The sequence below is a fragment of the Indicator indicator genome, chromosome 14, assembly GCF_027791375.1.
Source record: "Indicator indicator isolate 239-I01 chromosome 14, UM_Iind_1.1, whole genome shotgun sequence".
Taxonomy (NCBI): Eukaryota; Metazoa; Chordata; class Aves; order Piciformes; family Indicatoridae; genus Indicator; species Indicator indicator.
This window is the reverse complement of record NC_072023.1, coordinates 16,496,223-16,568,311: the sequence shown is the minus strand read 5'-3', so window position 1 is coordinate 16,568,311 and position 72,089 is coordinate 16,496,223. Positions and strand designations below refer to the sequence as shown.

General features: G+C 40.3%; 2 protein-coding genes across 2 annotated transcripts in view; both read right to left on the bottom strand.

Annotated features, from left to right (window-relative positions):
* The window catches only part of YARS2 (tyrosyl-tRNA synthetase 2), a 19,962-nt gene extending 8,942 nt beyond the window's left edge, over positions 1 to 11,020 (bottom strand). The window contains exon 1 of the mRNA XM_054387082.1: positions 10,831 to 11,020. Within this exon, the coding sequence (XP_054243057.1) occupies positions 10,831 to 11,020 (190 nt within the window). The remainder of the gene's footprint in view (positions 1 to 10,830) is intronic.
* Positions 11,021 to 25,158: 14,138 nt separating this feature from the next.
* PKP2 (plakophilin 2) lies at positions 25,159 to 62,787 on the bottom strand. Its single transcript, XM_054386672.1, has 13 exons — positions 62,413 to 62,787; positions 55,563 to 55,666; positions 52,346 to 53,046; positions 47,019 to 47,157; positions 44,145 to 44,352; positions 39,899 to 40,076; positions 32,344 to 32,461; positions 30,717 to 30,878; positions 29,711 to 29,884; positions 29,021 to 29,174; positions 27,785 to 27,974; positions 26,735 to 26,822; positions 25,159 to 25,227 (listed from the first exon to the last, which is right to left on the bottom strand). Exons 1-13 carry the CDS (start codon positions 62,624 to 62,626, stop codon positions 25,159 to 25,161), a joined length of 2,499 nt encoding a protein of 832 aa, XP_054242647.1. The 5' UTR covers positions 62,627 to 62,787.
* Between the last annotated feature and the right edge of the window lie 9,302 nt (positions 62,788 to 72,089).

The window sequence follows — 72,089 nt, the reverse complement described above, 5'->3', positions numbered from 1 at the left end:
AAAAAGAGGAAGAAAGGAGCAGAATATGACTGCTAGCCTGAAAGTACAGTGATAAGGAGAGAGACTACACACCATGTACTTTTCTTCCAGAAAAATAAAAGCAATTCATGGAAGCACTCAGTATTCTGTACTGTAAATTCTCTGTGAATGACCATTTTTATGTACTCTTTCATGAATGACCATTTTTAGTGTACTCTTTCCTGTAGCAGCTGCTCTTTTCATCCCTAAATTTTGATGCTCATTAGCATCATTGGATTTGGGGGGGAAAAAAAAGCATAGAATTGAAGAGAAAAGGGTCTAAGCATTCAGAGGTAGCCACAGAAAGCCTTACTGAAATATTTCTGCTTATCTTGCCTGGAGCAACCCAGAAAGTCTTCCTGGAATCTCTAAAATCTTCCTAGACTGTACCAAAGTGTTTCAGTAGGGCTTGGGGCAGTGGGAGTGCAGTGCTTTCCAGGCTGCACTCAGAGCAGCAAATTTAATTCTGCCTCTGTTCCTCCAGTCTTCTGTCTCTCTGTTCTGCATTTGTTGAGCTGAGAATCAGTAGATACATTTTAATTGACCTTAAATAGCTACAGCCAAATAAACCCTGCTGAAACATAGCTTGTGTTTATCTGATACCAGAGGATGTCATGCTGCTTTGACTTGACACATTTAAACATTGGGTGAAGGAGGATGGGAATATCTTCTCTAAGCTATAATACAGATGGCAAATTATTCCTTGCTTGCTCCAATTCTCTTTTGCCTTCTTTACTTTTACACCTCAAAAAGTGGTTTTCAAACTACAAGCAAATAATGAGTTTTCAAACTCAGCAAGCTTCAAGTATCAATAACATGTCTCCATATTTCCACAAAACACCAGGAATATTTTGCAGCACTTGGCATTTGCATATAGCATGATAATGTTTCTTCTTTTGCCATGTAGTGTTTTTTTTTTCTTATGTGTGCCTTGACGTGGATACAGAACATTTGTTGTATTGCATGTTTCTGTTTATGCTTTAAGGTATTCAGTATATAATTAAATCAAAGAGCAGGAGTCTGGTGACTGCTTACTTAAGTGATGAAATATGATGTTCCCTGATGTAGATAACAGTGTCTGCTTTCATTCCACTTTGGTGGTTATTTTCCTTATGCTGAATCACATATATAAGTAGCTGTCATTGATATTCACAGGTTATTAATTTGATGGCTTTGTGGTCTGAAAACTAATAATTTGTACTCCTGCTCCACTGCTGGAAAGGAAATGCTTGCTCTTTTTTCCCAAGGGTTGCTTGTCAGTGCAGGCTACTTATGCTCTGTGTATTGCTCCATGATAAGGGGAAATTATAGAGTGGGATTCTAGCTGAAATCTTCTAGGCCTGTCGGAGTTTTCCCGACTTGTCACAGACTTCTCCATCTGCATGATAAGGCAAGCTGCAAATACTGAAAAAAAGGCAGAGAAAAATGTTCCTTTTTTTCACAATGGGGGATGGAATTGCCAACAGAAATCCCTTATGGATCTATGTTAAGCTCCGTGTTGTTTGAAATCCCTATAAACAATGCAGAAAAATAGGTGGTTAGTGAATGGTTGATGATGAGGGCATGATACCAGCTCCCAAAGGCATTTCAGGATGCTCTGATCTAATCATGTTTGGAGATTTGCTGTGTATCATGGTGCTATTGTACCTAATCTGTCAGACACTATGAATGAGGGCTGAATGGAATTCAGAAGGAGGAGAATACATTTAAAATTGATGTTTCTTTTAGGTTTGTAAGAAAAAAACCCCTTTGTTTCAAAAGGAGAAATGCTTTGTTACAAGGCCCAGTTGCAAACAGGGAAAATAAAGGTGATCTGTGCCCAAATACATTTATAGTTTAAATATGAAGTGAAGCAGGAGTTGCTATAAGTGGACACAGAATATGAAGAAATAGTGGGAAATGATGGACAACCATAGTCTAAATTGCTGAATGACAGCAATTAGGCTAATGAACATAAGTGTATCTTTGCAGTTTCATTTTTCTTTGGAAAGATGTGTCAGTGTTTTTGCAATAATAGTCTCAGAAGTAGTTGAGGGGTTTGCACAATGCTGGTGGGTTTTTTTGTTTGGTTGGTTAGTTGTTTTTTTTTTTTTTTTTCTTTTTAAGTAGAGATGAAATGCCTAACCACTGTTATCAGCCAAGGCTTAAGAAATACTTTAAATGCCTGTTGCACATCTGTGTGTTTATGTCAGAAAGCTCAGGAATGGAAAAACTGTTATCAGTGAACTTTTTTTATCTATCCTTCCAGCAAAATGAAGTGCTATGTATTGAAGATGTTTGCAGTAGTCCTCAAGTCTCTACCAGACTAAAAAAAAAAAATTACAAAAGTTATGACTGGGGATATCCTAAACCCCATCCTAGTGGGATTTAGTTGCCATCTGGGAGGAAGTTTTTATCTATCAGTAGATGGAATAGATAGGTAGGCATTCTTCTGGAGATCAGCTCTTGGACTGGGTGTTTCTCTAAACTCAAGTGTCAGAGCCACCAGCTCCTTTTACCTGAAAATCCATGAACTACAGCTGTCACCTAGGATGTGGACATGAGGCTAGAGTTGTTCAAATGAGGGATCAAACAGATATTTGGAGCATTTGGTAACACTGTGCTTGGGGATGAATCCAGGGTCTGTGTGGACAGTGTGTTGTACTCTGCTCATCTCATGTGAGGTCTGGGAGCCTCCTGGTATCACAGAAGGAGAGATGCCCAGCCTTTCATCAGGTCCAGGACTCTGCTTCAACTCAGCCCTGTGTACCTCTCCTGAATGCATTACAGGGGTGCCCCTGCCAATTCCCATTTTAAACCCCATCTCATTTTGCTCCTGATGGCACTCCCTGATCCTAGCTCACCCCCTGATGAACCCTGAGCTGAGCCCCTGCCTGAGGTCTGTTGGATGTGAAGTGGTTCTCAGCCCCTTGCTTGTTCCTTCTCCTGGGACGCCCCCAAACTGCTGGCTAGCCTGAGTGTGGCATTATGAGGCAGATGTAGGCATGGTAATTCCATCAGCAAAACGCAGGATGTCTAGGGATTCTGGGTGTCTCTGAAGGGCATATTTTGTTTTCTGGGTTGCCTATAAAGCACTCACCTTCCTCTGCAGCTCTTGGTGCAAGCCTGCTCCAAAATCTCCCTCCTGGCCCTTAAGAAGCAGCCATATCTTGCCTGCCTGAAGGCACAGGATGATCTTCATTGTAGCTGGGGTTAGTAATGTTTCAAAGACGTGTCAGCAAATCAGTGTCATGCTGGTAATAACTGATAGCCCAGAACCATGGTGTTTTTAAGAAACAGTGGGATTTGTTGGCTGTGAGCTGCAGTGAGCCTCTGGGTGAAGTGTCTGGCATCCCAGAAGCCTTGTTTTAGCTGTGAAGTTATGATGTTGGCCAGATCAAACCAGCAGAGACTGAAGAGCAGCCAGAAATCTCCATGGTGATTCAATCCAAGCCACAGTGTGTCTCCTCAGTGCAAGGACTCAACTCCTGCAGGCAATGGCTGCTAAAATGTTTATGAGCATAATGCTTGCTCTCATTATCAGATGAAACTATGGCCATGGTCCCACTTGTTCCCAGGGCTGTAAAGTAGTGGGGTTTGACCTGTTCTTTACCCTCCCTTTGCCATTTCAACAAGCAGCAGCTGCAGGCTGGGAGATTTCCATGGAAATTGAAGCTTCTCAGTCATCATTTGTGTAACAGAGACTTGAAGATTTCCTTAACCTGTTGAAAGAAATCTAACAATGGACAATCTCTATTTCTGTGGAACTCCAGTAATGTGAAAACCATGCTGAAAGCCCTGTATATACCTGTCCACAACTGCTGCCTTATCCCTGCAAGTAAGAAGGGTGACAGTTCCTCACTAAGATATGTATTTTAGCATTAGGGTCTACTATGAGGTATTGTTATCCATTTACATTGCTTAACTGTAATGTCAAACAAAACAAGCTGCTTCAGAGCCCAGGATAACTCCTGACTGCCAAGTAGGAGAGGTCCAGCTGTGTAAGCACTTTAATTTTGTGTGTGTGTGTGAACCTCAAATAACCCTGAGGAATTCATTATTCATTATTTATCAGGAGCACATGAACAAATATATTTTCTATAAATAGCAATTTCATTAGCAGTGGTAGGTAAAGGAGCCTCTGGCTTGTGTGGCTTTGATGTTGTGGTTATGCACAAGCAGTGGATCATTCTTAACACTTATTAGCTATAACCATGATTACTATGTAACCTTTTAGGTTATATCTGTACACATCTATATATGAAAGTGGGGGGGTTTTAAAGGTGTGTATGACAATAAATATACACTACATATACATTAATGCAACCTTGTAACCCTTTTAAAAACACACTGAGGCTCATGTGAGGAAGGAAGAGCAAAGCCCAGGGAAATTAACCCCATTGTTTGGCACTTCCCCAGGTGTCTGAAACCAATGCAGCAGGCTCTTTGCTATCTGCCTTCCAAAGAGCTGGATTATGGCCTGCTGGCATCTGTTTGTTAAAATAAATTTGAGTAAAGAGGAAGAACAATTCAGAAGCCAACTTTAAAAAACAAAACAAATTGAACCAAAACCCTGCCCACGTTCAGCACCCACAGCTCACATCCAACAATACTCCTTCAAGAGGTTCAGAAAGCTTGGTAATCCAGAGTAACTGTTAGATATCTTCCAGGTAGGTTGAGGTATTTACAAGGGACTGATAAATGTTCTAAGACTACCTTTCCACTTACTGTGGCTAATTGCTTTTGGATCTTAGGAGTTCTCTAACCCATATCTCTGGGCACAACAGCCTCAGAAAAGCCTCTCTTTCAAACGACAAGAAATGGAGATGTTCAGCCCAGTGTGCCCTCCATAAAACACTGCTTCAGGTTAAATTTAGGACAAGTCCTGGAAACAAACAAGGTCAGAGACAGGAAATGGGAAAAGCCTGTGAGAGTCAAGTCAGGTAAGGAAAAACAGCTCTGGAAAAGGTACTTCAGAGAAACTTACATCACCTGAGAGAGTTAAGAAAGGTGGTCTTTCTCTGATCAGGATCTCTTCAGACTTATATCACAATTGTATTTCCTTTATGTGGCTATTGCCCTAGGAGAAAACAAAAAGTGAACCTTGAAAACCTTCCTGATCATGTTAGTCTCTTGACTGGCTGCCTAGGTAAGAACAGATTTATGTCTCAGGGCAAAAAAAGATCCACTCCCTGCTTTGTTCTTGAAGCCCAACTTCAACGTTGATTGGAGGATAGATAGCAAAGCAGAATCAAAGAATACACTGATAAATGATCAGGATGAAAAGAATTGAAATGCAGCCATTCAAAGGTAAGTGGTAAATCCATTAAATGCAATCAGGATTACAGGGCTATAAATCAATTGCAAAAACTTCAGTGACACACCAGCTGAAGACACAATGCAGCAGCTACTGGCACAAAACACATACTTAGAAAGGTGGGCAGTTGGTAGCCATGAATCCTGCCTGTTCCCTGGGTGCTATGTGATGCAGACATTTTATCATAGTGACATTCCTACTTCATTTCTTTTATTGGAGGCAGATAAGTCATTGTTGTTTTGCAGGAAGCATTTTTTTTCTTTTTCCATAAGACAGCACTCTAGCATTTCAAAGTCTTTTCACTTTTTTATACATCTGTATTCCACTCACTCTTTCCAGCTTACTAAGAGGTTTCCACATCAGCATCTTCCCTTCAGATGATTTATCATTTTGTTTGCTGCCCAGTACAAAGGAGCATGGTTCCTATGATTTTTAATGCTTACCTAAAGGATCGTGACAACTATGTGCAAATACTGGGGAGAAAAAAGGCTGACTTGCCACTCAGGACTTTGGGGTGAGAAAAAGGTGTGGAGGGTTTTGCTGGAGAAGTGTAGACATTGTTTCACTTGGCTAGCTATAACATGTGAAAGGCAGCAGCAGCAGCACAGATGCAGGACCTCTGGAGAGCCACCAGGCTACTTGGGGAAGCAGGGTATGATCGTGCTTGTGGACATTTAGGAGATTATTGTAGCCCAAGCAGTTGCTACTGCGTTCATCCAAGACCCCTCAGGGCTTGCTGGAGGCTTTGGCAGCAGAGCAGGTGCTCAGTAATGCTGGGATGTGGCCACCCTAAATCTTCCCATCATGGTGTCCCCTGTGGTCTTGCTGAGGGGGGTGGGTTATAAGCTCCAGCCTGCCCTTGCCATCCATCTATCCTGTCAATCCTGCTATTCCAGATGTGCAGCTGGGGAGCAAGAGGGGTTTTGCTCTAGAGCTGCGATCCTGAGAGGCTGAGTGGCCATCTCTGAGACAGAGCTTTAGCCTGTCTTCACTACATGCCAAAGTAACAGAAGCCCAAGTGCGTTTTTTTATGTTTGTTTGTTTTTCTTTTCCCTTCTGTTTCGTTAACCTCCCTTAATAGTGAAGTTATACCAGGAATTAATTTAGCACATATAATTTCCACTGTGTTTATAATGAGTTTCCTTTGTGCTGAGCAGCTTAATTTTTGCTTGGTTGTTTAATATTACCTGATCTGTTGCACTGTGATGGATGATTAATCTTTACCAGCTGTTTTATTAAGCAGTTCCTACAAAGTATGAATTCAAAAGTCTGCACTTCCCATCTAGCCTTCATAGCAATCCTGGGTACATATTGCATTTCATTTCTAATTATATCCATTAGGGAGAATTATCTCCTATTACTCAAAATAAATTGCTCTTTGATGTAAGGTCAGCATATGAATGATTGGTTATAATTATACCAAGCTGAAAGAGAATTTAGTACTATTGTGTCTAGTTCAAAACAATTCTCTGTGTTCTGTCCTAGAATTAAATCAGCAATTTTCCATTGTTCCTCAGTTTAATGTGGCCATTATGAAAGATTTTTTTCCTCTGTAGCTTTGAGCTAAAAATTAAAGTGGTGTGTGAGTGGCACTGACAGAATCAGAGGAGAGGTGATCCTTTCTCAGTCTGGAGAAGAGAAGGCTCCGAGGTGACCTTATTGTGGCTTTTCAATATCTGAAGGGGGCTACAAGAAAGCTGGGGAGGGACTTTTTAGGATATCAGGCAGTGATAGGACTTAGGGGAATGGAATAAAGCTGGAAATGGGGAGATTCAGGCTGGATGTGAGGAAGAAGTTCTTCACCATGAGAGTGGTGAGAGCCTGGAATGGGTTGTTCAGGGAGGTGGTTGGGCCCCCATCCCTGGAGGAGTTTAAGGCCAGGCTGGATGAGGCTCTGGCCAGCCTGATGTAGTGTGAGGTGTCCCTGCCCATGGCAGGGGGGTTGGAACTGGATGATCCTTGTGGTCCCTTCCAACCCTGACTGATTCTATGATTCTATTCTATGATTCTATTTTGCCATCTCCTATTTACGTAGCCCTTCAAAGGGAGCAGCCAGTGGGTGACTCACTGCACTGTTGCTTCAGTTCATTTCACTTCTGTGAGCATTCTGAGTTCCCAATATACGTGCCAATCTTTATCATAGGAAGACACAACCCAGTGTCTTAGTGGCTCTGCGGAGTAACACAAACCAATTGTAGACATTTTGGGGTAAGGGGAGAAAGGGAGCACACAGGATCTGTTTTCAATCATTTAAAGATTCAATGGATGTTTCTGGCATTGTTTTAGTGATAAATACTGATCCTCTGCCACTCTGGAATGCACAGACAGTGCTCTGCCGGAGCAAATCAAGCATCTGCTTTTAAGGTAAACATAGGACTTCTTAAATGAGAGGACTAAACACATTCCTAGTGTCAGACCTTAACTTCAAGGGCTTTGGTTATTTTGGTTAATCTGCAGCTAGCACACAGGGTGCTGGATGGAGTCTGTTATCAGCTGCAGTTACAGGCAGCTCCAAGGCTGTATGGAGCCATGAAGCTCTTCAGCATTCACAGTCCTGCTGCTGGGCTGCCTGCTTTACAGGAGTGTGTGTGTGTTTGCTCCATTTTGGTTTTAAATGTTGGTGGTAAATATGCTTCAAGAGTGAAATACGTTTTGTCAGGAGAAATCTGGAAGTGCTTTCTCAGGAGAAAAATAATTAGAAAGGTTAATGCAATCCAATCTGTAAAAGACTTTAAGCTCATTTGCTTGGAGATGTGAAGCAGATGTTTTGTTCACAAAACTTTATTAAATTAGTCTGCGGGAAAGGGGAGGGGGGGTCGGGTCCCATTATTGTTTCTCAAGTACAGCAAAAATGGCAAATTAAATATATATCATTTTTAAATATTGACAATCAAGTTGACTTTCAAATGAGTACAGTTCCCCATGCAAACCACAGTCATTTTGCCTTAGCAAAGCTCTTTTAAGCTTTTCTCCATTAAAAGTATAGATCTCCTTGGATAGCTTATGTAGGAATGCGATTTTAACAGGAGGGCAGAGACAATGCTGAAATCCCTGGCCTGCAAGTCTGTTCTTTGCAAAAAAATGTAGACCAGCTTTGGAAACAGTTTGCTATTGAGGTCAACAGAGCCAATGGGTGGCCCCCAGACAAGAAGGGCTTGCTCAATTTTTGTGGAGAGGTTTTCAAGACAGAGGTTTTCAATACAAGTCTGTATTTGCTTACAGAATTGTAGAAAGCCTCATCCTGCTCTTTTAAGCCTTTCAAACTACCCTGTGCTGGGCTATGAGAAGCTGAAGTATTCTGGGAGTGCAGTCTGGCAGCACTCTCTCTCTTGTTTGATATTGCCAAAGCAACTTCTATCAAGTTTGCTCTGGCACAGTGCAGTGTAGTAACACTCACCTGATGCAAATCACAGTTGTGATTTTCTCTCCACACCTGCTCATACCTATCTGGCTAAAATTTTGGCAATGGTTCCAACATGCAGACTTCCTTGCAGGCTGTTAGAGTCCAGATGTTTCAACCAGAAGAGGCAGAGTCTAGCTCTTAGTGGAACAATACTTTTTGATATAATATTTCAAATCTAGATGAATCTGTTGTTTGGCTGCATATAAAAAGTCTTAATCTCACAGCAGTTTTGGAAACACTGGTTGTGCAGCAAGTGTTTCCTCCTGTAATCCAGAGGGGAAACATTTTACAACACAAACCCCTTTGCTCAGGTATGGGTGTGAGCATGCCTCGAACCTGTTGTAACCCCACAGTGGTAATGTGGATGAATTGCTGGAGTGACAGGTGCACAAAAATGATTAAAATGGGAAAATTTCAGTTCTGTGAATTTCCTCCCTTTGAGGTTAGCTGTTCCATCTGCCATCTCAGTTACAATAGGCTTGTTATCTCTGCAAATCATTTTTCACTACTACTGAAAGCATAGCCATTCCTCTGCTGGGATTAAAGGAAAAAAATTGCAAGGAACTTTAGGGCTAAGATAAGAGAAGCTGTTTCTCAAGAGAGCACTTGAGAGGAATTAATGCTGATCAATGTGTTTCTTGGTCGTGGCTTGAGCCCAGATCTCATATGTCTTCTCAAGGCTGATGGGGCAGCAATATAAAACCTCTGCATTTTATTCCCTTGTTCTAAATGCTCAAATTTATTACTTCCCCTTTGTCTGGCTAAACCCAAAGGTATATGACACAGGAAAAGCTACTTGGCATAAATACAGAAATGCAGTGCAGGCTGAGGCACAGAGAAAACAACTTCAGAGGCACATTTCTGAATGGAATGTGAGGTTTCAATTTCATCACTTTGCATCTTTCCAGATCATCTGTGTGGGTGACCTCCATGAGTAATAGTCTCTAAGCACAATAAATGCATTCCTCTCAGGTATGCTGGTGAAGGGCCCAGCTTCCAGCTCTATTCTCACAATTGTGAACTGCTAATGAGGCAGCTGCCCAGTAGCCTTCTACTATTTCCTGCTTGCTTCTTTTTCTTTTTTAACAGATTTTCTGGCATCTGAAATGTGATTGATTCATCTTTGGTCTCTATCAGACTTAAGACATTATAGCACTTGTGCTGGGTAGCCATGCCCTTCCCAGTAGCTCTCTATTCGACTGTCACTTTCCATGGTTTTGGGCTTAAGTGGAACTGCCTCAGCTTGGGAAAGAGGAACAGCCACCTCCCCAGTCTCCATCCTTTTCTCTTCCTTTTCCCCTAAGCTCTCCTCCACAGGGAATGGGGACCCTTCTCTATAAACTCTATGTGGGTTACTCATCATGGTCTGCTTGGCTAAGGAGCTTTTTACCCAAGTTGTGTTGGCTATAGTTATTTTTTTCTTTTCATTTTCCCTACAATCAAAGTTTACATATCCCATATTAATCAAAATATTCTGTGTAACTGAAAAGAAAGATGGTCTGTGTCTTTCATTTGTTATCTCCTCAGTCAATAAGAAGACCTAGGGAAGGAGGTCTTGCCCTGAAAAGTTGCTATTATTCTAGAGTTCATCAGAAAGTTTCAGAAGCCAGTTTCTTGCCATCTAGGGCATTTGGCACTTGGCTTGGTATCAGCAGCAAGAGTCTCCCTTGGAAAATATAATGAAATCCTGCTCAGCTGTTTGCACTGTCATTCACAAAAACACATGAACAAAGAGGCAACAACAGACTTAAACCAGTCTGCTGAATTTGAAATGACAATGTGTTCCAGACACATGGCATAACAGAAAACTAAAAAACACAGAACCAAACCAAAACCAACAAAAAACAAATAAACAAACAAAAGACAGCAACAAACCAAAAAACCCAACAAACAAAACCAAACCCAAAAAAGCCCACCAACAGAACCTAGAACAGGTCACAAAGGAACTCATCTGGGTGGGTTTTGAATATCTCTAGAGGAGACTCCACACCTCTTGGGCAGCCTGTTCCAGTGTTCTGTCACCCTCACAGTGAAAGTTTTTCCTCTTGTTCACGTGGAAGAACGTTGAGAGTGTTCCTACCACTGAAATGATCTGGCTGGGCCACCTCCATACTCGGTGTGAGGCCATAAGCTACTGTTATCTTGGGAATCACTGCGGAGTTCAGGGCTGCCAGACTGTCTTCTTCTGGGTCTTCAGGCTCCCACAACACCACCAGGTTGTCTTCTCTTGAGCTAAAAGGCACCTTCCTCAAGGAGGCCCATTTTCCAATTTCTGCTATCCCACTCTCTCTTTTTAACCCCATCTTGGTTTCCCTGGGCAAAGTGACTTTTACAGAATGGGCTATAAGGCACTAAAATCTTGGCTTTAGTAGGTTAGTTGCTGGTATGCAGAAGAGAGTTTGTACTTCAAATGCTGGTACTTTTTCAGCAGTAACATTGTAAATTGAATAGAGCACAGGGTCAAAAGTACCTTTTTCTGGCTTACTTCCTCCCTTATCTCATTTGTATGTGCTTGCTTTGCAGGAAACAGAAGCAAGTTCCAACACCAGCAGCTCTGGCCCAAACAATTTTTCTCATTCCCCAGTCTCATGCTCAATACCATCTGACAGGACTGTCAAGCTGTCACAGAGGAGTTTCACCTATCAGAGGTGTTAATAATGAAAAGGAGTAACTGCATTTACCTTCTCCATTCTCTATTTGTTTAATGATAGTTTGCACAGTTGGAATAGGGGCATTTGCACATGAAACTGCAGACATAGTTCTTAACTCATGACCAGTAAACATTGATTTCATTGTCATAATTCCTGTTGTTTTACTTGGACGCTGTCTTATCAGAATCAGAGGCCCTATTAGGTCCCAGAACAATACTCCTACTTTTGTTATATGGTAGCTTGTCACATTTTATTTCCTAAATATATTTCAAGTTACATCCACACCCTAAATGCCTTTAATAGTTTGATTCTATTATGTCCAGGCTACTAAACTTAATGTTAAAACGCTCTTGAGTCCAGCTCACATGTACAGACACTGCTTTATGTCCTTTTGCAAGATTCCTGGAAAAGTGATAAATACATTGGTGATTAGGAAAGGAATAAATGTGTCCACCCTGCTGAAGAAAAGAGTCAAAGAAGGGTGGTGCTAATGGTACTTTGTGAATGGAAGGATTTAATAAGATGTGTGCTGTTACCTCTAGAAATTTGATGTTCAGCAGCACAGGAATTCTGGTTAATTGTTCCCAGCAGTGTATGCTACAACTTCATGAGAAAGGCTCACTGGAAGAGGACCTGGACTGCCCTGTCCCTTCTACCAGTGCTCTGGAAGCATTAAGTCCTGTTTTGTTGTGTTTTGTTTGTTACCTTGGACCTAAGTGTTTATAGCACCATCTGTGAAAGAAAGATTGTCTGGTCCTGTCATACTAGCATGGAGGGACACATGCTATGTGCTCTGTGTGCTTCCAGGGGCTGTGAGATGCAAACGTTTAACTGGGGCTTTCCCACCCTTGGGGTGTGTTACTTCTAAGGTCATTGGGGACTTCTGTGCTTCTCTGGTCCTTTTGATTTGTTTTTGTGTGTAAGCCTTTGCTTGTAAATATTAACTGGAACCTTTTCAGGGTTTCTGAAATGATGGTTTCTTACCTGACACTGTAGAGATTTGGTTTATAAGAGAAATCACCACGCTTTCCCACCCAGGGCAAAGGGATTAATATTGGGGCCCCACTTTTCAGTGGTAGTGTGGGAGTTGTATACCCAGCAAGTAGGAAAAATTTTGCAGGATTAAGTGCTAAAACTGGCAGATAAGAGCTGAGGGTCACTACTCTTCCCATTCTGTCTGGTGTGCTGGGGAGGGAGTGCTGCAGCCCAGGCTCAGCACAGGCTTGGGGGTGCCTCTTTTGTCCCCTTGGGTGCTTGTCACATGCAGGGTCAGTTTGGGGGCGATCCTGTGTCTCAGCAGGCAGCAGCCCCTGGAGCTGTGTCTCCTGTGCAACGTGACTCTTGGGCAGACAGGGCACAGCAGAGTCAGTCCACCTGGCTTTGCTGCAGCCATGCTACTGTGGTTCTTACCATGCCAGGTAAGGCAGCGACAGGCACAAGTGCCCAGCAGCAAGGTTGGATCCTTTCATCAATAATTCCACTGAAAATTATCACCCCTCCTGATAAGCCTTCAGCCTGCCTGGTGGAGTAGCAGAGACAGTGCCAGGTGAGTCACCACACACTCCCTGGTGGCACTTCCCTGGCAGAGACCAATGCCTTCCCCTCACTGCTCCATTGGGTTGGCTTCGAGCAAACCCAGTGGGTGGATCCCAGCAGCAACGAGGGCGTGGGCTGGGGCTGGCAGGAGCAGAGCATTGCCCTGCCTCAGGGCATTTCCTTTACAAGCCTGAATGCAGAGGGATACCTTGATTTCTCATACATGAATGGTGGCTGCAGCACAGAATAGGAGAGCTCTTCGGTGGCAACTACATTGGAAAAAACAGAGTAATCCCCTTTAAACTGAGGCCCAGGATGGGTGCAGCTTCTCCTCTAAAGTTCAGCTGGCCAGCCATAAATGAAAGAGCTCCAACAGCCTTTTATTCCTGCAGTAATTAGATGTTGCTTGTCAGGTGCAGATGCACTGTGGATTGCAGTGCTAAATCATAGCCATAAAGGACTCAGGGGAGTGAAGCTTGCTTTGGCTAGCAGTTCAGAACCAGAGCTTTAAGTTAGCAGGTAATTTTCAAAGAGATTATGTTTGTGAGTTGAGTTTATAAATGCTGCTGCAGCTATTCCAAGATTAATGAAGTAATGGACTATGATATGTATCTTTGTGGCTTGTTTAGTGGTTATGCTCCTGACTCAATGGGGAATCTAAGAGAATGCTTCCTGAAATTAATTACTTTTGGGGCAATTAACATCATCCATGGTCATGAAACAATGCAAGTAAAAAGGCTTCTGGTTTTTCTCATCTCCTTAGCAAGGAAGTATGTCTCTGGGACCTGAGCCAAATAGCTTCAAGCAAGAGAAGACTTGAAATGGATGACTCCTCTTGTCTTCTGAAGGAAAGAGGAAGGAGAAGCTCTTTCCAGATTCTAACATACAAGGTTATGACCCACTTTCCTGGCTCACTGCATGAACAGAGCATGATGGTGTGGTATGACAGGTATGCAAGCAAACACTGAGATACTCTTCCTGGAGCGCTTCTCTTCCCATTAGCTAACACTGGGTTTCATGGAGCCTGGCTCACTCTGTTGTTCCTTGAAATCTCTGACCTGCAGGTGTGGCACCACAAACTGGCCAGTTGATGAGACTGGCCAGAGACCTGTGTCTCATGGGTCTCACTGAAAAGCACATATAAATCACCTGCATGAAATAATAGCAAGAAAGAGGATAGCTAAGTGACCCAGTTACTGTCATTTTGCTTCTTCATTTCTTCTGAGGACTGTAGCAAAATCCTTCCTTGTCTGATTCCCATCAGGTCACACATGTCAGAGCCATAGCCAAGGCTGGTGATGTGCCAGACTGAAATGTGCTGAGGCACCTACAGACAGAGCCTCAACCTGCCCCTAGCCATGTGTGCCTGGCCTGGCCTAATGCCACCCATACCCAGGCAAGCTGCCTGGAAAGATACACAGGGTCACAGAAGCCACAGCAAAGACAAACAGAGAATGAGGTGTCCAATAAATGCTGGAATTGATAGAAGAGAAGGCAGAGGGAAAGTGTAATCATAAGGAAGGAAAAGCAAACATTTAACTTGATTTAAACTACTGTAAAACCACATTCTGAGCCAGCAACGATATCCAGGTGAGAACAGGATCTCCCTGTCCTGAATGATGCTGTTACAGCCCCCTGCCTGTCTTTGTTGTATATAGTAAATGTTCTTCAACATAAGCTTTGAGCTTCTAAGTGCTTCATAAAACTGCTGACTGATCATGCATTGAATAACCTTGCTAAGGAAGCACTGCATATACTTGCCATTTGCAATGACTTGGAAATTAGTCAGGAACTGGATCAGACTGGAGAGGTGCTCTTTGCAAAGAGAGTCAAAGTACAATTAACCAACTGTTCAGAATACCTTGAGGCAATCACTCCTTTGTTTAATCTGTTTGTTTTTTTCTCTTTCAGTTCAATTCAACGTCAATTAAGTTTCACCTTAAATCACAGGACATCTTTTTGCTTGATGCCAGCCTTCTTTTGTTGAGCTGGTGTGAAGACACAGTGGTGAGGGTAAATTATGGAGTCTGCTGGCCTGGTGTTGCTCCAGCTTAATTTCAATGGGAGAAGCATTTTTCACCTTTGGGTGACAGAAGCCATTGTAAGATCACCTAGTTAATCTTTAGCAGGAAGGGCTTTAGGGTATTCTCAGTCTCTGCCCTTCTTTAACATTGGAATGGATGTTCTCATATCTGAACGAGACCAGTCTATTGACTGGTCTATAAATTCTTGGCCTTGTACCTTTTATTGTCTAACAATAATGCTAGCTTACCTTCCTGCGACCCTTTTGAACCTTGCCTCTTGTGTTGGAGATAATTGATTACCTCCAGAGATTACTTCATTTTAAGTATTCCAGTATAGATTTTACTAAAACCCAACAACTGCAATATATATTTTATTTGGTTAGTCATTAACTTGTTTTCTCTCCAGTCTGTTTTTTTTTTGTCCACTTCCTTTGCCTTAGCAAGACTTTGTGTGTAGCTCAAGGGTCCTTTTAGAGCACTGCTTGATCTATTTGAGAAGTTGAAAATAAGTTTAAGCATTTGGCTTGGCCAATTGAATACTGTACTGAGACTTAAAAGCAAGCAGTTAGGCCACTGAAATTAATACAGTTCAAACTTTTCTGATGACTACATAGCTGGACATGCTGCAGGCCTTGCTGGAATGGTTTTTTTCATTTGCCTCTTTAGTTTAGAAATGGAAGAGAATACACAGCACAGGTGAAATAAAAGTATGACCAATTATTTTATTAGCATAATCACCAAGGTGAGCATTTCCTATGAAAGGAAACACATTATCCTAAGAAGAAATCTAAGCACATCTCAGCTTCTGCAAAGTAATTTCTGCAGAGTTCTAAAACCAAAATTTTATGCTCTGATTGCAAACCTGGCAATTTTAATTAAAATGCTTTCTTCCGTTCTGTCCATGCTAGAGATGTAATTTTCTTGAATGCTTGGAAGATGTTTTTAGTGTTTTCATTAAAGGAGTTAACTTTGCACAAAGCCTTAAATGCCCTGAGCATAAATTGAGGGCAATTTGCAGTCAGGATCTCCAGATAGCTCTTTAAAAGGCAGCTGGATCCTTTTTTTTCCTGACAGGCAGCCCTGCCTGGCCTTGCGTTTCCAGGGAAGGGCAGCACGGTGGCAGCACGGGCAGGTTTTCACACTTGGAGGTTGTGAAATGCCAAACTGATATTTCAGTGACAGCCCTGGGGGCAGATTTCTGTACTGAGGCTGCCTGTAAAGACAGTGTTGTTTGCAGGCAGCCTCCCCACCAGCCCCACGCAGATGCAGGCGTGTGCACACACACGTACACCCCGTGCCTTGTTAGCTGTCTGCAGAGCCAGAGGGCTGCTCTGACATGCTGACACATCCCCAGTGCAGCCAATGGAAAATTTTTTCCCCTCTGGAAATGTTCAAACCTGGCCTAGGTGAGCAGTAGCTTCTTCAACATGTTAATAGAATCCCTTTTATTTTATATTTGTCCTGATTCTGGTAGATACATGTTTTGGAAGGCTATGCTTTCATGTATGATTATTCTTACCGTTATGAGAAGGGTATTCTGAAATGCAAAGCATTTGTTTCTAACAAGAGGTTCTTTGCTCAAACTGGGCTAGACAAAAAACAGAGCTGTTTGCCCTTCTAATTCTCCTTTGTAGTCTAAGTGAGAAAAAAGTTCTGCCTTTTTCTCTGTATGTGTAATTTGTTTTTAGGTGACAGTTGAATTTAAAGAGCTGCTAGGTAGAGAAGTCACTGCTGCTCTTGTCCACACAGGGTACATTTAAAAGTAATACTGTAAATATGCCATATTCTCACTTTTCTACAGTTAACTTTTTGGCATGGGATTTCACTTTGTGGTTGTAAATGAACTGTAGACGTGTTTTAATGGCAAAATCCAAAATGTAGCAGTAGCTTATATCTAAACTTGGCATCTAAATGCCTCTTTCCAGGATTATGGGGTTGCCAAAGTAAGTTCTCTTCAGCTTTTATCTGTGCATCTGGCCTTCACTTGGCATGGGATGGGTCTGTGTGGCATGAAATGAAGTTACAACTTCAGCATAATGTTGAAATGTAATAAATTAAAGCCTCTAGCCAAATGAAACTTGTAATTGGTATGCCATTTTCAAGTGAGAGAATGGCTTGGGCAGGTTCAGCATTTTGCCAGAGCTGCAGAACTGCTGTAATTATCCTGTGTGGTTTTTAATACTGCTGAGAAAAAGAAAGTGCACTAATTTTGATAACCACAGTCTGCTGCCAATGTGAGCATCTAAGTATTTCAACTAGATCAACTGTTCCTGAGCAGTAAGGCAGAGTCAAAAAACTTGCTATTGCCAGCACAGGCTGAGTTACTTGTAAAGTACTGTGAATTCCTGTGGACACAGACATTAGACTGTCATGAATACTGCAATTATTTTAAGATTAAACACTTTCTCTCAGGATCAGTGCAAAGCATATGTTGGAAACATGAGAGGACAGACTAAAAAAGTGTAATTTTACTGCTAGTCCTTCCTAACTTTTGATGCTTGATTTCTTTTCCCCTCATTCCTGACGCCATACTTCTAATGACCAATGTACATAAATTTGTAAAGACACACAGAGGTACATATAGAGAGACACTGAAATTTGGTGTGCCTGAACAGATTTCACACCTTTATAGAAACAATTTAGGTGATAAGAAAGCTCTGAAGACAAAAGAGGGTAGCCTTTGAGCATATTGCATGAGCAAGTTCTTACAATAAATATGTGTGGGGAGCTGTTGAATATATCTAATCTACGTTTGTCTGTCAGAAATAATACATCTCAGCAAAAAAAAAAGAAAAAAAATAGAAGTTGTTGATATTTATTTAACCTTGAAGGTGGAGTAACACCCAAACAACTCTTGAACCTGCTGTGCAGTCTGAATGCTCACGAATGCAGGTAGTACTTTTGGACCATTGATGCTCTTTGATACCAGGTTTGTTTAATAGCCATAAAAAGTAATTTCTCAGGAAAGAACAGAAGAAAGCATTTTATCTGAAGGAGGTACTTTCAATTGATATGTAAACAAATTTTCAAAAAAAAAAATGGACTAGTGCATTGTGCATCTGCCAAATGCCACCTCTGAAAGGCACTTCTGAGCTTTTTCCTCTTGCAAGTCTCTTCAAGTATTCAGTGGACAAAGTCAGATCAGGGAAACAGAAGTCACCAAAATTACAGTCCATCTGAACTGGAAAAAAGTGGTGTTAAATGACCCATTTATCCATATCCTTGTGGCATTTCTGATCTCTTTGGTCCAATGGCTAAGATGCAATTATATAATTTTCCTAAGCTTAGTCTGGGGCTGAGTCTGGACTGCAGGACTGTCTGCTTCAAGATGGCTTATACAGCTGAGTTCAGGCATGTTGAGCTGTAGAATGGATGGATTACTTATACATTTGGAAAAGCTATGTTTTTTTTTTTTAATAGTAAAAATAAACTATATATTATGAAAAAAAATACTAACACGTTTCTGTTTTAGCTAATGCTTGCTCATTCTGTAAGTGGAAGTTACACAGTCTCTTTTTTATTTCTTTCAGTGAGGATGGGAAAGTGATGTATGGCCTCATATGTGCTTTCTGATCAGGAGGGCTCCATAGAGTCCTTTGCTGTTACAGGACATTAGTAAAGAGCAGCTCCCTTCTAGAGTGATGTAGCTACTGAAACCAGAGAAGACTATTAAACAAAGAAAGAAAGTGTGGCAGACTTTCAAGTTAGTATATGGTCATGTAACTGCACATTTAAGTCAAAGATTTGATCGATATCTCCAGCTCCACAGGGATAAGTGAGTAATGCCAGGAATGCTGATTTGTTTCTAAACTCTTGCACTGCTCTGAAACACTGAGTTTCTGTGGATATTCCAATTGCCCTAAAGAACAGCTTTGGTACTTTGACCTTCTTTTCATTTTTGTGGCATACAGCCCTGTACATTCATCTCCCATACATGTGGGCTTCTAGCAGACACTGAGAACATTCCGCTGAGAAAAATCCTTTTTCGAGGCATTAAAAAGAAGCAATAACAAGAAGCTACCACATCAGAACTTTGCTGAGGAAGTGGCATGGCTTGTCAGAGGAAAGTTACCTGAGGTGGGTATTTCAGGGTAGAAAGGAGCTAAGTGCCTACGTGGTTTTTGATGGCAAAAGTGAGGTTAATTCACCTACTGCTCTTCTAGAAGATGCCAGAGAAGACTGGTTGTTTTGAAGGGCACCTAGTTCCAAACAAACCTTACTGATGCCAGGCAGATGATCAACAATAAATAGATTACTTTTGGATGCAGGAATCCAGTATACTCTTCAAGAACAGGTAAAACTTGTTGGTCTTTTCCTGCTGTACATTCTGAGCCAGAACATTTATATTGAGAATGAAGCGTGAGCACAGTGTTCAGGTTGTTATTTTCTTTGTACCTTTGTATACGAAGAGGCTTTGATATGCACTATTAACAGGTAGTTCCATTCCCAAGTGGCATTGTAAGATTCTTTCTTAAAGTCCCTTTTGTGCTTTAGGAATAAAAATTCCAGTTTTTATATGTGCCTCATGATGGCAGCAGGGCTTCTTAAGGCCTCAAATATCTCCTAAGGAAGGCTCCAGGGTAAAGTTTTCCTTTGGTACTGAGGGCCCAAGATTTTAATCTGTCTGGAAACTCTGTATTTATTATAGCTGGTGAAAACAGCTAATTAACAAGGTTAGGTTTCCTCCTTATCTGAGACTTTTTTTTTAGTTGACTGCATTGCTCATTGACAAGCTAGGCAAGCTTCACGTTTCCTCCATGTACAAATTGGGAAGGGAGTTGTGTTCAACCCTGTCAGAGCTGGCAGTGAAGTTTCCTCAGATGAGTTCTCCTTGCTGCAGGTGGTGTAAGTGCCTCTGGCCTAGCATCCAGAGAGTCTTGCTTTCTGCAAAGTGAATTTCAGATCTTCTGAAATGTCTTCTTTCTTTTCCACACCATTTGCTTGGCTTTTCTCTCTTTCACAGTTTGCCCATCTCACACTTTTTTTGGCGCGGCAGCACTTGCTGCTTGACCCCATCCAGTAACACTTCTCATCGGTGGTTGGGCATCCCTCAGTCCTCACCAGAGAGAAGACAGCTTCTTTCCCTTCTCCCCATGCTCCAGCTTTCCTGTCACTTCCTCAAGAAACTGCTCTGGCACTCACAACTCCTTCAATGCCTCTCCTCCAATCTTTCACATCAAAAGGTAATTTTTTCTTCATCCCTTTCCACCATTTAAGCTGTGACAAAACAATTACAGTAACAAGTAGGAGCATTACTGCTAATCCAATCCATCAGTTTTTGACTTTTAGGTTTTAAGTATTTTCAGGCTACGTAGTAGTATTTAAAAAAAGAAAAAAAGAAGACTACAACAATGTTGTCTGCAAGTATTTGTCAATTCTCTTTAGCATGTATGAACTGTTTCATCAGACCTGGGTTTCTCATCACAGCCTCCCTTTGTTTTAAAAACTCTAACCTTTGTTCATATGCTTTAAAGAAATAAATATGACCCTATCAGTAAAATCCTAAGGCTAGATAGATCATGTTTAAAGCAGCTTTTTTTTCCTAGCAGCAGGAAAGAATGAACTTCCTAAGGATCCTTATTTTAATTTTCAAAAAGATAGACTAAAATTCCTGTAATCCAGCTTTCATTTTAAGCACAAAGCAGGAGCTGGGTAACACATCTAATCCAGTTTGCTAGCAAACAGAGCAGACAGCCCACGGGGTGGCCCTGTCCCTCCTCAAGGATAAAGGTTGTTTTTGAAAGCCTCCATTGTTCTCTCTGCAGCATCCTGCCCTTTACTGTGTTTTAACTGCAATGCAAACACGAAGGTAACCACAACACAAACACACAGTACTGCCTGCCCCAACGATGCTGGCAAGCCAATTTTTTTACAAAGGGGAATTTTAATGATGAAAAAGTGTATTTCCTCTTTACACGATCTCCTCCCTTTTGGTTAACAGGTTTTTTTCCTATATATATTATTTTTTTAACCTCAATTACAAATAATTTATTCTGCATTCCACACCCAAGGTTTTCTAGCCTTCAAAAGCTGTGTAGGGTTTAAACTCACACATAGTTTTTATTTGAGCTGTGCCCAATGTCCAGTGTTTTGCATTAAATTCAAGCATGCTCATGTATCCTGAAGCACGCTGTGCTTTCCAGGCAAAGTTCAACATTACTGATTTGTTTTGTTGTTATTTCAAACCAAGCACAGCTATTCTGGCTGCGCCTCCTTATCTTATGACCTTCATGGGTTCCAGAAAGTTTTTGAACTTTCTGGAAAATAGTACCCTCTTAGGAAGCAGCTGAAAAAGCCTCTTTCCCTCTTCATTTTGTTTGAACTATTCCTTGGCTATTTTGATTCCTGGTGAACAGTAACATCTGTTTCTGAGGGTCAAACAAGCCCCTCTAGAACTGAGGAGAACTTGAAATCTCTTAAGTCAGAGTGGCTCCCAGATATCTAAATACATTTGAGGCAGTAGCGGTGTTCTTCTGAGCCCCAGAAAGCAAGAGCAAGCTGGGGTCTGTTAAGGCCAGCTCCTTTCAAGGTGTGAGTTATGGCAGCTTGACTCATAGCCCTGTAGCTGACTACAGCTTGGAGACTGCAAAAAAAAGACAGAGGTAAGAGAGCATCTTGTGCTGCTTGTAGCTGGTGTTCCTGTTCCCTTTCATGGTCATGGTGCTGCCTGCTTTGTGACCAAGGGTATGGGCATGTTTAGAAGGTCTTGATATCTTGGGAGGATTTGCAGTATTGGTTCTAAGCTGTAGCTTCTAAGGACATGTAAGGCAAATGCCTGCTTCCTCTTTTATATATCTGTGGATATTTAGGCTGCTCTGAGAGATCACTAAGAATAATAGGATACAAATAAGGGAATGGGAAATTAGGTTGAATAATGGAAACAAATATGAAGTTCCTATGCTTGAACTATTTACAGTCACAATGGATATGGTGCTGGAAGATATAGCTGAAGAAAGGATGTAAGGAAATTCCAATTTCTGATCCTGAGCTGACAATACCTCTAATGTGTATAATGTTTTTGGTTCTGAACATGTGAAATAAGGTGAGTTTACTTCTTCATCATATGCAAACCTATTAAAATATCCAAAGTATCACTGTAGAGAATGGCAAACCCCAGATCTATGTATACTATATCTGCAACAGATCCCTTTTTGCCTTTGGTATGTTGGAGCTGGTTTTTCAGTGGGCAGAGGCTGAGAAGCTTCTAAACAAATACACTATGTGTAAACCCACATGGTTATACTGACACCTGATTCTTCAGACTTGTCCGTGATGCACTGTAATGCTGAGCTCCAACAGGCATTTTTTCTGGTGTGATTTCAGCTGCTGTTTCCAGACCTTCACCTCCTATCAGATGATGCCTTAAGGCTGTGTTATCTTCCTCGTCATCTGGGTAAACTTTATTGGCAAAGACTAATTAAAGAGAGGTGAAGACAGAGGATGCCAGATGCCTTAATAGGTCAGAAATATTGGACAAAGAAAGCTGGAACAGATCTTTTAAACCAAACCAAATTATTTGCAGGAGCACTCTGGTGCCTGCATGGGCATTACACAGCTTGCATTCAGAAACACTCTCCTGTTGTAGACAAGTCTAAGTTTCTGTACATAGATATAATCAAGAAATGCATTTGCCTTTTTAAAGGAAGGGCTGAGGCTTGAAAATACATTTGCTGCATCCCAGCAAGTAGGTTCACTAAGAACAACAAAGACAGATTCTTTTCATTAGAGAGAACACTTTATTATTGCTCTGACTAGCATTCTTTGCTTTCTTTGGAGTCCTGCTGAAATGTTTTTGATTGCATACAAGTTGGAGATCAGTTATAATAAGGTGTGTCATTGTTCCTTATCCCTGTTTATAGCTTTCAGTTGTTGCCAAGTCTGATATACTTCTTTGTGACTTTTGAACACTGCTTTGACTTCAAAGGGACATGATCATAGAAGCATTTAGATTGGAAAAGACCTTTAAGTTTACTGAAACAATAGAAAGAACCCAAAAAGTTTGCATTCCCTTCTTAAGGACATCTCACTTGGAGACAGACATATGAAGCAGGGCATTTAAAACTGTCCAGTATTGTGTGGGTTTTCTGTGTTTTTTTCTTTTTTAATATCTCATGTGAGTTTCACAAAAATAAACCAGTGCTTGAGTATTTCTAAAAGTCTTCTTCCTCATTTTAAAATGCAGTTCTTCATTCCCATGCTACTCTATATTCTACACTCTCTGTATATTAATTTTGCCTACCCACTGCTTTTTGGGCAGTAAAATTAGACTTGTCCTGGTTTCCTGGTGTTTGTTGACTTATGGCATATGCAGTGTTACTTGGGTTAACATGTTAGAAGAAAAAGTTAGGCTTCAATTGTCTGTTTTCTATCATATTTTTTAAAATCATAAAAACAATTTTCTCAACATGTGGTGCTTTAAGTTCCCTTCCTCTGTGTTGTTTTTGGACCTGGAATAGTTTGAAAACAACCTCTTAAAAAAAAAAAAAAGTATTTTTAAAACCTCTTACTGGAATGCATTTGATCTGAGTTACTCAAAGCAAATGCGGAGCACTCAGAGACCTATGAAAATGATCTGTGATGGGAAAGCAGGGTTGTTTGCTTACCTTCTCAGGACACATTCTGTTCTGCACGCACCTGTGGGAGTTTCTGGGCACCATATAAGAACAGTGTGCACCTACTAGCAGAATATAGCTCCCCAATATCCAGAAATATGTTTGGACACAGTTCAATGTTGCAATCCGCTCGTTGTCAGTTTCTGGTAGGAGCTAGACCTTTGGCCAGAAGTATTGAAATGAAGAGGCCTGAAAATCTCCTCTGTCAAGTCCCTACTTGAAGGATTATGCATCCCCCTCTGGGTAACAACAGCTGTAATAGCTCCCATGCCAGCAGTCCAGCATGGGGGCACAGGACTATCTTTGTCCATGTGGGAAGGCTTGTAAATACATATGCCAAAGTCTTGGTTGCCATGAAGGTAGCTTAGCTCCCCTGATTTCAAAGCAGCAATGCCAAACCATGTCAGCTGATAATCCAATCCACAAAATTGTATGTATTTATATATGAATTTCCTATAGGTTTAATGGACAATTTGACTATTGGTTTGTTGAAACAAAATCTCACTTACTGAAAGCATTAGATATGTTCTTTTAGTGCTTCTTTTGCCTCTTCAAGGATCACATAATAGGAACAGCCTTCAGGTGCTTAGAATTTTCCTCCTTCTGTTACCTATTCCCACATGTGCAAGCACAGTCCTTTAGAATTGCTGTAGGGAGGATGATTACTTGAAGTAAGAGACTATGAAGCAAGGTCATATGAATTCCTTAAGCAGCATGGAACCTAACCTTTTGTGTGTTTATCTATTAAATAATAAAGACAAGACTCCACTCCCTTTACTGTATATTGATTATCAATGGAAACATTCTGAAAATGCAATTTTCTTAAAATAACCCCTGAATTACCAGTGAATATCTCTCCCATCAAGCAGCAAAGAACGATGGGTCTAAATCCAACCCGAGTGTGTGAAACATTGGTTCTAGTTAAAACCCTTTCTGGACAGTTACAAATTCTAACAGCCACATGAGGGAGGACAAGAGGAGCATGGGACAACAAGACAAATATGAAATCAGTTTTGTTGCTTGCTGTTGCTGATGAAACTTTGAAGGAAACAGGCTGAAGAACCAGTGAGTGCAGGAATACAAACAATACAAAAATAACCATTTTAACTTCATTTGTGCTTTTATAATGCAGGTAGTGAAACAGCTTCTCGTGTATACTCAGAGTCTGAAGAGTCTTATTTAGCATGCGGGAAGAAACAAAAGGGTAAAGACATACTATGTCCTGAGCAGTGCACTTGATGCTTACCCACTGTAGAAAACTATTTGTATAAAACAGTCTGAAAAGAATTTGCTGCCAATCAGCATTTCAAACCTCTCCATATAAATGCCTGTTAGACTAAAGGCAGTCATCTGAAGCTCAGACTAATGGTAAACCTGGATGAAACTTCACTTCAGACATCCTGAATCCATCTTTGGTTACTCTTTCATTGCTATATACAGTGATAATAAAGTGATTAGGATTAAAATCACAAAAACAGCTACCCTCTAGTCACTCAAGTCTTATATAAAACTAGCATATTTTTTTCTGAGATACTTCCTGGTTCATGATGGCAACACCAACCATGAGAAGGCAGTTACATTAACTGATGCATTATCTTCAGTGGTGTTATGCTCTGATTCAATCTTTTAGTGAGTTATAGGCTTTTGTGGTTCGGGTGTTGATGAAATCCGCCTTCTTAAAGTCAGCCTTTGGAATGAAACAAAAAGAATAATTCGTTATCTTCAGTGCCCATTCTGCAAGGGAAGGGTGAGTTCAGCTGCATAAAAGCAGCTGGAGCCATGGTAGAGATCTAGGCAGAGTCCTCTACAGTCAATGGAGACAAGACAGGCATCTCCCAAGAGTGACTCCATTCAGTCTAAGACAGATGAGATGAATTGCTGGAGTTGCTTAACTCTCTCCATTGACTGTACAGGGAGCTTATTCTTCAGATTCCCAACTCCTAGGTGACTAACGTCAGCTGGGATTAACCCTATCTGAACAAAGACTACAGGGCAATGCCCAAATGACTCAGGAGTTTATTACTCTCATTAACTAAACAATTTCTCTTGCTTATTAGACAGACTTTTCAAACATATCTAGGCATGAGGCAGCCTGCAGTTTTCAGTGCTGTACTTGCTACCTCTAGGACACCTGATCTGCACAGAGACAGTGAGTAGTCTGCATTTTTTGAAACTCAGATCAGACAAATGTGTCTTATAGGCACACCCAAATTACTACTGACTTGGGAAAGTTCATGTCAACGTGAATATTGCTGTACAGTCAAGCCAGGAAGGTAGTTGCAAAAAACCAGAGACAAAAAAACTCAGAGTTTATATGAATACAGAACCCTTATTCTTAAATGGAGGTTTTTGGATTGGGGGCAGTATACTGCTGATGTGCAAGATTATTAAAGGCTACAACACTAAGTAACATTTTTAAACAAATAAAAAGAAATCTACAGGAAGAAAAAAGCTGACTAATAAAGTGCTAAAAGCTAGAGCTTGATAAAAAGGAATAGTTTTAGGTTATAAGGAATTTTAGGTAACTGAAATTCTGAACAGGGAGAAAACAAGGAATGAAACCAGTTTGAAATGCAGGTTGAAGGTAGTCCAGGTGTGTGCTTAAAAAGGAAAGAAAAAACTATTGTGTTGGCTGATTCATGCTGGTCATTTTTTGTTTGATTTTGCCTGTGGCAGTAAACATTTGCCAACACCTTTCACAAGCCCTAGCTTTCTGTCTGAATATAACTAACACCTGGGCTCCCAGACCACACAAACAAGCAGCAGAACAAAACTGCTCTGATTTTGAAGCGGGAAGCTGCCTCACCCTGTCATTGTTTTTGCTGGCAGCTCAGGCTCTCTGTGTCAGGTTGTTTCAGTCAGTGGTGGATGGATGCCTACTGAGCATCACTTCTCACCAGCTGACACTTCTGGCAGGCAACAGCAATGTTGTTCAAAGACTTTGCCAGTGGATATAAAACCACAGAGGGAGAGAATATGAACATATAGATGAGCAAAGATTAAGGACATGCATTATTTGTGCAGGATTATGTAAGAGTATCAGACACACCAAATTCAGAGACCACTTGAAATCCCATCATAGGTTGTTTCTTAACAGTACAGAAGTGCTAAGAGCCCCAGAGCAGGCCTAAAGAACCCTAGAGAGAGTTCTAGGTCTGAAAGTACAGATTACATTGCTCTAACCTGGATCTTACCTTTTTGTAAGCGCTGTGGAGATCAGTATGTGACCACAAGGAGTAGAGGAGGACTGAAGCGGCCCTGCTAGCCTTGCTGAACATGTTACTGCAATTTTGCAAAAAAAAGACATGTTTCAATTCCCACTTCATAATCACTGTGCATGTCCAGACTTCAGCAAACATAACCTTGTAGCATTTGTTCTGCCTTTTTCCTCCTAAATGCTGTTTTACTGCTCTTTGGGTGTTCTGGCATGTTTCATGATGTGCTGAACACTGAAACAAATGAAATGTGCTTCCTTGCTTCCCTCATTCTTCAAAATGAAGGAGAAATTAAGTATTTTATAGCCTTCATCTTAGAGCAGCTATCATATTATTCACTTTCAGTTGAGGAAAATACACCTCAGCATAACAAGCATTTGAAGGGATCTTTCCTGCAAGTAAAATCTCTAGTTACTTAGGATTCAAACTACTCAGGGCCTCATGAGGCCTTCTTTACTGAGATGATTTTCCTCTTTCATTTCATAAAAAGAAAGAAAAGCAAGCAGAACAATTATTTGTAAAGCATTAATTCTCTTTTGAGTAAGTATTGGCTGCATGTGATTACATATTGAAGAATGATTAAAGGAATTTCAATTCTATCCTCTAGAATGCCACTTTTCTAACAATTTTTAAGTCCAGTTCTATTAGTCCTATCAAATGTACTCCTGAGCTTTACTGCTAGAGATTATCAGTGCTCTGTTACAAGGAACAGGAAACAAAGAAACTTTTTGGGGACATGTAAGATCTAATGGTCAACCACTATATATATATATCCCAGATCATGCTGTGCAGTTATCTTTTGAGGAGTTATTTAAAATGTTGCCAAATTTAACTGTGGATGGAACACCTGTTAGAAGAGATTTTTTTCTGTTTCCCAGCATCTGCAATTCTATTCACATCACAGTCACTTGTTTAAGATGCCTTGTACACTGAAATGCCGTCTTCCCCGCTCTAAGTGGCAGAGGTTGCAGTTCCCTTTTTTCCCGGGGAAAGGAGAAGGGAGGGAGGAATACTTCTCAACTGTCTTACCTGTCATTCATGCTGATGGCAATAATCTTTGGTAAGCCATCAGCACTCAGAAGAAGTCGTGCATTGTGTGAACTGCTCTGTGTCAAATTGTACAAGGTGTAGCAGATGGACGCTGTGGTTTCACAGACGATATCAGACCCTGGGATAGACTCGGGAAGTATTGAGACCAAGTCGGGCAAAACTTCTCTAGCTACAAGTTGAGAGAGAGACAAGCAGTTCCATTACTAATAGGTGCAGATTTATCTCAGGGTCCTACAAGACCTTATTCCTCTCATTATCATCTATCAGGGTGCTGTGTGCTCCCTCAACAGAGGCATGGTTTCATATCTGCTTTATATCAGCACAAGTGAGGTTAAGCTGCTGTGGCACTAAATCAGACAATATGTATCTTGCTGTGTATCCAATACATTAATACCTCCTGCAGTGAGGTTACCAGGCCTGTACTAGCAGCAGGCTGCCCCTTCCCAACAAACCCTGCGTGTCCTATAGGTAATCATTCATCGTGGGTATAACAATATATGGCAAATTGAGAAAGGGTGACCAGAGCATGACTCTTAGTGCTGCACGTGCCAGCAGTTGACTACAAGGGGATGCACACACTCCATTTTATGAGCCAGTGTGTAAAATATTTATTTAAGAGGAATGTCATGTTCTGAAGTCCACCCCTACTCAGGAAACATGATTTTGACCACAGTGGATGTGACCTTGCCAGCCAAGCAAACAGCAAACAGCTCTGAACACCAGTTTGATACACTGAAATCTGTGCTGTGTGCACTGGAGTGGACAGATGCAGGAAAACAGTGTGAGCTGTAAATTTCCAAAGATTTGTACCTAAAGAAGGAAATACTATCTTTGCTAAAAGAATCAGGGTTGTTCTGTGATGTATCACAAAGGATTACGTATCTGTAGCAACATGGAACTTGGCAGTCACCGTCCTTTACCCTATCTTAATCAAGAAGAAAAACTCCCTCTCCAAACTGTGTAGGCTTTACTTCCATTATGTGTTTTTATAAAGTAACATCAATGGAAGTATCTGATGAGGAATATACAATGTAGAGAAAATTAGAGGTTAGAGTCTTTCTTAGGCAAAACTCTTTATTTTCAACTTTGTATAATGACTGCAAGCATTTGAACTAAAAATGTACTAACCCCACATATTACGTTTTTACTCATTTCTATTCTTTACAGAAAGAAAGTTTAAGTTAAGGAGAGCAGAGAAAGGAAGTCTTTGCTCACCTATATCACTTTGCAGAGAGGTGTTGCGAGACAGGTTCCTGAGCAGTGAGACAGCTGTCTTCTTTACTGTCAGGTGGCTTGCATGCAGCATAGCTCGAATACCTGGAAGGCCATTTGCCTTCTGAACAACAGTCCGGGCCACGGCAAACGGCATCTGTTATAAGGCATGTGACAGTAGTGTGTCATTTCCATGAACCTCTTGGCTCATAAAGAACTGCAGCAGATTCTCTACACCAATTTATGCATGATTAAAATAGTTTAAATACAGAGCTACATATGAGGTGCAACAGAAAAGGAAGGAGATAAAAAAGATATTTTGAGCCTTCTTTCTTCCAAAAGCTCCCTGGCCAGCTCTTCAGATAGAGGTCAAGAGCCTTCTTCGCCCCTGATTATGTTCCACAAAACCTCTTTTCTGGTGCTTTTAACATCTATTCGCCCCTCATTGTGTAATGAAGTAGCAAATTCCGCATGTGGAGGTATACACAGAGGGACAAGAAGCAGTCACAGTGCCAACTGAGCTGCTGGTTATGATGTTTCCTCCAACTTTCTTCAATTTCCATGATCATGTCTCTGAGACAGTAACTCATCAGTGATTATTTGAGCTTAATGTGGTAGGCATGTTGCACTGCAGCCCTAAACTCTATGCATGAACGTTAAGAACTAAAGGACAAGAAAAAGAAGCTGACTTACTGGTCCAGTGCCTGCTGTGAGGTTCTGAAGAGCTCCCAGGGATGCTTCCTGGGTATAGTTTCTGGTACTCTTTGCTATTAAGGAGAGATATATCCTAATCAGTGTGGAATGCCAGAGCGATTCAACACCTCTGGGATTGCTCTTTTCTTCAGGCAGTGGAATGTCCTGTTGCTTCTAAACATGTAAACAGATCAAGCCTTTAGAAACAGTGACCTTATATAACTGTATGCATCACAAGCTAAATTAGCTACTTTGTAAGTCTCTATGATCAGATTATTTGCAGAGTGCCAAGGTGTGAACTCAAATAGCAACATGTAAAATGCCAATATTTAAACATTCCAGCCACTCCATCCAAAAAGAGGAGATAGGTACAGGGGAAGCTGTTTCTCAGCCCTTGCAACTGACACTAGATGCTGAGGACAAGAAGGAACAGAAATGGCTAGCTAGAGTTGTATGTGGTTTAACAGGAGAAGGCAGGATAGACTCCAGGAAAGCCAATGGATGGGGAAGGGTCATCAATCCTTTTCTTTTATTTTTACACTCCTCTAATACCAGTTTTCCCTCCAACAATTCCCAGTTGTGATCTGTAACACAATGCATCAAAATAGAAGGTCCTGAGATATCCCAAAATCCAGAAGATCATGGAAGTGGCAATCACCTTGTGCTGGTTTCACTGGTGAAACTATCATGAAGTCCAATTCAGTGGTAGGGCATCTGCACAACTGCCATACATGGTACAGATACCACTCAAATCCATCAAAGGGGATGAAACCAAGGAGCAGTATTTCTCAACTAATGAAACAGTTAATTGCTATGTCATTTTCAGCATCAGCAGCTGAACAAGGTAATGGGTGTTAGGAAAGGCTATCAATAAATTTGAATTACTGGGGCAAATAAATGCCACACTATTGGATACATCAGTAATAGATTAAGTAGATTTCAGCCTTATTCTCCAGATGTTGCTACAACTAATTAACAAAACGAGATGTAGCTAAACATGCTTTACCTCTTTTACTTTTCTGCTCCGTGTTCCAAAACAGCCTGGTGTTTTATCACTGCTAGAAGTATTTCTTCTTTGCATATATATGCTCTGGGCATAGCTCTCAGGGAGTTCTATCTCTAACTGGTAGGAAAGATTGTGAAGAATGCACACACAGTTCTCTGTGGCCTAAAACAACAAAAGAATAGAAATCTTAAAAGCTTTGGCGTATGTTGAAGGGACATGTACAGACCTGGGAAGAACTTTCATTTTTGGATCTTTAGCAACCAACTCCAAAGCTTCTAACGGCTTACAGAAGAGTGAGTCTTTGTGCCAGTGAGCCACAAGACTGCATTTACACTGAAAAGTTAAACATGCCCTGGGATGTTCCTGAACACTGAGGCTAACTGGCACACAGGGCTTGCATTTGGATCAGGGTGCATCACTATTGGAAATAGTCCTGGGACATCACAATTCCTCAATTATGCCTGGGTATTGTTTGGGCAAGTGCTGTTTGGCATGGACCAGAAAAGTGCCAAGGAATGTTTAAGAGCTTAAGAGTAAAGACAATCAACTACACACTTTGCTGTAGTGTCAGCAAATGAAAAGCTTTGTATCTTTCCTAAGGAGGAAGCACTTTTCTGAGGTAGAATGCTTTTTTACATTAGAGGTGCCTTTCTGGGCATGGCTAAGGTCAGGCCCACAATTTCTGAATGATGAACCTAGTGGAAAATAGCTCTTACCAGCTCTTTTTTGAAAGTGAGGGAAAAAAAAAAAAAAAGGAATGAGTGGTTTTAAGGCAAAATGCAGCAGGCAGCTTTTGGCACAAGTGTCAAGTGAAGCTAAAGGCACTAAAAACAGGGAGATGGAGAAACTCAAGTAACTAATCCTAGAGCAGAGCTATAAATGTGCAGTAATTGCCACTACACAGCACAAGTTATAGCAGGTATGCTAGGAGTGCCTCACAGGCTGTGGCTAACTCCTAAGTGATGGCTGCTCTTCTCACCTAACTTCACCCAGACAGAAGGCAAGAATCTAGTCTAAGAAATGCTCTGGGTTCATCTGCAGTCAGTGGTGGGAGGAAGAGAATGAGAGGAAATGATTTTTGGAGATGCCCATATCCTTATAGTTAATGGCTTAGGCAGCAAGTAGAGCTGCTAAAAAATACAGAAAAATTAATCCCATTCTAAAGTGATGCAAGCTCCTTAATTACACTGCCACCCAAAAGGATTTAGGTTCTTAATTTCCTAAGGCACTAAATATACAGGAGAGTAACCTGATTAATTTTTGAAGCTTCTAGCTAGTTAGCTCCATGAGACAACTAAGCAGGTATCATCTGAATTTTTAGGCAGTTCAGTATCTCTGAAAACTGTGACTTTATGTCACTTTATAAAAAAAGACAGAAATTTCTAGCTTTGGTGATTCTGATGTTTTTCCCAGGGCTCAGGCATATTATTCTTTTCGACTGTGTGAAAAAATACTTCAAAAAGCTTCTTACTGGACTTTTATCTCTGGTAGCAGTTGTAAAAGCCCTGGGAATGGGTATAAGTTTGGCAGTTACATCACAATTGTTTCTGAATATGAGTTTCAAAACAAAAAGAAAAGTTGTATTTGCAATTTTCCCTAAGAAAAGAACTTTCATCTCAAATAATACCTTGTCATTAGGCTCGTGGTCTGCAATAGCTCCTTGAATATAATACACAAGAGAATCAATCAAGCCAACACATTCTCTCATCTTTTTTCTTCCTTCTGGGCCAGCAGAGCTCATGTTTCTGTGCAGGAAGGAATAAATTGGTGAGATTTAGTCAAAGATATTTACTTGTGGCCCTCTGACAAACTTTTCCAGCTAAATCTTAACAATACTGAAGTTAAGGTTGACTGTTTCCTTTCTTCAGTACTGTAAGATAATCCAACCCTCTACTAAGTAAAATTTTCACTTTAGCGCACTCCCAGACACAACCAAATACTCAAAATCCTGCAAACCTTTGTGTTTGGCTGGATAAGGTAAGATGTGACCCAAATCTCAAGGCTGAAGATTTAAAACCCCCTTTTAAGCAGTCAAACAAACTAGATTCCTTCCCAACTCCCCATTCTATTTTGGTTATATTTTTAACTTTTAGGACAGTAGTTACGTCAAAAAATCCATGGAAAGATACTTGTAAAAATTCCCATGCACACAAATGTCCCTTAGCACTTACCTACATCAAACCAGTTCTTGACCTAAGAAGATCTGTCAACAGACACACAGCCTGAGAGTTTTAGGAACATTTTACATTAACAAGCAAAGTAACTGATGTCAGGTATGTGCCCATATTCACATGGCAGTCCATGTGCTTGTGGAAGCTCTGAGGTGTGCTGGCAGGCAGGAGGGGATGTGAATATAGCTGAGCTGGTATCTTAAGGCAGCCACTTGGCCCCAGCATGGGGTGAGAGTCTGAGAAGAACAACTGTGATGCAGCTGCCACTGCCATCACTGCCAGACCAGCAGAGTAAGACAGATTGCCAGCTTCCCAGAGAAGCTGCTAGCATCTAAGTAGAAAAGATTGAAACCATTAGAATCTGCTCAGAGAGGGAAATGCCAGCTGCTCCCTGCAATGCCTTCTGCTGTTCTACCACAGTGTTTCAGACACAACTCTGCATGCTTTCTGCTTCCTCCAAACCAAAGGAAGCCACCATTTGGTTGGCTTTTCAAGTAACATTTTCTATGCTTTGTGGTAACCCAAGTACAACTCAAAAATTAATTAAGAAAGTGATTTAAAAACCCTTGAAAAGACAAACACACACTTCCTGCTTGAAGCTTGGCTCTAAATAAGCTACTGATTTCCAGGGAAGTAACAACACTTACGGTTTTGGGGTATAATTATTTTTACAACTGAACAAACTTTGAATTATGGAATTCTGGAATTATAAACATAGGCCTCATTATTTTGGACTCCTGCAGCTCTGTTGGCCATGCAGAATCACATTCCAACTCCTTTGTTTGAAATAACATTTAATATTAACCCAGTCTTAGCATCCATCACAAAGAGAGAGGGACATGTTCCTTCACATACTTCCAGGTTGTTTATTTTGTATGCTTACTTTACCCACTGGAAATTACAGCTTTAGACTTTCCTGTGGCTTATGATTGTAAAATTAATATAGCATCTTATACAGTCAATGCAGTTCTGTTTATTTCCCCTGGGAAGTACATATTCAGATTACATACTTATGCACTGTAATAATAGTTTTACCTTAGGTCACACTGGTAACAATATCCTTATTTATGAGTTCATTCCCTCATGAAATTATATATCAAAGAATCAATATTCGTATTTCTCAATATGACCTACTACAGACATCACTTTGGAATTTAATTTTACTTTTATATGTTACACTTTCATATGTTTATGGTTATGCTGACAGAAACTTACATGTTACAGCCCTTCTAGTGCATACCAAAAATAGTTTCTGAGGCACACAGACTAAAAATACTATTCAAAGATAAGTGTGGAATTTCCCTTGCTAAAGACACTTCAAGCTGATACAGCATTTCATTACTTCATTTTGTCACAGTATGTTATTCTAAAAATCCTTGAACTTTTGACAACTACAATCATGCTGAATGGCTATGCAAGGAGAGCCCATCACCTGGTCTTGCTGTCTAGCACAATCATGGTGAGGGACATTACTTTATAGCTCAGAAGGATGAGAAGAGGTCCTGTCCCATTCTGCAACTCTTGTTTCATGATCTGATGCTCTACTGTTCATAGAATCACAGAAGCATTCATCTTGGCTTCCCAAAATTTGACAACTGGTATGCCTCCCTATGAGTTCAGGAGTTGGACTCTCTTGAGGTGGAGCTCCTGAAAGCCTTGAAATATTTAGCACTTGGGCAACTGCCAGGGTTGGGCTGGCCCTCTGTTGTGTCCTGTGGCAACTCACATGGTGAGACTTCAGGGCTACCTAGAAATCTTCAAGTCTGCTGTGTAATTTTGTTTTACTTGCATTTCATCTGAAGTACACTGAGAAAAATACATCCATGGAAAAAAGGGTCAGCTGGTGTCAAGAGCAAGAGTCCTCTCACAGAAAAACAGTTCTGCTACCCAGTTAATGATATCGGTACCCTATGTTTGTATTCAATGGTTTGGAGAATGCAGCCTTAGGGAGATTGCTGCTTGTAGGGATGCTCTCCTTTGAATGACTCAGAACTTACACTTTTGCATCACTTATTAAAAATCTCTAACTTCTGCCAGGCTTAAATATGATAATTCTGGTGAAATGCCCAAACTATACCAGACAGTAATGTGGATGTATTGTGTCTATGTCCATGCCTCATTTATCACATCCTATATTTGCTGCTTCCGTTCTCTCTGGCACACATGCACAGTGTAACTTTACCTGTAACCAAACCAGCCATTTACTCATGTTCTTGTGGCATTTGTGGAGGATCAGCTAATTCCCTATTGGGAAATATTCTTTTGATCCCGAGATGTGAGGTAAACACAAAGAAATGTAACACAGTAAATTCAAGTGTGAATTTGAATGAAATGGAATGATAAGGTATGTTCAGTTAGATTGCAAATGGTAACAAATGAAAGGGATACTCCCTTTAAGCCAGCACTGAGTCATTGACTGACTATATCAGAAATATTTTTTGTACTGCTGTGAATGATCCTCGTGACTGATAAGGACTAATTCTGCAAAAACTGGCAATCTGAATTTAACTCAATTACATGATAACAATTTCCTAAAGTAGTTCAGGAAATCCTATTGCCTTCATGCCTTAAACAACTGAAAAATGCAACGGGGAGGGAAAAGTATCCAAGGAGCTACTCACTAACTACAGGCACCAAGCTGCAAGCTGCTTGCTGGAAATAATGACATTCCTTCAGGGAATTGGGGGAGCAGATAAACTGAGAAGGAGGCAAGAGAAGATAAGAATGGGCAGCAGGAAGCTTTAAAGAATGGCAATGTTATGCAAGAGGCCATGGTTCAAAGACTTGTTATCATCACTCAGGTGCTCTACGTTTTGTCTTACAAACTTCCGTTATGAAATCGATCTACCATTACTCTTTTTAACACATGGTGAGGGTTTTGGCTTCACTTCTATACACAGCAAATGGAAGTAAATGTTTGTGCACCCTCTTGATCTGAAGTTCAATGCTGCTGCTTTTTCCATCTACAGTTTTCCACTGTCCTTGTGGGTCATTCTGTAATTCACAAAGAACTTAGAGTTGGGACAGACAAAGCATGACAAAGGAGTGTTACTTCTACTTTATTGGGGAACTAGGAACACAGAGGTTAGCTGACTTCTGGCAATAGCTGTCTAGGAAGTTTGGAAGAATTAACAGGGCCACAGGATTCCTCAGTTAAAGAGCAATGAAACAGGACTCTGTAAAGAAATACAGCAGTTACAGCAACACTTAAGTGACATGTTTTGCAAGAGGAAATGTGATCACTAAAAGTAAATCTTGGAAAGTTCAGTATTGCAGAGCTTTTGGGAACAGGTATTAGAGGTAAAAATGAAACAAGATCATTATGTGCTTTCAAGATATAATACAGCCTTCTACTAAGCCCTCCTTTTAATCAGAGGAAGAGTCATGCCAGAAATTCCATTATGTAATAAATAAGATTCAACAATTTATATTCTGCATGCTGCTGGGATCTTATCAGACCGAAAGATGGGATATGGAGGAGGAGGCTAAGTATATTGAGACCTCTATCCATTTGTATTGGAACTGGAGACAGAACTCTTATGTGTAGGACTTTTTCAGACCAAGAAAACAAGACCTTTAAAATCCAGTAAGACCTGTCTGCAAAAGTCTGCAAACTCCCCTAGAGAGTTTAATACATCAATTTTACTTGTCAGCTTGTTGTCAGACAACCACTCAGGTCTTCTGATTTGTCTTACCTTGCCTGTTCAGGGCAAAGTCCTTTTCATCATAGTTCAAGACTGAACAATACTATTACTCATTCTAATGGCTAATGAAGAACTGTGTGATGTACACAGCTTCCTTTTATGATGCTAATTTTTGTGATCCACAACTTCTGTAAAACTGTGTTAGAAGCAAAGCTTTAAGACAAATTCCAGGTCTAGAGAATGGAATTAACTAATCCTTCCAATATCAGGCTTCATTATCAGTGACTGCATACACTGCTACAGGCAGCTGAGATTCAGGACTCTACAATACTTCTGGCAATAACTGGTTAGCAGAATTGGGAGAATCCTGGCCATTCACTTATTACAGTGTTAGTACCTGCAGGATTATCTCCTAGGCGTGAATTCATTCCTCCTCCTGAAATTCTGTTGAAGAGGATGAAGAGAGCTTTTATTTATCAGTAACTACGGCACAGCACGTATGCCCATGGCAGATGACAGTGATAGATTTGGACTGTGGGTGTCCCTTTCAGTCCATTTTAAAAAGTTTTGGCATTGTCCTGTACCAGACTACTGTACAATGCATAAGGGATTGCACTTCAAAGTACTATTTTTCCCCTGCAGTAGAACCTGCAGGCTGTAGACTTTATAAACATGTGCTACAAAGAGTTAGCACTACAAAAGGGAAGACTAATTATAGATTTATATTCTGGCAAGCATATATTCTTTAAATACCTTCATTAGTAACATCATTACCTCAGTGGACAAATTTTTTACTTTTGGAGTGCACTTTTAGTTTTCAATATTTCTTTGTGCAGAGATTTGTTTGTTGTTGTGTGTGTGTGTGTGTGTTTTTAATTAATACATAAAGAAGGAATACTTCTAGACACCTAATTTGGGATGTGTGCTAATTTCCAATAAAGAGGCACAAAGTGATTAATCTTAAAAATTTCAGATATTTGGTCTATACAAACATGGTAAAGCCTCATTAAAAACATTCTCTGCTAGAAATTATCACAGTATATCAGTGGTTGGAAGGGACCTCAAGACATCATCAGGTCCAACCCCCCCCTGCCAGAGCAGGATCACTTAGGGTAGTCTGCACAGGAATGCATCCAGGTGAGTTTTGAAAGTCTCTGGAGAAGGAGACTCCACAACCCCCCTGGGGAGCCTGTTCCAGTGCTCTGTCACCCTCACTGTAAAGAAGTTTCTCCTCATGTTGAGGGGAAATCTTCTATGTTCAAATTTGAACCCACTGTTCCTTGTCTTATCACTGTGAACCACCAGAAAGAGTCTGGCCCCCTCCACTTGACATCCAAATTATGCTGGCAATCCTGCAGATCAACTTTACCTGTGAATTTTCCAGCCCTTCTTGTTCTAATTATAATTTTCAGAGTTCAAGCTTTTAAAATGAGGACTAGAATATGGACATTGTGTTTTTAAAATAGGTATTCTTGAGCAGCTAGGTAAGGAAGGCCAGTTTGAGAGACTTTCCACTGAGGCCGCAGAGCTAGCTGCAGCTCTGGAACAACCCCACTCACTGACTTTCTGTACAGAGTAAAGTATGTTCAGAATTGAATTTTATTTAATTTAAAATAACTCAGCTACTGTCATGCCTTATTTGTCACATACCAAGTCATGTCCAGTTGCTGCAATGAGCTCAGAAAAAGCCATGCCATGCTAAAACTCAGAATGATTCTGTGTCCCCATTGCCTCCCTTATAGGGAAGAGGCACAGGAGAGGAGCAGGTCATCCCACCACAGACCAGCATAGATAACAGCCAGACTGGTTTCTGTACAAATGTAGTAGTTTGGGCTAATTAATATGAAAGAATACAACTTGCTTCATTTCATAAATAACACTAGATATTACCCTCTAGCATTAGCTATTATGGGTAGTTAATGTTTTTCTGTATTTGCTTCTGAGCCATCAAAGTAAATATAAGTTAGTTATTACTTTAGAGATGAAGTTAATTAGTAGCTAGTGAGGTGACATGAGTTGCTACAGAAAAAGGTACTTTACCACTGAGTATTTTGTAGAGAGAACAATTCATGTGTTTTCTAAAACTGAGTCACCTGTTATTATCAGGTATTGTTTACACAGTAAAAATCCATGCAAAACAGATACAATTACTATAGGACATGTTAGCAAAGCAGATATGTGTAGGGCAAAACTGGGCAGCTTCCCAGCCTGTAAACTTGTGCTCTACTAAGAAGACTAAAACTCAGGCCATGCATTTTTTTTATTCTTTGTAGAAGACTATTTTCTCATTTACATAGAAATCAAATTCTCTAAATGGAAGTATGTGATGATCAAATATCTTATTGCTGCCTATTATTTTGAGTTTGTAGAGTAGGCTCATTTTTATGTGACTCCAATGTCTCTTATGCTTCATAAACTTTAGAAACTAAAATGAAGCACTAATTGTTTATGAAAAAGGCATTAACAAAGTGGTTATAAATAATACTTACATGGGTTAAAGAACTTCACATCCTGTGAAAGTGTCACTCTTGTATTTGTGCCAACATATCATACAAATCTAGACCTAAGCTTTAAAGCTCACCATCCACTGGAGCACTGGTCTCCCCAAGGAGTACACACAAGACAGGCAAATGGGGTGTGGGAATGAAATATTTTTGTACAATTAATAAACAAACTAAAAAAATAAAATGTTTATTTCATCTTTGCATCATCCTTTTTAATTTATATTATATATAAATTTATATTATATAACACTTTATAAGTGTACATAAATATATATATATATTTATGTACACTTTATAGTGTACATAAATAAATAAATAAAATAAACATATACTGAGGGAATGTTCTCCCATGTGTTTACTGATAGATGTGTATGACCAAAAATGTTTGGAGACCACTGCACTAGAGTCTTAAAAGAAATTTAAAAGGCTCACCCATGTTTAAAGTTTAAGTTTTAGCTTTTCGCCAGTGCTAACCATTTAAAAAGCTTTGCTTTCACTACTACCATCATCAGTCAAGGGCTAATATACTACACATCATACCAACAACTGCTACTCAATGAAGGATCTCTTTGACTTCAGTGCAACTACACACTGCAACCAGGCCTCTGATTCCCATCTTCTGTTGCAGATATATTTAGTCTATGGAGTATCCATCAAAGAAAGATACAGATGCCTTATAAAAAATGCTTCTGCTGAATTGAGCAGTAGTTTTTCTGGTCTCATATATATAAGGGATTTCAAAATATGATCCATATGCACCTCTTCTCTTGGAACCATCAAAGTTCAAAGCAAGAAAGAAAAGAAATGCGCAGGCCTGTTTTATCATGATCATTGTTTTGGGTACCTATAGATTGAGTGCTCACCTCAAGCATCCTGTGGCATTGTAGAAGATATCAGGGTCAGGTAAAGCACTTGACTTTGCATAATCTCGATCTGGCCAGCCCGAGTAAGGGATGAGAACAGCTTCAGTGAGTGTCTGCAGGGCTTCTCTGATCAACACGTGCTTCAGCTGGTCATTGGAGGACAAATTCCACAGCAAACCTGCAATGTCCAGAATAAAATCAGAGCGGCAAAAAGACTCCTTCACAGTTTGAAAGATGTGATCTCAAACTCCTTGAAAGTAGTGAGGGAAGGAACTTGCTTGGCACTTGATATCCTGAAGAGAAGCAGAAGTGGATGATAAGGATCCACCAGTCCTGAACTGAGGACATAGAAATGGGGTAAAAAAAGAGCCGTGATTATCTGTGCAATTAAAGTCAAATTCTCAGTATAGTCAGTCTAAGTCTGACTGACTAGTGCAGCACTGCCCATCTGTGGCAATCACCTTTTCTGTTCCCTAAGCAATACAAGCTAAACAGAGCTAACATTGATGTCAGTGCCCGTTCTCCACATTTCCAGTGAGGATGTCATCCATTCTGGACTCTCATCAGGACTGGTTACCCTTCCAAGTACCAAATACAAACAGAAGAATAAACTTGCATGTGAAAGGAGTAGATAGGAGGTAGAAAGAGTGAGTTTACAGGTCTTTGTTCTATCCCAACAGGCGACAATTCTTTCTGAAGTACTCTTCCCCTGGAAAAAGACACGTATTTCTGGTTTTCACTACAAAGGCATTCATTGTTTTCCCAGCTTGGTGCTCTAAGTTTCACAGACCTCCTCCTCCAAACTCTGGCAGAGTATTAGTAAATGTTCCTTTCATCAGTTCACAAAAAAAAAAAAAAAAAAGAAGAAGTTTTCTTTTGTATCTCCTTACACTTTGAATTTAAATTCAGCTATTGTGAGCAATAGTAAAATCAAAACAAAAGCCAGAAGCAGTCCAGTCTCTCTTTTGAGATCAACTCCTCAGCCTCTAAACTAGAAGATAAAAGGAAGAATGTACTTTCCTGAAGGATAAATAAGGCTTACAAGACATCAGATAGGCAGTCCAAAGGGCACTGGTAATGGAAGCAGGTTAAGACAGAGCAGCACAAATACAAGGGCACAAAAGACAGAATACTTGTTAAAAGAAACAAGTTTGAATTATAGATTTTGAATTATAGACATACCTAGAATAGAATTGCCAGCACAGAATTTGAGATGTTGCTTGTACTGTAAGTTCTCCAATAAAAAATCCTACTTTTACCCAAAGGCATTGTCTCACTGTACTCAGAAGGGTTCTTTCAGTGGCATTCTGGGTGTGGATGAATTTGTTCACACTAGAAAATGTCTTTAGGAGTGAGCTCTTTCCTGGTAGCTATGCTATAATGTATTCACAGGGACACGGGCATAGTTTTCCCTTAGACAGGTATTGAGAAAATGGGTGGGGTCTCTTTTAAATTTGTATTCCTTTTAATGACAGTTCTATTTGTGCTCCTCCCTACAGGAAAAAAATTTCTTTCTTTACCTAGATTTATACAGCACCATAACAAGATCAAGAGGTTAGATGCTCCCTGGAGGCTGGTATGGTTTACCTTCAAAAGCTCTGGGGTTTTTCATGCCATAGCCATTTACTTTTGGTTCCTCAATACACTCTCAAAATACTACAAAATGCCATTCCTGTCTTGGCTCCTGCACTGTCTCCAAGTGACATCCTCTCCAACTATTCAGAGTAGCCTTGTTCCTTTCCCAAGGTATTTACAAGGGGTTTGCATATTGAATAAAGGACAGAGTCTATGGTTCCTTTACTTTACTTGTATCAATGACACTATGAAGTTTGCAAATTCAGTCATTGTTATCTTGAGGTCTCATTCCCCTTGAGGAGAAATTTCACAGTGAAACTGGGTAACTGCTTTCTAAACAGGGGCATTGTGTGAACTGCTCCACAGATGAGCCATCCTTCAGACAGAGAAACTGTTACTCAGGAGGGTTTAACCATTTTGGTAGAAAGGCACTCAGAGGTTTGCATGTTGCACCCCTTCTTGGGTTATACAGACAATGTGCACAGGACAGTAATTCCAGTGTACATTCAAGATGATCTGGAAGCACTAACCTTAGCAAGCATACACTTAACAGCGACTGTCTCCCTCCTACCTGCAGTCCATTCCTTGCCTGCTTTTGAAACGCAGGCTGGGAAAGAAAGCATCTGGAAGCAAAGTTAATATTCTCACAGAAATTCATTCAACCAGCTGCCCCTTGCCCCATAGGCTGCTTGCAGTTTGCTAGGGAGCTGGAAGAATTGCTCAAGTGATGGCAAAACATATGCCCTAGTATCATTTTCACGAAGAGATCCTGCGTACTTCTTCCTGATTGCATACTTGGTCTTGAACAAAGCAAGAAATACTTATCTCCTGGTGTATTTTTAAAGCTACCCCTTGTAACTGCTAAGATATGAAAGTACATCAGAACACTTTGCTTTATGCAAACTACAACATCCAACTCAAAATTGCTTAAATACTCTCTTGGTGTCTTATATGTTTTCTAAGTAAATACTCATGTTGAATGTCAGCAGTAATTGCAGAAAGAAGGTGACCCTTCATCCATTTTTACACTGGTGAAGGGGAAGACAATAATATTCACAGTATCTGTATGCATTATCCTGCACAACCAGTAAAAGTTTTAGCAAGAAATGATGAAATTGTTATCACAAACAGAGCATAAGCTCTCTGTCCACTGTACCACTATTTTCACTGCTTCCCTCCCTGGTGTATAATAGCACTGAGAGACAACACACTACAGCAGAAGTTACTAAGTGATCCAATTCTGTATCTGATGAATGTAAAAAACTTTAAAACATTTCAATGTTGCAGAGCTGCAGAACTGAGCCAAAAGAGCAAACAATACAAAGCTTTGTTCTCCAGCTTAGGGAGTACAGTATTTCAAATACTGAAAAGAATGCAGAATTACAGAAGGTCTCAACATGCCTTTGCTTCAAGGCAGGGCTGCTTGACACCTTCTGTTCTTTTTCAGGCACTGTTATTTTAATAGCTTGTGTTCCTGGTATCTTTAAGGATCACTTGAAATAAATCCCATTCATTTATTCGTAATGTGTCCTTCTATTTATAAAACAGAACCCCATTCTTCCTTTGCATGCTAATTAAAATGAATGCTTCTCACAAGCAGTTGAGTTGCTGAAGACACAAAAATGGAAGCCTGTAGAGTGAGTAGAGTGGGATAATGACTTCTTTATCTCTTATGGTGATGCCCTTGTTGATGCACCCCAGCATCCTGTTGGCCGCCTTTGCTGCTGCAGCACACTGTTCAGTCATATTGAACTTCTTATCCATGAGAAACCTCAAGATCCCTTGCCATAAAGTAGCTCTCCAGACAGAGAGATCCCCATTTATCCTCCATGGAAACTTCTCATGGAATTCTTCCTAAGTGAGCTTTGAGTGAGTTGAAGTTTGCTCTTCTACAATCTAAAACTTTTGTCTCAGCATTAACCTTTGGTGTGTTCAGCAGGATCCCAAACTCCACAATATTGTGATCGCTGCAGCCAAGGCAGTGTGTTAACACTGGTAATACAATCAGAGACAACACAGATCAGGGTTTCTTGGTTTGTGAGTAGCAAGTCTTGCAGTGTTTCATTCTTGGCTGGCACATCTAACATTTGTATGAGGAAGCAGTCCTCTGCACATTCCAGAAGACAGACTCAAGTGTAAACAGCTAGGAGTGACAGTGCTCAGAGTCAAAATCTGGGGCAGTAGGATTTTTGGGGAGTAGGACGAGCATTTCTGATCCACAGCACTTGACAGTTCTGGAGAACAGTCTTCAAAATAAGGCTCCCAGTATGCACTGGCAGCATAGTGCTGAAATCAGGGCTGAGCTTCTGAGTAAGCCCCATGTATTAATCGATCCAAGGCACCTCTGGGACTGCTCCAGTCACTATTCATCAAAACGGTGCTACAGAATTTGCTATTTGGAACCTCAGTTTCTTTCTGGAATATTCCAGACTTTAAGCTTCTTGCAAACAAATACACTCATGTTGTTTCTGAATAAGCTTTAAGAGAGAAAGTTGCAGTTCCTGGTATCATTTTACTGCCTCTTAAAGACTGGTCTTGAGTAGGGACCCTGGAATGCTTAAAATAGGTGACAATGTTCTTGTATTTAGTCACTAAACATCGGCCTAAGTAAACAATCACATATCTCCCAGGGAAAGCATCCATGCATGACTGCAAAGAAAACAAACACTACCTGTTATTTGCTTTTTAGTCTCCACATCCCTGGTGTGTCGGAGTAAGTGGAGCAAGAGAGGGATCCCTTTCTGCTCTGACACTTCCAGTTTGTTGTCGTTGTCCTCAAACACCAAGTTTCTGAGAGCACCACATGCTGCCCGCTGAATGTCCTCGTTCTGAACATCAAGAAGCTGTAAAAGTTTGGGGATACCACCAAGTGAGAAAACCTGTGAGAAAAACAAAATACAGCAGAGAATAGTTAGATACTTTAAATGACAAACTTTATCCTCCCCCCAGGTAAGCCTTTAAATAGTCATAGAGCCTTTTTTTCATTTGCTCCTATTTGAAAGACTTGAAGCACAGATCATTAATTATTTGACACAACTGTTAACTTCTGCATTTTATATCAGTCATGGTTAACATTCACATCTAAGAGAGGTATCATATTTTAGTAATTAATGTAAGACAATGAAACTTCCACCTTTCTGCAGATTTGTGGTCTCTGATATGACACTTAATTATTCTGTATTTTAGTTTCCAGGGTGGTGACATGGATATTTGAGGTTTAACTCTGGAACACTTATAAACTGCTTTGAGTTTTCTGGATGTAAGATGTTCCTGATGTGCCAAGTTCAGGACTTTTTCTCAACAGCCAGTCAGATGGAAAGACAGTATTTTTCTCTCTTAATTTCTATGCATATATTGAAAGTGTTTTAAAAAAGAATACATTATACTTAGTTCTTCTCAATTGTGGCACACTGAGAAAAAAATAGCAGAACTAGTACTAAACTTCAGAATGCAGTCCATCAAACACTGTAAGCTAGTTAACTACTGAACTACCCACATTTAACAAAGACTACTCTTCAGAGTCTAATTCTTTAGAAAATGAGGTTCATGGCCCCCCATGAATTAAAAATTAATAAGATGTTATTTCACAGCAGCTGCCAGAAAACAAATCGTTTCCAAGTTCTACACATTGTGGCAAATGATGAATCCCATATGTGGCATAAGCAAGCCTTGGCCCATTTAAGAATGATCACTATGGAAAATACATTACATTCATGTACAATTGAGAATGGTTTCTTCCAGTATCCCCAAATGCCGTATGGTTTTGTGGACAAACTCATCCTTCTCTAGAATCTAGTGTGTGACTTAGAAATTTGATACAACTCTTCTGAGTAGTCCAGAGTTTGATGATAAAAAGAATTCAATACAACCAACAGGTGTTGGCAATATGAAGAAATTAAATGTAACAAAGCCTTCATGCCCTGACAACCTACAATGCCTGTCAGCCTTTCTTGTGATTCACATGTATAAAAGGCACAGTTTCTTGCTACTCCACTGATGGCCTCTGCATTCATTCAGCAATAACCTAGAAGCTAGCAGAATGAAACACAGAAGTATGTATCTTTAGGTACATCAAGCCCTTTTGACACTGATATTGGTTTTGATTTTAAAAACATTTATGCAGACTGCTTTGATGTAATGTGCAGAGAGGAATTTTAAAAACCTGTTGATTGGTCTTTCTAAGTTTTCATCTGTAGACAAACTCACCAAAATACTGTAAGACTACAAGTTCACAAGGAAAAGAAAAACCCACAGACTATAAAGTATCAGGAGACAAAGAAACGTAAGGCAGGCTTAAAGGCTAAAAAGGGGAAGCAAACAAAAACTCAGCTGGATATATGGGATAGACAATAAAATCATAGAAAGGTTGACTGCTACAATTTGAACTCTCTCACTCATCCATTTTTTCCAGGAAGTTGCCTGAGAGATTTGAATAGTAAACCACCTTCAGACATTCAGTTCTGAAGAGGTGTCCTCATCCTGAAGACTGATAATTATACTGGTGCTTTTTTTTTATACAACAGGTGCTGATCTACCATGAAGCAAGTTAAAACTACTGAAGGACTAAGGGATGTTAGGTGGTCGATGAAGCAGAATGCATACACATGAACATGGAGTTAAGGCTGAGATTATGTATAAGTAACACAGCATAACACAAACAGAGCAGCTGTAAGATTTTTTTTTTTAATGATTGAAATAAACAACCACCTTTCACATTAACGTACAGAATGGCTCAGCAGGAGAGCCATAATTGTGTTTGATAGTGAAATTTAACAAAAAGGAAGAAGACACTATTTTTAATATGGCCTTTCAAAAAACTTGTAAGAGACTTGACAAGTGTCTTGTAAGAAGTTCACCTGATCCAAACAATTTGGTAATGCATTTGTGAACTCCTAGAAAACCCTGAGGCTTGGGTAAGTTTGCACTGTACTCTCAGGGTTTTCTTTTCTGGGATATATCTGTACCAAAGCCTTATTTCTGTAAGCATGCTAGGGAAAAATGAGATGGAAACAATTATGTTGACAAAAAGTTCAAACACTGTGACTTACCAAGGCTGAAAGAACAATGCTCATTTGGCCTGAAAAAGAGCAAACTAAGTGGGTATGTACTTAGCAGCCTTAACATATATGAAATGCTTTTATCAAAGGGACAGAAAAATAGACATTTTTCTCTGTATCCAACTCATTTTGAAAAAGGGACATTTCAATTATACTTTAGGAAAAACTTGTAAGGATAAAGTAAAGCTCTTTTGACTGCCTGCAGGAGCTTGTGGGATCCTAATCAATGAATTTTTTTAAAGCTGGTCACAAACATCTGTAATCTAAAGACCAATTTTTTTGCTGGCATAGACAGCGCCTTTCCATGGATTTAAAATAATCTGCAAGAAAAAGCATCAGCATATTTGGGGAAAATATTCTATATAATCATCCTACAAGATTTCTTGGATTTCTTTTTCATGTTGGCACACAGTGCCAGACATTATAGTAACTTATCTGCTTTATCAGCTTCACCTGGTTGTAACTGGCATAAAAAAGTAATTACTTACTTTTCTTCTAGCATCTGCTTTCTGGAAGCACTCGTGCTGTATGAAAGTCACAGCAGCAAGAATCCTAGGTGTAGACTGTGTATTTTCACTCCTCAGTATGTTCACTGCACGTTCCAGAGTCATCTCCCCTTCTAGGCTCCTTGTAAGTATAGACAGAATATAGTGAAGCATAGTATAGACAGTACAGTGAAGCAAAAGTGAAAAAAAAATCATCATTTAAGCCTGTGAAATTTCTTGTAATACCAGGAGTTTCATATTTTTCAAGTAACTTTAGCTTTTTTTACAAAATTTTTACCTTTACAGTAGCAGAAGATATAATGAAAGCTTTAAGGGATGTATTTTAGTGGAAGAGAAAATCATAAATGGAAGTGTTGCAACAATAAGGTGTTCTGGACAAAGCAAACCATGCTTCACATTGTAAAAACAAAACATTGGTAGATGAAGGACCAAAATCCAAACATGACCATAGTCAAATTATGTCTTTCATTGGTTGTGAAATACATTGATGTTTTTATCATTAGTGGGATGACTGATTTTTTGTATTTGTTTGCGTGCCTTGCTTCAATTTCTCAGTTCCCAGGCTATATATACACCTGTTCTTTTTGAGCTTATAGCAGCTGTTCTGTTCAAATAGCTGAAATAGCTGGACAAACCTTTTTTCTCTGTTGGGGCTAAATAAAAATACCTCTTATTAAATTGAATATGTACATTGCCTCTGATAGGATTAAAAATATGTATGGTTATTTTTCTCCCAACTTCTAGTATGTTTGCCTGAATGGTAATTGTGTTAAACAACCATATAAGAAATTGGAAGAAGACGTCACTGGACCCATTCTTCCCCCAGTAAATGGAACATAAAACAATTTATGACACAATTAGGTGCATTAGCTCTGGGACAGGTGGTTATGTTCCCTAGCCTTTTTATTTACTCTCCATCTATAGAAAAAACATGAGTTGGGGAAGGAAAAAAAAAAAAAAGGGAGGGTGGGAAGGATGTGGACAAACCAAAGATGGTTTTTGCTTGTTTTAAAGCAAATAATTTTGCAGAAGCAGATCCTAGGCTGACAGACAGGACAAGAGGGGCGATGTGAGAACTACAGCAAAACAAGTAGTCTTTGGCAGTAACTCCTTACTTTAGAGCTACCAGAATTAAATTGGTTCACTAGATAACCGTCTAAGTAAGTGCACCTAAAATTAGAAATTTTTGACACAGTTACCTTTTACGTTTAAAAAGGTGCCTGGGAAATAAATTCACTTAAATTACTTTTTATTTTATTTTAACTAAGCAGAAGTAATAAATAGTAAACAATGTTCAGAAAAGTAAAATACAAAACGCTTTGGTACTGAGAAATGAAACACTTCTAAAGCAAGTGTTTGTGGACTGCACCAAGAGTCACTCAGTTCTTCAGCTCTAAGATTTTATTCAGTAATAGACTGGTAGGAGTGAAGGAGCCTACAAGTCCAAGCTTTTCCAGAACAGGCTGCTGAGGAACAAGGTATAGAAACTGGGCAAAAATTAGGCAGATTTCTCATAGGGAATCACGCTATAAATGCACTGAAATCCAATTCTTTTCCCCAAAATATGTATGATGAACTCATTGGCTCCTTTCAGCTACACTGCAAATCAATATCTGCTGCTTGCTTTTGGTAAGGCAGAAGACAACTATTATGCCTGCAAGGACAGCAAAAAACCTGAAGAACAATTTTGATGCACCTGTTGCAAATGCCTTTATACTGCACTTGCCTTTATATTTTCCTTTGGTATAAATGATGTTATTTCTTATCTTCTCCCCTTCTCTGAGTTAGTGTTTTAAGCAAGTACCTTGCATCCACAGGTGCTGAGGTATGCTTGTGCAAGACAAAGATGAAATAGACAATGTGTTGAGGATGTCAATAGAGAGGTTAAAACAAAGTGAAATTAGACAGACTACAATTAGTAGTGCCCAGGGCTCTGGCAATGTTTACACAGTTTGTTTATTTTCAGAGTTTACCTCAGCCTGATGTTAACACAAAGTAGCTACTGAAGCTATTTTAAGTTGCAAGTTGGATGTACTGACCAGAAACCTACTTAAGACCTTTAACAATGAACAACAAAAAAGTCGTATCACATTTCTTCATACTTTCTTCTAAGTGGAACAGAATAACAGGCTTTTCAGGCTTGGGTTTTAGTCAGGTTTCTAAAATCAGTAAGGGTTTAGTGACCATGTAACATAGGGAGCATGTCGATCTGCCTTGTTAGTCACTGCACTAACTTTGGAGTCCTTTGACCAGATCCAGTCACTTTCTTACTGAGTGGTAGGCATTTCTGATGTATTAAATTGTAATTTCAGTCACTAACAGCAAAGAAGGACTCTATTCATGGACTTTTCAAGGTTAAGATGTCTATGTGGGAACTCAGCCTCAGGATGTCAAGGATGTCCCACAGAGTATCCTTGGTTGCAAGAGACCTTTAAGATCATCTAGTCCAACCTTTGACCCAGCAGTGCAAAGTCACCACTAAACCATGTCCCTGAACACAAGGTCCACACAGCTTTCAAACACCTCTGGGAATGGTGACTCCACCACTGTCCTGGGCAGACCTTTCCAATGTTTGACAACTCTTTCAGTAAAGGAAATACTTCCTAATATCCAGCCTAAACATCCCCTGGTGCAGCTTGCAGCAATTTCCTCTAGTCCTGCTGCTTGCCTCCAGGGAGAAGAGGCTGTCCCCTTCCTTGCTCCAACCTCCCCTTCAGGTAGTTGTAGAGAGTGATAAAAGTCCCCCCTTCACCCTCCTTTTCTCCAAAGTGAACAACCCCAGTTCCCTCAGCCATTCCTCACAGGACATGTGCTCCAGGCCCTTCATCAGCCTCACTGTCCTTCTTTGGACACACTCCAGCATTTCTACTCCTTCTTATAGTGTGGGGCCCAGAACTGAACACAATACTCGAGGTGTGGCCTCAACAGTACTCAGCACAGTGGGATGATCACCTCCCAGTTCCTGCTGGCCACAGTGTTTCTAACACAAAGATACCATTGGCCTTCTTGACCAGCTGGGCACACTGCTGATTATCAACCAATATCCCCAGGTCCCCTTCCAAGTCGCAGCTTTCCAATCACACATCCCCAAGTCTGTAGCTTACTGCGACCCAAGTGCAGAACCTGGCACTTGGCCTTGTTGAACCTCATAGCTAAATTGGCCATGATTTCTTCCTCAACATTTAAGAATACAGTGGTGTAATTCTCCTGTGGAATTGTATCTTGCATGCTGCTTTTCATGAGCCCCTCACTAATACAGGCTATTATATTTTACAGACTATTTAAACTTTGGGTAGAATTAAGAACCACTCACTCTCCCTAAAAAATAGATAGGAAACTAAAGCAGAATCTAGGATATCTGAAAATCTAAACAAGATATGTTCAAGTAAATTAAATAGAAGTATTAAAATAAGTCACATCTGTAAACATCTGCAAAATGAAATTTAGAGGTTTCCACAGCACTTCCAATTGAACATAACAACTGTCACATATAGAATTATGCTGTCAAAAATATTTACGTTAGGCCACAAATCTTCCACCTGAGTTCAGCATGGTATCAAGCAAGTCACTGGCATGGTGACTGAAGATAAATGTTTACACCTGCATGTATGAAAAACACTTTGGTTGATGCTTGTGTGGCAAACAACCAAACTCCAGTGTCTGCACCTGCAAAAGAAGAACTGAAATTGCTCCTACACAAAGTTAAATACAAAAATTGCTGCCTATGACTCAAATGCACTCAAGAATGTGTTTAAATATAAGTAAATTATGAAGTCAGTAGGGTACATGCCTGTTTGCAAATTGTCTTACTGAGAAACAAAGTCCTCCCAGGTATCTATTTTCAGCATTATTACTCTCAAATCTTTAACTCTTGTGAGTTCTCAGGTGTGGATTTTTTTTTTCTGTATTTACTAGCTGTAAAGACTGAATACTTAAGAGTCACATCACTAATACCAGATCTCTTAACTCCTGCATCACCCAGAAGTGAAAATTTTGATCTGGATCAGATGTGAGCACAAGACTGTATGTGTTGGTAAATCTAGTCACAATACTCAGCGTGTAGTTGCAAGAGGAAACACCTGATCTGTACATAGCAGTGGTATCAGGTGATATACCTCATCTCACACAGTAGCCAAATTAGACAAAGAAGAAAGATAGCCTTCAGAAACATCAACAGCTACTCATTTATGGGAAAAGAGACACTTCTTAACAATACACTGTTGTAAATTATGCCATGATTAAGTTACCTAAGAAACCTTGGAATCCTGTTTGGATTACGAAACAGCAACAGAAAACAGTAAACATTGCAAAAAAATCATCTCTTGTTTACCAAGTGGTCTGTTCTGTGTATTTAACCCTAAGTGCTCTCAAAACATTCAGAATTATTTTAAAATAAAGAAATATTCATTTGTGAGAGGAATTTCAGAACTGATAAATTTTCTGGTTTGAAAACGGATTTTAGACATTTGGAATTCTCTGGAAGGGAACTTTGAGGTGGAGCAATTTGGAAAAAAAAGAATGCTTTTAAGATTTTAAACAATTTTTCCTGAAGTCTGGGGCAGCTTTGGGTATTCCTGCCACAGAGCTAACAGGGCTTCAGATTAAGATAATGTCCTCAGAGCATACAAGATCTCCTGGTAAAGAGAAGCTCCATGTTTGAGATTCAGAACAGTTTGTATTTGTTCTAGGGGTGGATGGTGCTACAGAGCTAAGAGAAAATTCTGCCTGTCTTTTAACTGAAGTTTATTGAAACTAAAATTTCAAACCATGAAGAATCTTTAACTGGAAATGGCCAATCTGCTAAAAGCTGCTTCTTTGGTAGATTTCTGACCTATTCTTGTGAGAACCAGTGCTAAAATCATCTGGTCTCTTACCACCACAAAATTTGCCAATACAATACTGTGTATTGTGACTTAAGTTGAAAGTTATTCAGACATGACTACTTCATGTCTCCTTATAGAATTTATTAACTCTTTGCAAAAGGGGGCCCCAAACCTAAGTAGAAGGTATGGATTCTGCAATAAGTACTGCAGAGGTAGATAAAACAAAACCAAAAATCCCCCCAAACTTAACCTTATCCTAGCCAAACTCAGGACAGGTACATACATACATATATTTTTAGCTTCCTTTCCTCTGTTGCACTGGATTTTAAAAAGTGAATCTACTTTCTGCTTCCTCTGCACTAAAATTTCATACACTGTGTTGGCTATTGAAGCATAAGCTGTTCGTTTATTTTCTTTATTTTAAATGAACAGGTTTGTTTCAGCTATGACACCCCAGAACCAAAGCAGGTCCTTCACTGGGCTTACCCTAGCTGAGATCCATTGACGGTGACTTGTTCACTGTGCAGGAAACCATTTCTCCCTGCTGCTGCCACAGCAGCTGTCAATGGCATCCTCTTCCCATCTGTTTCTGCAGTGACACTGGTTATTGAAGCTTTTTTGGAAGCGTCCCTCCTGGTCTGTGTGCTTCTCAATGTAGTTTGGTACCAGCTGGACCTTAAAGATTGCCTGTTCTGAGACTCCAAATGGGAAGCAACTGGCGATCTCACTTGTCCCATCGCACTGCCTGATGTCAGATAGTTCTCCTTCTCCAAAAGGTTGGTCATGCTACGACTGTTGCCTGCTTGATGGTACAGAGGTACAGCAGGGTTGGGGTAGATACCATCAAGGATGACATCATTATTAGCCCCCATCTGGGACTGTCTCTTATAGGAGCGTCCCCTGTTCACTGAATCACGGAGAGTGTAACCAACAATCTCAGACCGAGCATATCTTGGTGGGACAGTCCCATTGCATCTGCTATCTCCATGCCTCATGGAGAATCCAGTTGATATCCCTCTATCATATTGAAAATTGTTGGATACATATGTCAATCTTTCAGGACTTTGTTGTGGTGAAACCTCTAGTCTCTTCAGAGGCTGCCTTTGAGCTCTCTCTTCCATTGCCTTGTAGGTAATCCTTGTCCCCCAGCCATTTGTGTAAGAGGATGGTGAAGTCACCTGTTCAGTGGTGCATAAAAGAACAGGAGTCACAGTAAGATCATAGCATTTAGGATTAATAGCAAAGAAACCAAGCCAGAAACTAAAGATAAAAATCCTAAAGTCTGCTATCAGAATCGGAAAACAAAATACGAACATCACCAAAACTGCGTATTAAATGGGATTCCACAACACTTCTTTGTTTCTACCTAGCAAAGGCAGGAACAACAGTCCAAATATTAGGAGACAAAGTGTAAGCATCTATAGTCTTCTGTCATTAACTCAAAATCAGTGTGCAAGTCAATTATGCCTGGTAGTGAACAGTCTGCTTACTAACAGAGATTTTAGTCTCAGTTTGAATCTCCTTGGGGATTAACTTCCACATCTGTTACTAAACTTAAATTCAAGGCTGTCTAACAGATGGGAATAAAAGATTAATCAGTCAGATATTAAAATATCATACAAAAGTGTCTGCATATTGCTACTAATCTTACAAGGTTACTTAGCCCTCCTGCTCCTTTGTGGTAGGATCTAGTAAAAAGAGACGGTCCTCCCCCTGTTTGTCTGATCTCTTAAAAGGAGTTTACAAACAGAGAGAGGAAACCAAAAGGACAATTTCACCATCTCAATGGCTTCCCTAATTCTACACTTGCAATTTAAGAGCATTTTTTTGTTTTCTATGCCTAATGGGCATGGACAGTAATGCACCATCACCTTGCTTTATAATAATTTTTTATAAACTCAACCATCTCCCTTCAACCTTTCTTTGTAGGGTGTGCCTACAAGATTTTTACTGTTTAGCTACATCTCCATCTGGGGCCTCTCCAATTTTTCTACCTTTTTCTTATGCACATCTTATGTACAACTGTACATCACATTCTACTCAGAAACTATCTGGCCTTAAAACACGAGTTATGGCCCAACTTTTTTTTCAAATCAGTAAGCATAGTGACGTCCAGTCATAAAACAAACCCCCATATATTCCATTTCCATACTGGATTAAGTTTTTTAATATTAAATGCCCTTTTTAAGGTAAACTGAGAACTTATTGATTGAAGGGGCAGTTCTTAGCAGATAGTTGTCAGACCGAAATTCCTTGATTTGTATTGTGGAGTCTGAGGGTGATAATCAACTCACAAAAGGAGTAAAGGTTGCTGAAACTACTAGACTGAGGCAAGGATCACTGGCTGTATCTGTTTATTCTGCAGAAACTATGCAAGGATATCTGTATCTTTTGTTTTGGGACAAGGAAATTAATGATTTTGTGAAATACTAGACCTTGTGGCCTTTTCTGACTTTGACACAGGACAGATAGTCTCACTTTTTTTATCCCCCCCTGCTTTTTTTGTTTGTTTTTCTCTCTGTCTGGAAACCTGTAATATTATCTTGTAGTTTTCCTTTTACCTCCAATTTGCCCTCTCTTCTAGAAAGAAGAGATTCACATCAAATATTATGTCAAGTATTATGCACTGGATGATAGGTAAGAATGGAAGATATGAGGACAGAGAAGGAAACGTATTTAGGTAATGGTTCTAACTCTCCCTATACGGAGCCAATGCTGCTTCACTAACTAGGCAGAAGCTTAGCTATTTCCTTTAATGCCAATAAGGTATTCTTGAGTAATCTGAAATTAAGAAAGTATTGGCTCCTCTGTATACAGCTATTTATTATATAAATATTTCTGTTCTCAAACTAAATTGTTTACTACTGTGGATTATGCTGAAACATTGCTATTGAGCTGTACGTTGACGTCCAAGTCTGAGGGTTGCTCCCTCTGATAGGTTCATGCCAATTATGAACTCTGCCACAAACTCTGCAGAAAAACAATTATTTACCTAAGCATTCATGCCATGAACCAGGAAAAAAAAAAAAACAACAAAAAAAAGTTAGAATAACAATTGAATTTATGATTAGACAAATTAGAAACACTATTGTATCGCAAGGACTGTACCGCTGAAACCTTTAATGTTACAAGAAGTTGCAATAGGATTATTGTAAATTATAAGGAACACTCTACTTGTCCTCCTGTATGTTCTCCTGTGGTTTAGGATATTTAATTTCCTAAACTCTTTCACCACAATCTCAGCTCCTACTTATGTCATGCATTACCCCATGGGATTGCTGGACTTCTAACAACCTCCAGCTCTCTGTCCTGGTGAGCAGCAGCATGGCCTCTGCCTGCTATGAGCTACTGATGTTCTGACTGACTGGGGCAGATAAAAACATGACTTGTCACAGCCCTTGCCAGAATTAAAGTTAACATGTTTTGTAATTTTCTGCCCTGATGCCAATTCTCACAAAACCAACAGGACTGCAAAAAAGTCCATCTGTACCCAAGCTGAATTTAGCCACTGGGCTCAGAACTGACTGGCAGGGGGAAAAGATCAAGAGACCTCAGTTATAAAAATCTCATTTTCTATACATCAGGCTTAAAAAGCAGACAAGCAAGCAAACCTTGAAACACCTTCTACATGCTATTATTTGTGGTAACAAAGTGAATACACCATGAGTGTGATATATATATTTCTCTTTGTGATCTTCCTCACCTGGTAAGATGAGAAAGTATAGGGAGTTCTTGGTGCAAAATCATTTTCAGTAATCCCCATGTTATAGACACGCTCTGGAACACTGGCTGCACGGTGCAAACTGCCTGTAAACAAAGACTAATGTTAGTAAGATTTTAACAAAATGTGATACTAGTATGAAGGACAATTTAAAATACTAGGGAAATGTCCCAGTCTGCACTGCCATTAAGCTAAAAATCAGAAAGGGAAATTATCAAAGTAGGTTTACATTCAGTGTATCACACTCAAAACATAGCTAAGCAAAGCTTTCTGAGGATACAAACCATTTTTTCAGTTTGATTTTTATATTACTTAAGATGCATTTTTAACTTTTTGAAGTCTTGCTGTTCATGCAGCCATTTAATGAAAAATGTTTTAACAAAGCAAGATGATATTTTAAACATTCCAGACGATTCAGTGCTGAAAAATGGGACTCTTGAACAGCTACTAAGGACACTCATTTTCCAGTGTAAGCACTTTGAATACGTACGTATGGTTTACCTTTGAGGCTCACTAGAACATGCACAGTACACAAGAAATTAAAATCTTCCAGCTGTATATTGTAGATGAGAAACATGGGTTGATGTACATAATTCTGTTACTGTGCACCCCAGAAATACAGTTTTCACCATGTATCACTGTAAACAAATAGCATACACTGACTATACACAGTTTATTTCACAACTGTCTACCTCAACTCTTGGTGTTTCTTCTCTCTTAGGTGCTAATTTAATGATAGTATATTGCAGAAAGTAATGCTTCACTAATCTTCTCGGTGCTTCACCCAAAGAGAACATGGAGTTCATGAACAAATTCTACAGCTTATGGTGGCATGTGATGCTGTAAGGTAAGGCTGTTTAATGACACTTCAGATTTGTACCTGAAAGGTTTACCAATCCTACAAATAATATCGAAGATCCACAGTAAAAGCTGCTCTGATTCTTTTTCCATGACCCAGTTTTGAAAATAGAACAGTGCTTTCTGATTATTTCATTACAAGTGCATTCTTCTTTTAATTAAAAAGTATTCAACCAACCAAAACCTTCAGCCTGTTTCTTTTTCACTGACAAAATGCATTTCCCAAGAAAAAGTGTTTCTATTAATAATTTTTTTAAACTAACAGATACTGAAAATTGTTATTCATGAGGTTCCTGTGTTACTATGAGAATCTGCATATAAGAATATAACTAACACAGATAGGCTTAAAGGGGTGAAACAGAAGCTGAAAGCATGATATACCTCAAACCAGTCATAATCGAGGTCAATGTGTGCTGCAGAAGTTAGGCTGAACAGATGAAAGTGGTCAGTAAGGAAGCTAATTGGCCATGAAGTTTCAAGGCAGCAGATTATTACCTAAGATACTGCAGTAAAGAAATCTAAAGAACCAATCACATGAGTCGGTAAAACTGCCAAAGTTTACACTTCCAGAACCAGTCCAAGGGAACTCAGGTGCCAAAAAGATGCAGGCAAGTGCCTATTGGGATTTTTGAAAGCACCTGGTGTAGGTGTGTCAAACAGCTGAGGCTTTCAACTCATGCAGTTAGACTTGAGACTTGATTAGGTGCACATGGGTATCCAAAGGAACTTCAGGACACCTGTATCTTTGATCCTTAGTGTCTTCAGCTAGCAAAGGACATAAAATAAACAGAAGACTCATGCAACAAGAATAATTTATGAATGATTCTTACTAGCACATAGCTACCTGGATACGTCCAAATGTATGTGTCTAGTATAATCCAATATAACAGCAGACTGCAATGATTTTAGGCCTAATTAAATCATACTCTGCAGTTACTTTGTTTATTTAATCATACTTTCCTTTTTTTTTTTTTTCTCCAGTTTGGCCACATGGGACAGATTTAAACATGTATTAGGCGATTTGTTAAGGCACATTCATGGTAACTTTGCGTCACGAGAGTGGAATGATGCAGCTTGGTCAAACTCATGATTTGGATTGTAATAATTACTCCATGACATTACGAGGTTACCACAGCCCAAGGGTTACCCAAGTGCATGAGAAAGCAGTAAGAGGAAACTTGTTTCATACTGAGAAAAATTCTTGCCAATATACACCAATATCCAAAAATCTACAAATTTATACAATGGAGACAGTCTGAGAGAGTTAGGGCTATTCAGTCTGGAGAGGAGAAGGCTCTGAGGAGACCTTATTGTGGCCTTACAAGAAAGATGATGAGGATGTAGCGTAGTGATAGGACTAGGGGGAATGGAACAAAACTATATGTGGGTAGATTCAGATTGGATGTTAGGAAGAAGTTCCTAACTTGAGAGTGGTGAGACACTGGCACAGGTTGCCCAGGGAGGTGATAAAGCCCCATCCCTTTATGTTTTTAAGGCCAGGATGGATAGGGCTCTGAGCAACCTGATCTAATGTGAGGTATCCCTGCCTATGGCAGGGGGGTTTAGGGGAATGTGTGTTTTTAATATATTAAAGTTAGGATGAATATTTTCTAACTCTGAGATTCAGTGTTTTCAGTCTCACAAAAATTCTCAGAAAATATGCACACTATTCAGTTACTCATCCATAGTGGGGGGGGGGGGGGAAGTTAAAAAAAAGTTATTTGAGAGGCCATAGGATACTACATTCGATTTCCAGCAGCCAGTCAAGAAAAAGAAGGGTTTCTTATAGGCTCTGTGTTTTGTCTGTCAACCCATGAGGGTATTTTGGAAAACCCAGGCATCTCAAACAGCATCAGACACCCATGTGTGGGCAACGGAGTGGAACCGTTTATCACAGTCTCCCCTCTTCCCTGTCAGTATGAACTAAGGCAGCTCAGGAATGCTTTGGATGTGGTTGGTGCAGGAGGAAAACTAAGCCTCTCTGTTCTTCTCTACGCCTGAGATAAAAGCTGTACAAAAATCACCTGATACTGCAACAGTAATAACAAAACTTTGAGACCTGAAAAAATTATTCAGGAGGGAGACAGTAATAACAAAACTTTGAGACCTGAAACAATTATTCAGGAGGGAGACTGTACGGTAAAAATTGCACAAGGTCCAATACCTCCAAAGGACTTGCTCCCCCTGCCCACAATCAACAGCCTATGGCTGCAGACAGATCAGTCTCCTGTTTGCCTGGATTTCAAAACCCAAGAATGACAAGAGGCATCTCTAAGATATACAATATACCAAAAAGAGAGTTGTCCATTAAGGAGTTAGGTGTATCAAATTCACCTTAAGCCATAGAGCGTCAACTCTTAGTTGAGAGTCTTTTTCAGTGCTTTTGTATTTGAACAGCTACCATGAAAGCCAATCTTTGGCTTCAAACCTCCCACTGCAAGACACCAATGTAGCTGTGTCTTGTACACACAAGTCTGTTAGGGACTGCAATATTTTGCTGCATCTTGAGTGCTCATCTGCTGAGTATCCACTGCCCACTCCTGCCTCAAGCAGGTAGGTGACAGTCTCTCAGACACGTGTTACTGGATGTTTTATCCTAGCAGTCATGATGGACTGACATGGTGACACTTAAGAATGGCATACCCAAAACTTCACTGAATCACTTCATCCGGAGATCAAAGAGCTTTCTTTTGGATCACACTCCTTCATCGCTCTGCCAGTACTTGCCTGGTCCCAAAGGAGTTTTTGTAACATTTTTTCCTTTGTGCTGATCAGTGCATTTACACAAGTGCTCAAAGTTAAGATTTCTTCCGTCTCAGGAAGCAGAGCTGAAGAACTGAATGAAACCAACTATTGGAAGTCAAAACCAAGGACTTTCTTCTTCTTTCTTTTCCCACAAAGATATAAACATAAAATCACTGGGAAGAAGTTAAAATGGTCAGAATTCTGCACAATAGAAGGCTAAGGATAGAAAGCTCCCCCAACCACTTCAAAGCAAGTTTCAAAAAACCTACTCTTAAGAATTTTAGAAATTATAAACATGAAGAATAACCACCTTGTAAATGATGCTGTTGATTTGTAAATCACATCATTCTAGATTTTATGAACACACTGTGTTTATAAAACTGTGCTAGAGAAAGAATCTCTACACGGACAGGAGTTCATCAGGCTGCTTGGGTTTGTATGATACATTACATAAGTTTGCAGTCATTTTTTACAGTGGAACTCTAAGAATGTACATGATGTACAGGAAAGCAGACTTTAGTCCAGGGATTACACTAAAGAAACAGAAATACAAGAAGTTCATTTAAAAAGCCAATCAAAATCTAAATGTAAGCTCAGAGGCAAGTTGACTCAAAGAGAATTATGTTTAATAGGCTCCCAGAATATAGATAAAATAATCAATATGGGGGCTGCGAAACACTAGTTATAAAGATATATGACTCTGCCATTTTTCTTTGTTAACAATATTGAGAAACTTGATACAGCTACTTTAGCTGAACATTTTTAAAGGCAGCGAGATCTTTCATGTATAATGTTTCAGCAATTGATGAACTGGAAAAGTTGCAGCTGTTGTTACACTACTACTTGAGAAAGCATTAACATTTGACAATGTCTTGAAAAAAGTTGAGCAGTATGTAACATCAGTCATTTGGCAGCTGGTAGAATCCTCAAATCTGAGGATGACCTGAATTTCTATTATTAAAAAAACAAACAAACCAAAAAATCAAAGAAGAGAAAAGGGTATGAAACAGTAAACAATATGGCAGTAGAAAGCAAAAAAGATGGTTCTCCATTTAAAGGTAATTCTGAAGGCTGAGCAGACACCTTTAATTTGAAACTCTAAGAAGAAATTATGCTTCCTAACAGTAGAATCATAGAACCATAGTATTTCTTGTGGCATCAAAATTTTCAGTAGTTAGTGGAAAGTGGGTGTGCACAGATAATACTGTGCAAGACCTTTACTACTACTGCTTTCTCATACCCAGCAGTTATTCACTCTGCCAATTTTAGGCACGTATGTGAATACTCTGGTTAGGTATGTGCTAAGTACCTCGTTGAACAGAGCTCGAAATACTTCTACAGATAGGGCAGTTATCACAGGGGCCTGCTGCTGCTCCTTCTAAATCTCTGTATCATCTTCCTTGCAGCTGCAAGCAATATGGGACCCTTGGGGAATGCCATCTAGAAAACTGCTATAATTCACAGAAAATGAGTTTTTTGCATGTAAAAGAGTGCATGTTTTAAAGAAATATCCTACATATAAGAGTTTGAACATTTCTCAAAGCACAGCACAGTTTTGAGTATGTCTGTATAGAAAGCACATTGAGGGGCATATGCATATATACTTTTCTTTTACCCCCTGGAAAAGTCAGTATGTTAAATGCATGATAGGGATTTGATTCACATTATATATGTTTACAATATAGATAGATATAAATATACATGGAGTGCATTCCAGTTCCACTTATTTTTTCCAAGACAACTATCCCCAAATCTATTTGGTCTGTTAATATATTCCAGAGTAGTCAAGATGAATTAGGAGGATGGAAACTTTGTCTTCGTAGCATTTTATGCATGGCCTAGAGACATCATCTCAGGTTCATGACACCATATAATCTATTAACTATTGCCTAAAAAGATTTACCTAACCTCTCTGTTAAGAGAAAGAGAAATTAAATTACTCCAAAAGTATTCAGGAACCTTATTGAAAGCACGACAGCCAAGCTAAGGACTTGCATGTGTAGCTGCACACTGTGCAGCTGTGTGTACCTGTTTACGTTATTTGTGTACACAACTTTTTTGATCAGAGTAAATCAGTGTCTGTTTTGTATGCATTTTTCACTGTGAGGCATTTTTTAGATAGAAGCCAGATGAAACACAAGGAAACATTCCTCTGCCTGACAAGATAGATGAGTGAAGTATAGCTATAAATGTAAAGAAGCTCACAGCTTTCTGCAAATTAAGGGTAAGAGCTTCTTTAACAACAACGGAACAAGAGGGTACATAGCCCATAAATCAGTCATATCTCCCTACTTAAAACCGGGATTAAAGTCTTCATGGTAATGGTAGCTTTTTTTTTTATATATATATATAAAATATTGACTTTGAAAACATCTCTTTGCCACTAAGTGAAAACTACACCCCTCTAGCAGCTTGCCTGTAACCCTCAGCACCTGACAAAATCACGCTGTGGGCACCTGATGCTAAAGTGGAACCCTGGTTGGGGTGAAAGGCAGGAATGAGCAGACCTTCCTGACGGATCTGTCCTTCCGGCTACAGGATCTTAGAAGCGAGGACCGATTGACGTCAGTTTGTATCTCACACATCAAAGAACTCAACACGGTAAATAATGCCTGGCAGCTTATCGTTCCATGCTTCCCATGCACACCTTTCCTAGAGTTACTGTGCCAAATCTCCTTTTAGTATGCTTTTTCTCTCTTATTTCGAGGTAATGTATGAAAAAACAATCCCAATGGGTCCTCCCATTCTTTTTCCAAACTGGGCCCGTGGGTAATACTAAAGCATTAAAATCAGCACAGTAAAATGTTGCTGGATTAGAAGAATTTCTCCTTGATCCACCCCTCAGGCAGCGGTGACCCGGGAGCAGCCCTCGACACTCACCTATGCTACAATGTTTGGGAGGGAGAAAATTGTGACTCACTTGGGTTGGGTGGGGTGAGGGGGGGAGGAGAAAGAAAGAAAGAAAGAAAGACATAAAAAAAGAGGCAACAGAGCCACTATTCCTGTCAAACTCGGTGAAGGTCAATGACCCGTACCGCGGCTGTCCCGAGCAGCCTGAACCTCCTAGGGTCGGGAAGCCGTGGAGACGGTGGCGGCTGCTTGAGGCCGGCTCAGGTCCCCACCCTGGGACAGCGGCCCGGAGACCCTTCCTGCGCTCCCGCGCCGCCAACTCCGCCACAGACAGCCACAAGACAGCATGGAGGGGCGCCGGTCCGGTGCGGGGACTCACCGTTGTGCAGCGAGCCCCGGCTCTTCCTGGCCAGCGTCTGCTGGACCTGCTGTTGGATCCGCAGCGCCTTCTCCTCCCCTGCCCGGCCACCCGAAAGCTTAAGCCTAGCCTCAGAGGGCAGCGCCAGGCTGGAGCTGTCCAGCTCCCCCAGAATCTGCTGGCCCAGAACGGTGCGGATGTAGCCCTGCTCGGCGGTGGGACCGAGGCCGGCCATGGGAACAGCCGGGCGCGGCTCTGTTCCGCGCTGGTAACCTGTAGAGCCTCAGCCTCGCCAGCGCCGGGACTCAGCCGCCGAAGGACGGACGGACCGGACGGGCCGGGCCGCACCGCACCCAGCGCCGCCTCAGTCTCTGCCCCGCCTGCCGCACAGGTGCCAGGCACGGTCCGCACCTCCGTCCTGCTCGGCTCACCGCTGCCGCCCAGGGCAGGGCCTGGAGGAGCAGCTCACTCCCCTCCCTTTCGCCTGTACCCTCCCGCTCTTCCCGTTCCCACCCCTCCCCTTCCCCGCCCGCCGGTTTAAAGGGTTCGGCTTGGGCTGCATCGGTCTGGATCAGTCCGGTCATCAATAAGGCGCGGCCGTCGCCTCAGGCTCCCGCCCGTCTCCGTCTTCCCCGTGCGGCAGCAGGGCCGTGCCCGCCGGCAGCTCGCTGTGGTCTCCCTGGGCAACTGCGCTGCGCAGCCGGGGGGCAGTTATTCCGCCTTGTCCCGCACCCGCCGGGGGACTTGGGGCACACATACCGCCTGCGGGAACAAACGCAGGCGTTTTAAACATATGTACTGACCTTCTGCATCGTCCCTTATAGGTCCTTTGCATTACGTTCTGTATTTTAGATACTTTTAGATTTTACATACAGCTGCTTGCACGTATGAAAGTTTCAACCCACAGTAATGCGAAACTGCTTTAATACGGTGGTCCCTGCTGCGAAGATCAAACTTTCAGGAGGGTTTGAGTTAGGGGGCTGCAGGGCTGCTACAAACCTCCCAAACCGGCTTTCTGGGTTGTTTTTTTTTTAAGGGCGATGGCGGATGTGCGGAGAGATGACTTCGGGCCGCCTTTCTCTCCATTTCGTTGTAAAGAGGTGGTGAGGAAATTGTGTAATTAAAGGTTGAAAAAAACCCGACTCCCTTTGTCTCAGCGAAGATCTCTGCCTGCCTGCGCGGTGACGAGCGATTTCTTTACACATCGCAAGACAGCGTGAGCCGGAGGAAGAGTGAAGTTCTTTCTCACACTGTCTCAGGCTACATTTTTGAGTTGTTACTTAAATTCTCAGTCACGGTGGATTGAAAGGAGGAGGGAAAAGGGAACGGACAATGTCCTGGAGAAAGGAAAGCGGAGTCGTTTAGAAAAGGAAGGTGATCCAGAGTTGCACGATTTAATAATAATAAAAAAAACCTCCATCAAACTAAATATAGGCGTTTTGACAGAAAAGCTAAAGTTTCTTAAAAACAAATTAAAATTAAAGTAGCTTTTAACTTCATGTATTACTATTTCACAGAGCTGGTGTAGCTTGCTTGTAGCCACAACTTCAGAGAGTGGTGAGGGTACAGGGTGGCTGGGGAGAAACTGGCATGATCCTTGTTTTAGGGTGTATTGTAACATAAGAAATAGCGACACCTTCTTTATTCTCAGGAAATTTAGGATTGGGAGGAGGAACTGGCTCCATGCGGAGGAGTCTAGAATCCTTTTGCCCCCTGATTCTCTCCTTCCCATTTTTTTTTTTTTTCTTTAAGAGGGGGAGGGACCTCTGGGCTTTCTCATCACTTGGTCTGGCTAATGTCATCCCCATTTGCTCTAATGTGATATATCACCGGAGAGGTCATACTAATGATATGTGAGAATAATCTCACTGGTTAAGAGAAATTGAGTGGCACACTCCTCATAAAAGGGGAAAGGTAATGTATGGCAGCAGAAGAGTTGGGAGATAAGCTGTGGGGATACCATCTGGGAAAGAGGAACAGCAATTTGTGGAGAGGAGGAAGTTGGAGGTATCTGGAAGAACTATGGTGAACAGGGGCAAGAATGTAACAGAAAAGTGGAAGGATTAAAAAAAAGAAGGAATGGGCAGGGTAAGGGGGAAAAAGCAAATGGAGAAGACACACCACAGTTAAGAAGGAATGCAAACTATGTTCAAAACCCTTTTGCTGACATACAGACCGTCACAAAAGCATTTCCAGTAAACAATAGATACTACAGTCTCTGCAAGTATGAGTAAGGACTTCTGAAGAGATTAGAAAATAGCTGAAAAAATGTGAAACATTTCCTTCTTTCCTTTTCTCTGCACTCTTCTCTATTCCAAACTCTATCACAAACATGAATTCAGGATAGTTTTTATAGCTGAAAACGATTCAGTTTCACACATAAAATACATCTGAAATGGATTCAGGATTTAGAAAATACTCTTGCAATGTGTGTCCTCAGATATAGTTTTATAAACTCTTGGCACGCTGGCCTCTGTTGGAAAAAAATGTTAAATTTTATTAAATTTATTTTGCAAGTAAGTACATTTATTTGTGCTTGTGAGCTCCATGGACAAAGAAATGGCAGTTTGCTCTGGGCTTTACAATCTTTAATGAGATTTTGGAGGTGGATTTCTTTCCTTGTAAGTAGGAATGCTGACTGGAAAGGTTGGGGGCAGGGGGAGTGGGGAGGGAGGGGAGGAGGGGACAGAGAAAGAATTTTGTCTGCGTAGCTATTCAGGAAATGCTTAGCCAGGATCTGAAATAGAAATGAATTAAGAATTTTTCTTACCTGAAGAAAGTAAGAAAACATCGTGTAACAGATTGCCCCATCAATAGGAATTCCTTGAAGTTAATTTATGTTGGATCAACACCTCTTCTGGACTGAACTGTAAAAATCCTACCCAAGTCTTTTGAGAGGGAAATATTTTACCTGTGTCGTTTGCAGATTGAAAACAGCATAGCTGTGATTATCCCTGAACGGATGACAACGTGATGCATAATTGATCATTAGATTTTTTAAAAGTAGATTTAATTATGATGTGTATAGTGATTAAGGGATGAGAAATCATATACAATTTGCTTTCTGTCCAGTGGAGTCAAGTAGATCAGAAAACCAGATATTTCTCCTTAAGAATTAGTTTTTATTCTGACCAGGTATGCTTGGTCTAAACCATGCACATTTTCTCCACCAGAAGTTCACCACAAATAATATTTATGTTAAAGGTGTGGCAGTTAGTCCTTTCACTCTTCTTTCCCTTCCTACCACCCTTCTCTCTGGGTTAGGATTGATGGAACAAGCTGGATTTGTACCCTGGAAATAGATTATTTTCAACAACAGGAACCTCAGAGGAAGTGGTTATAAGTATGGACATTGAAGTGTTTCCTTTTCAGTGTGGAATGGATTGACAACAAGGGCTTCATCTTAAATATGCACAACTTTATTCCTGTGTATATCTCTAGGATGGAAGATAAAGTGCCATTCACTCAGTTTTGGGGGTTTTGTTTTTGTTGGTGGTTTTATTTTTGTTGAAGGTTTTTGTTGGGGGTTTTTGTGTGGTGGGTTTTTTTTTGCTGTTGTTTGTTTTGGTTGGTGTTTTGTTGTTGTTGTTCGGTTTGTTTTGGTGGGTGGTTTTTGGTTGTTTTGTTTTGCTTTTTCCTTTTAGATCTCATGTTTGGTGTTAGTATGACAGTGCGGGTTAGGCAGGAATAGCTGGACTGTTTCTCCATCTGCCCTTTCCCTTGTGGGTTCGAGTAACCCTGCTGAGCGCAGGGGAATCGATTTACAGTGAGGGTGGCAGAGCACTAGAACAAAAAGGTTGGGGAGTCGCCTTCCCTAGCGACTTTCAACCCCCGCCTGCACGCGTTCCTGTGTGGCGTGCCCTAGGTGATCCTGCTTCGGGCGGGGGTGGGGGGTTGTACTGGCCGAATCATAGGATTCTTCCTCTCGGTGAAAACCATTGCGGGGTGCGAGAGGCCACACTGCCACCGCGTGTTCCCTTGCTGGAACGGCACGACCAAGCCTGCTCCCTATCGCTGCTCTTAAGAACGTAAAACTCGGTACCAGGAAGGAGTTAACTCCATGCTTAACAGTATGAGATCGGTATTTTATTTGTTACAGGAGACAGAACTGAAGTTCAATTCGTCTTTTGCACCAGATGCTTGTATTCTGTGCTGTCTTACAGTAGCCTATCCACACTTTTCATCCCAGTATCATTTTTGGGAGTGGAGAAACAGTTAATCTATTTGCCCTGTAGGGTAATATAAAGTAAAGATTTTTTTCAGAGCCACCTAGGGGGAAAGTGCTACTTTTGCACTGGTTGTGTGAGTGATAGCAGTTCTCTGCCTGACAGAGATGTGACAATAAAAGCAGTAAGACTCTCTACCTGACCCAGACAGAGCTCAAGGGATCAGCAAATTGTCTAATGAAAAAGACCATGTGCACACAAGATGGCCATAATCCCCTTTGGAACATCACAAACCTTCATTCACTTTGATGAGGTGAGTTTAACATCTGCTGATTTTGTAAATCCAGGCCATAGCCTAGAGCTGACGGAATGTCTTGACTTGAGAAATGTGCTATCAAAACTGCCAAGATTTGCTTCATGTCTCAAGAAAGCCAAAGGCTGCACAAATTCAGGATGGTCCTGAAGTTGCAGATAACAGTGGCAAAAAGAGTGAATATGACAGCAAGAACAGAGAGAATTAAGATTTTTAACAGGTCTGACCTCTACCTCTGTGGAGATTTCCTAATAGGGTCGAGGCCTGTTTAACTTTTTTGTCATCTCCTGTTTGCACTGGGAATAGGGAGAGTCTGATTGCACAGCTCCATTAGGAAGATAATTTTAAGTGAGCAAGAGTGGAGAAGACAGGGTTAGTCTAGATTTTTCATCTCCCTACAGAGCCTTTCTGTACAGCAGGACCCACTGCACCCTGTGTACTGGAGGTGAGGGGCAGCAAGTTCTAGGGAAAGCTGGTAAAGCACATTTTGCCCTAGCTAGTCAGAATCATGTGGATTACATTCCCTTGACTGTTCTCTTCTTACACAGTTTATCACAGCTGGCTTGATGCTTGCTAGCATTGGAAGGCAAAACTGAGCAGCAGGGAGGCATGGGCAAAGTTGATAATGCATTTAAGCATTGTAAGGTAACAGCATGGCCTGTCCTTGTATTCAAGTGTTTGCTGCCCTTGGCAGTTGCCTGTGCCTGTGGCTTGTTCTCTTGTCCTCATTTATTTTCTTTTCAGGTCCCTGTGCTGTGTTTTATCCTACCATTCCTAGACTTTCTCTTTTGTAATCAAGTGTAATACTTTAAAAGTGTTTTCTTTTTCTTTCTTCTTTTTAGGCTCAGAGATACACGTAATAAGTTATGGGAACAAAGGTCGTGCTCTGCCTCTGTCAGTTCTTGAGTCACTGGGCACTGGGAAAACAGCCAGGAAAGATCTAGGAAGACATATTCAAATGGTCTTATCAGATGCTATGCTAAAAAGAGCAACAATGTAATGTGACTTGTTTGCAAGATTTGGAATGAATGGAATGAAGCAGAGCTAATTTCAGTAAGCTGCAATCACTGCTTGAATAACATGCTTATTCAGTTGTCTCAGTCGTGATTGTTTTCCCATGCATTAGCATTTTGGTCACTAGTAAAAGAACATGTTGTATATGTAGGAAGAGGAATAAATACTCTCAAATTGTTGACACAGGAGTACACCACCAGTGTTTATTGGAGTTGTTATCACATACACTGTCATCTAGAGGCTTTGAATTTTATCAGGGTCCTCTTTTGTTAGGGGGCTGCAGCTGAGAAATTTTCATCTTCAGTTTTATGGTACAGATAAACAGCACAGCAAAATGACTGATGTCTTATCTTTATATGCAAGTCAGCATGAAGAAGAAATGAAGAATTGTGGTTATCCAGAAATTGAAAACTTTTTTATTTTTTGGCTCCTGATTTGGAGATGTATGAGATGTGGTTATAGAGGACAACAGTAGGACAACATTTTAAAATGGTCTTTTTGTCCCTAGTGTTAATATAAAGTTTTTATTGGTAGTATTTCCTACAACAAAGCATCTTTTGAGATAAAACTAACATTTTTTAAATAGGAGCTGTCAACATCTGTCTTCCAAGCAAAATAAAATTTATTACTCTCATTAAAATATCCTATTTTTTTCCCTATTATATTTAGTGGAGGTGTAGAAAACAGGGCTAAAGGGATTCAAGGAGGACATTTATTAATTTCCTGCTGTAAACCAGGCTGTCTCTATAGCATATTGTTTTTCCACAACCTGAGGATGCACACATGGGAGATATGTTACTATAGACACTCATCTGCATAATGCTGGATGAATGCATCCAAACCAGTCACCATAAGAAAATGACAAAATGCACAAAAACGGGTGATAAAGTTGGAAGAAAACCAAAGTTTATATCCATATTCAGTCTGAGTTGGATCCTTAACTCTTCTTTAATAGCTTTGTGCACAAAGTAGTCACAAAGCTGATGGCTCTATTTCCTTTGGAAAAGAAAATCTCAGACAGTCTCCAGTTGCCAGAATAGTTTATATGCAATCTGTTTGTAAAACCAGTAGGTCCAACTGGCCAGCAAGAACTGCTGTCAAAAGCTGCTCTATTTACACAATGATTTCCCAATGGGCTTTTCTTTATCTTTCTGGGTTTGTGTGTGTCTTGAAGTTTATATGATTTTTTGGGGTTTGTTGTTGTTTTGTCTTTTTTTCCCTTCCACCCCCCTGTGTTTTGTTGTTATTTGTTTGATTGTTTTGGGGTTTTATTTTTTGTTTGTTTGGGTTTTTTACATGTGTATGTTCGTTGGGGATTTTTTTCCTTTCTTTTTTCTTGGGGTAAATCAGAATGACAGAGTTTTTATGTGCACATTATTTTGGTAGTAATTTGCCATGTGTAAGCCAAGTCAGGAAAAGTACAGTCCAACCTGACCCTGGCTCAAAATAAATGCAACCAGTTGTGCAGTATAAATAGCTGCCTTATTTTCTATACTTTTAAAATTTTCTGGCTTTTTGGGTTTTTTCTCTTTAGGTTTTATCGTTAGCATATCCAGCAGTGAAAAAGTTCATATAACAGGCATTTTCAGCACAGTTTGTGGAGTAACATAAGAACAAAAAAATGTTTGGTTTGAATCAGACCAAAGATCTAGGTAGCCGGTCATGCTGTCATGGTGGCCAACAGTGGATGCCTAGTATGAAGACAAGACAAAGGTGAGATAATACTGCCTTAGTATACTTATGCACCTTACAAGAATGTGCAGATCAGGGATGTCTTTAGTCAAAAGGAGTACCCTTTCCCTTTAATGATTTTCCCCCATGAACCAGAATAATGTCTTTTTGCATCACTATTGCCCTTTTGTAATGGGTTATACGTCTTAATTATAGGGTATGAGATGATAAATTCACTTCTGTGTTTTTTTGGAATATGCTAGATGATAATTTCACTTGGTGTCATCTACTTTTTAGTATTATGAAAAAAAAAAGGAAAAAAAAAGGAATGAGAGTTTCTTATTCATCCTCTCTGTGATACTAATTATATAGTTGACTATTATGTTCCTCTGAAATTGGTTTTCCAGGCTGAAAAGTGCTAACCTTTTAATCATTGTTTCCATGTAAATTATTTCAGGCTGTAGAAAATCTTTATCAGCCTTCACTTTTCTATCTCAACTCTACCATTTGTAAGATGAGATGCTGGAACTGTAGATAGTATTTAAGGTGCTGAGACATCTTGAATTTATACAGGGATACATTAATTATTTGCTTTCTTTGTAATTCTGCACCTAATAATTCATTTATATTCAGTTAGCTTTTTTGACTGCTTCTGAGCTGGTGTTTTGAAGTCAAACACTAGTGTACAGGTTGTTCTTTTGATGGTCAGGCTTCCCTCAAGGATGTTGAATATAAACACGTTAGTTACTATTATTATTACAGAGTTACTCCTTGATAGGAATAAAGTGACACAACCCAAAAATACCACTGGGAAGAGAGTCACAGAATCACAGAATTCTTTTGTTTGGAAAAGATCTTCAAGATCACTGAGTGCAACCATTATCTAACTAACTCTATGAAGTCATCACTAAACCATGTGCTTCAGCACCCTGTCTCTGCCTCTTTTAAACACCTTCAGGCATGGGGATTCAACCATCTCTGAGTCAAAACCAGCCTCTCCCCTTTGAGTTGTCTGACTAGCTTATCCAAGAAACATTCCTGTACAGTACCCCAGAGGGACATTTAAATACACATAAGAGCAATTACATCCTACTATTATATTATATTTCCAGTCCTGGCAGACTCTATGAATCTGATTTTTTCCTATCTTGTCACTATTGTTAACTGTCCTTATCTTGACCTGACTGATGGTAATGTATGTACTTTACCTGGAGTGATTTGCTTTAAAATATTTTGCCTGATGCTTCTGAGTGAGATCTGAGATTTACAGTTGGACATCCAATCACTGCTGTAGTTTTGTGGTTTTACAAGTTGCCTGTGATGCTGTAGAATACACATGAGCTGAGGAAGGTCAAGTGTGCAAACACACACAAAACCACATAGTTTTAATTTGTGAAAAGAGCCATAGGTCAAAAGTAGTAGACCAAAATATTCAAGAGAAGTGTAGTCCTTACCTAAAGAGTACAGAATAAATGACAGTAGAAATCCAAAGTTGAATTACTTGCTTTGTTCCAAAGACTGCAAAATGTTTTATGTGTGTTCGTGAATTCACAACATCACCAAAACAGAGTATTTGGCAACTAGTTCCCTACTTGTAGGCATCTGCAAAATGAAATGAAACTTGGGGGATTTTTCTACAAACATGCTCTAGCTGTGGTTTGATCAATATAGTCAAGCGCTTTCATGTCCTCCCTACCCTTTGCTCTTTTGTTGCATAATGAATTCATGTATATTTATCAGTATCTGCCATCTGTTAATCCAGATGCTAGATCTAACCCAGTAGAAGTTAGCTGTAACAGTGGACTGTTCCTTGCTATGTGCTATGTCTCTGAAGTTAAGTATCACTTTCATATTACAGGAGCTTTGGATGTTGTTGCTTCCTTTGCCTGTGGAATCTTTTAGATAAGCTGTGGAAATGTTGCCGTTCCATTTTTGGTCTGTGTAGTATCCTGTTTCATTTTTAGCTTAATGAAAATTATAACTATAGGAATTTCCTTCTTTTGTACACTTTAGATTATTCTGACACTCTGTACCAGCAGCCACTGGATTTCGTTCCTCTTCGTCAACTCCAGCCAATAATACTGAATAGGATAATGGGATAAAGCACTTCCTGAAAATCTGAACTAATCCAGCCAAATATCTCCCTGATGTGAAGCCACTGGCAGTAATGGAGATACAGCAAGAAGGAATATTGCCTTGGCATCCACTGAATCTGTTTCTTTTGGTTTTGGCAATACACTTCTGGGTGTTAGTGAAATGAATCAGCCTGTCCGTACTTTGAATCCAGGCTGCCTATTCTTATTCGAGCTGTACTTTGCCTGAAATTGATGAAACTTAAGTGATCCCTAGGCATGCTGTTGATAACTTATTTCTTGCTGCTGCAAAAAGCCTATATCTCAACAGGCAATTTAAGCTGGAATATTTATCTGAAGAGCAATCTAAGCAGTCAAGGACATTTTTTTGTCTAGATCTTAGCTGGAAGAAGGAACTGCACAAAGTTATGCAGTGCCTGCCATTTCCTGGGAATGCAATGG

What these genes read in the sequence shown, in the direction of transcription:
- PKP2 (XM_054386672.1), bottom strand. Translation starts at nt 62,626, where the DNA reads ATGGCCGGCCTCGGTCCCACCGCCGAGCAGGGCTACATCCGCACCGTT. An exon ending in CTCTCTGCAAAGTGATATAG is followed by an intron (nt 27,975 to 29,020) that starts GTGAGCAAAGAC and finishes CTCAACTTGTAG; the next exon opens with CTAGAGAAGTTTTGCCCGAC. An exon ending in GCCATCAGCATGAATGACAG is followed by an intron (nt 26,823 to 27,784) that starts GTAAGACAGTTG and finishes GCAAAATTGCAG; the next exon opens with TAACATGTTCAGCAAGGCTA.